Here is a 72,089-nt window from a genome sequence, read left to right as displayed (position 1 = left end):
GATCTATGGGGTGTCGAAAAAAAGGTGTAGTCCTTAACAGCAGAGTGGAGAGCCCTCCAGCATTCAATGAGTTTATGCGCCGTGAGAAGAGAGACAATTCTCCTCATGACATGACGAGGGGTCCGCGTACAGCCCGTAGAGGTGTCAAAGGCAGGGTGAAGAGCTACATTAAAAGTCCGAAGAGGGAAAGAAGGGAGTGGGAGAAAGGGAAAGAGGGGATGGGAGGGTAACAAAGTAAACACGAACTACGCCTGCCAGGGAACAATGCCCAGCGACCAAAGGCGTCACTGTGTAGGGGAAGGACCCACCACAACAGAGAAGGTGGAGCCGCAACGTAAACAAACAAAAATGTAAACCGTGAAAATAAAGGGCCAAACGCGAGCCGCTTCTCGCAACTTTTGATTACACGTAGTGTATGTAATAAGTGTAAATCACATCGCAAAAGAAACCAATAGGATGATAACAAAAGTCAGAAGGCACGGCCGGGTCCTTACCGCAGACATTAGGTACAGCATAAGCGACCTGAGGCCATATAAGCCATATATCTTATTCCTCTATAGTGTCTAGGCGACGAGATATAGGGGTGCGTACAGGAACTCCACAAGGGGAATTCCGACTTGCGGAGTCTGGTCGTCTAGGTCGTCGTGGTTGAGGTAGAGAGTAGAATGCTGAACCGGAGACTGTGTCCATATCTGAGATTTGAAGGTCTGGCAGATCCAGGAGCTGTAGAATATCTTGGACGTCGTGGTGGTGTTTAATGGTGAGAGACCGGTTGTCATGCCTGACCACCAGAGCAAAGGGGTGACCCCAGATGTATGTGATTTGGAGCCTCTGCGGTTCCGACGTTAAAGGCTGCAGGGCTCGTCTAGCCTGCAGAGGCCAGGTGCCAAACGAAAATCTGACAGGTGACAGATTATGTCCCTGGGTGGCGTCCCCGGGCCTCCTCTGGGACGGAGAGCACGGTGCACCCTGTCTATCGGCACTGGGGAATCAGGTGAGCGGTTCAAAAGGCCGTTAAACAGATCAGTGAGTATTGCCAGGACATCTTCAGGCACCCCGCGGACATGGACGTTTTGCCGGTGGCCTCGGTTATCAATATCTTCAATCCGACGGTGGAGCTCCCTCAGGTAAGTCGTGTGTCAATCGCTCACCTGTTGAGCACGTGTAACGGTGTGGTGTTGGTGGGTGGTTTAGTCCTCCAGAGCCAGTTCCAGCGTGGACAAATCCGCGCAAAGTGCCGATACTTCATAGCGCACCACCTGTTTAAGTTCAGTGATAAGTAAGGAAAAGTCTGATTTCCATGGTGCCGACCAAAAGCTGTAACACCTCTGGTGGATGAGATGAGGGTGGCGAGCGTGCTGCTGTGGCAGAGTCTTCTACAGAAGAGGAACTGGCCGGCGATGCAACCTTGTGGTCGTCGTCAGAGGCCTGCAAGGCCAGATCCACAGGAGTCCGGAAATATTCCCGCAGGGATGTCGAGGACGACCTTGGGCGATCACCCGGTGTGGAGGAGTCCGTGTGAGCGACCCATGGTAATTTAGTGGCAGTATGTCGAGAAAAACTTGCAAGCGGCGACAGAGCAGTTAGATCATGCGGCCATCTCTCTCGGCGGTTAGGCACGCCCCCCCCAATGTAATTTTTTATGTCTCATGTCATTCTGTCCTTCCCCCGGATATTGTGTTGCAGGATTTGATCTAATCACTTCCTTCCTGACATGGTAATTAGATACTGTGATATTTGTCTTGCCCCATTTCTTACTTAAACAAAAAATGTCTGCGCTTCTCACCATAATAAAGCTGGCAACAAATATATAAACATAATATAAATGAGAGGTTTTGGTTATATGAATTGGCCAAAGCATAATTAAACTCACCCGCCACGTGAAGGCACACTCTCAATAGGGTGAGAACCTACTCTCACCTCCTACATAGTGGGCACACAAAGCAGTTTATACTGCTACCAAAACCTTATTAATGTGTTGGGGGAGGTGCAATTAAACCTTCTCCCATTTAACCCCTGGACAGCAAGCTGCAACCAGACTGATGAGGGGCCAACAACCTCAAATATGTGCAAACAGGGAAAAGAAAAAAAGTCGGTGCTCTAAGCTAGTCTCAGGCTCAAATAATACAAATGTATAATATGAGGCCTACTAAACAGTGTGAGCATGCTGTAAATACAGTGTGTTGGCTGTACAATGTATACAAAAACAAAAACTGTCTGCGCTTCTCACCCTAATAAAGTTGGCAACAAATATATAAACATAATATAAATGAGAGGTTTTGGTTATATGAATTGGCCAAAGCACAATTAAGCTCACCCGCCACGTGAAGGCACACTCTCAATAGGGTGAGAACCTACTCTCACCTCCTACATAGTGGGCACACAAAGCAGTTTATACTGCTACCAAAACCTTATTAATGTGTTGGGGGAGGTGCAATTAAACCTCCTCCCATTTAAACCTCCAACCTCCAAGACTAGCTTAGCGCACCGACTTTTTTTCTTTCCCCATTTCTTACTTGTATATATAGTTCTGTATTTGGTTTAAATAAAGGAGTTCCTGTTTTACCTCACTACGAGTCCTGCCTTGTTATTGAGGTAAGCCTCGGTGCTGCCCTTATCAGGGCGGTAGAGTGCTGTGTTGCTATACTTCGGTATACTACAGTGCCGCCGTGGTTCCTGAGAGGCTGTATTTCCCGCTGTCGTCGGCAATATTTCAACCTGATGATCCAAGTCTTGTATGTCTGGTGACTATGGGCAAAAGGAAGCAACGTCTGGCGGGTGTACCCAGTCGGGGTACAGGTCGTTCCCGCCACAGGGGCCATAACTAATGTTTTAGGATCTGATGATCAAGCGGGTTTATGCAGAAAGCTGTTGTTAACCGAATTGCATGATGCAATTAAAAGCTTTTCTGCTGGTAAATCCCCAGGAGCAGATTGAATCCCTATTGAAATTTATACATGTTTTTGGGAACTTTTAAAGGATGATCTTTTTAATATTTTTATAGAAGCTTTTAATGCCCAGGAGTTACCCTCTTCCTGGAGAAAAAGCATCATTACTCTAATTTTTAAGAAGGGTGATAGATCAAAATTAGAGAACTGGAGGCCTATCACCCTACTGAACGTAGACTATAAAATTATGGCCAAGATTTTAGCTAGCAGAACAAAAGCTGTAATAGATAAGGTTATTCAACCAGATCAGATCTGTAGTATCCATGGACGTGCTATTTGGGAATGTAATACGTGATCTGATCTGGTATCAGAAAGACCGTAAACTAAAAACTGGCCATTTTATCTCTTGATTTTAAAAAAGCTTTTGATTGTGTTTCCCATGAATATCTCTGTGATGGAACCCTCCATCATTGGGGTCAATGGAGAGGCCTGACTGCCAGCCTCCTCCCTATTGACTATGGGCCCTGGGTTTGTAAAGGCTTCTGTGGCTACCCCCAGCAGTATATCATCTCATCACTGGTTGAGGGGATTATCTCCAGCAGACAGCCAGGATCTCCTCCACCCCATGGTGCATTATTATGTTGTATAAATCAGTCTCCCCCCCCCCATTGTATTGTTAATCCCGTTGCTGCCCCTGTTGTCTCTGGGAGGCAGATTAAGGGGGAGGTTTTTTATCCCAATATCTTGTTTTATGTAAGTGTGTGTTTTGCTGGATATATCCAGCTCTGTGTGTCCAAAATAAATCAGTCTTCGTTTGGTTTTACCCTACACTGAGTCCCAGGCTAAGGGAGCACAAGTCAGCGGAGGTAGTTGGTTGGACTAGCCAGCTCCGTGACAATCTCTTTTATGGTTTTAAAGAAAATGCCATCCCCAGATGATTTTTTTTAGTGTATGAATGTTTTATATAAATTGTCTTTTAGCGAAATTTTAATGAATGGCTTTTTAACTCAGATAGTCTCTCTTAAATCTGGGGTGAAGAAGGGATGTCCGCTTTAACCCCTTCTTTTTGTCTGTGTCATTGAACCCCTTTTAGCCCTTCTACGAAAGGATAGGTTTATCCAGGGAGTCCCCATCCCGGGGGGGGGGCAGGGGTACAGGTGAAGGCTCTGGGCTACATGGATGACGTTAGTGTATATTGCACAACCCCAGAGTCCTTGAAAAGAGCTAGAGGGATTCTGGGTAGGCGCATGCAAATAAGGTCAACAATTATCACTTTATCCCCTTAATCCTTTCAATCCCAGGGGTTTTTGGTACCTCCAAGCCCGGAGCAATTTTGCCATTTTTGTGCTATGTCAGTTCAGAGATGATTCTCTTTTCCTGTGAATAGTGTACCCATGTAAACTATATATTGTTTTTTCAAGGAGAGATAGAGCTTTCTTTTGATACCATAGTTGGATGATTAGCTGAAAATTTAGAATGAGAAATTTAGTAAAAACTAGTGAAAATTTTTAAAAAAATTAGTTTTTTTTTCTATTTTCCCTCTGAATCCTCACAAAAAAAGTGATGGAAAATCCCCTCCAAGTTTATCAATTCAGGTGCCCTGATTTCAGAAATACCTAATTTATATAGATTTTCCATACTTTCCCAGCACCAGGGAGCATACTATAAGGTGTACATTTTTTGTATAATTTTTATGCCTATGGCTTAACGGGTTTGGGGGTTGTGAGCAGGGGCAGGAGGGTTATACTGGCTAGATGTTATGCTAGGGCAATGGGATGTAAGGTTTTTTAATTTTTTTATTATCTTTTTTATATATTTCAAATTTTTTTTTTTTTTTTTTGAATTTTTTGGTGTTTGGTGTCGCTGAATGCCTCGTGAACGAGGCATTTCAGCAACACCATTGAAGTTTAGGAGGTGATCGCCTCCTAAACTTTAAAAACGGGCGTCCGCCGCCATACAGTGTATGGCGGATGTTGACGCTCACGGGGAGGGGCCAGACATGGCCCATGATGCCGATCTCGGTGTTGCTGAATGCCTCGACATCGAGGCATTACAGCAACACCGTTTAGGCGAAGAAAGTGATCGTTGATCACTTTCTAAGTTTGTTTAAGACTCATGACGTGTCAGGCACGTCATAGGTCATTAAGTGACCGTTTTGCATGACGTGCCTGACCCAGTAATGGACGTTAAGAGGTTATACATGGATACCTTGAGGCAAAAGGTAATAATTGTTGACTTTAGTTGCATTTGCCTACCCAGAATCCCTTGTGGTTGTTCTGAGGGAACAACAAGCCTTCTGGCTTGTCTGGTGTCTGTAGATGAGTGTTGTTACAGGGTCACCGTACCCAAGGCTGGGTACCCCTGTTTGAGGGCTGAGGAATCACCAGTCAGTCCCTCATACGGATAGCACTCAGCTATCCACGGATCATCCAGACCACCATTCGTAGTAAACCAAGAAGAACTCTTTTATTTACAAACACACAGAAGTTATATACAATCTCAATGCAATGTGTACCGAACCCAACCCCCAATCCCATCAGCCACATCCCATCACAAATCCCATCAGTATACAGGGGATGTATCAGGTGAGGGGATTACAGAATACAATGGGTTCCCCACCTGTGTTATCCCCCCTGTAGTGCGGGTGCCGTCTGGGCAGACAGGGCTGTGTTGGCTGATTAAGAGCCCCAGCCAGATTATAGGATCGTCTCTTTGAAGGCTGGGGCTGAATCCACATCAGTCTCTGGGCCGGTTACACAATAAACACAATATAATATATTACCGGGTCACGGTATACAGAACCGGACACAAAAGTGCTCCATGACCCGGCTAAACTTCATATGACATATGAGCCAGCTAGCCTGGCCCTGTCACAAGTGTTTAATAATGTTTCTACATACCCCTAAATTTTAGTGGAAGGGTTTTCCATCACCTTTACCCACCATAACTTATGTAATGGTTTTAAGCTGAATCTTAACAAATGTGACTGTTTTACTATTGGTGATTGGGATGGCAGTCAGACACCAGCTGTCCAGACCCAAGGTGACAGTATTAAAATTCTGGTAGTGGTTTTTGATTATGCAAATAATGGCGAGAGATCATGGGATATTGTTTTACAAAAATTAAACCGCGAAATAGAATTATGGCAAATTCAGAAGCTGACAATCGAAGGGAGAATTTTAATCATCAAGGCAATACTCTTACCAATAATAATGTATTTAGGAGTGGTATTTCCCCCTTCTGACTTGTACGCAAAGAAACTTATGCGTGTTTGTTTTATGTTTTTCTGGAACTCCAGAAGTGACAAAGGCTGATTTTATTTTTTGTACCGTTCGTGACAATGGCCGTTTTAACATTTCTGCGCTGCTCGTGTTTAGCTGTAATTTTCTTCTTTCCCGTTTCCTGAACCCACACAAGTTATATATTTTTTTAAGGACAAGAAGGGCTTTCTTTAGATGACATTGTTTTGATTGTATCATATTTTTTTATATATTAAAAAGTATAAAATATGGTGAAAATTTTTGAAAACAAATGACTAAAACCTGCTAAATAGATTCTACTATTCGTCCTGAGTTTAGAAAAATACCCAATGTTTTATGTTGTCTTGCTTTTTTCTGCACGTTATGGGGCAATAAGTACAGGTAGCATTTTGCTATTTCAAAACCACTTTTTACCACTGGTAATTCTTCCCCCCATGTGCGATTTAATATGCGAGTATTTTAACTCTTTTCATGCGAGAATTGTTTTAAGCTAATGTGCTAATTTTAGGATTTGCTCACAAAAATATTTTGTTATATATTTTTTTTGCCTTTTTTAATTTTTTTTACATTTTTTGGAACTTGAAGGTTCCCCTGATGGTGACATCAATGGGAAATTATTATTTGCCATTTTTGCCCTATGTCAGTTCAGAGAAGATTCTCTTTTCCTGTGAATAGTGTACCCATGTAAACTATATATTGTTTTTTCAAGGAGAGATAGAGCTTTCTTTTGATACCATAGTTGGATGATTAGCTGAAAATTTAGAATGAGAAATTTAGTAAAAACTAGTGAAATTTTTTTTAAAAATTCGTTTTTTTTTCTATTTTCCCTCTGAATCCTCACAAAAAAAGTGATGGAAAATCCCCTCCAAGTTTATCAATTCAGGTGTCCTGATTTCAGAAATACCTAATTTATATAGATTTTCCATACTTTCCCAGCACCAGGGAGCATACTATAAGGTGTACATTTTTTGTATAATTTTTATGCCTATGGCTTAACGGGTTTGGGGGTTACGAGCGGGGGCAGGAGGGTTATACTGGCTAGATGTTATGCTAGGGCAAAGGGATGTAAGGTTTTTTAATTTTTTTATTATTACAGTGTATGGCGGACGTTGACGCTCACGGTATTGTTGAATGCCTCGACATGGAGGCATTACAGCAACACCGTTTGGGTGCAGAAAGCGAAAGAAAGTTGCCTTCTGCTATATTATCAAAGGAACCAACTGAACAAGTGGCACAATACTCTCTCATAGAGTCCAGAAGAGTTTGGCAGAATGTGTGTCGCTACTTTCTTGCCTACTCTCAGAGAGATCTTGCATGGTAGGTAGTGCAGGAATGTTTGCCAACTAGGCAATTTCAGCCCAGGAGAGGTCTTGGTGCCACCGCTAAGTGCCCCAGAGATCAGTGTACCCAAGATGAGACAGTGTTGCATATATTTTGGAACTGCTTTTATGCACAGGACATATTGCCGCTTTAACCTGTCCCACAGTTGACCAGTCGCGTGTTTTCTGGATTATGATAAATTCTGTAAAAGCAATTTGGAAGACTAGGAAATTGGAATATTTTATTGCTTAATAAAAAATATATAGACCCTTCCATTTGTCTTAAGATGGCTTTAAGTGGTATGTACACACACTTTTGAAAGGATTGTAAAATCATGCATTCAATGAACGTAAAGAGACTTTGGTGCCTTAATATGTGGAACATTTTACTTGCAGGAACGTCCCAAAGACTGGTTTTATGTATCTATTGTAATTTTATGTAAAATGTTTTAATTCATTTTATCATTTTAAATGTCCCATTACATGCTTTAACCTGTTTTAAAATATGTATTTATTGTAATGTAGCATATAGTTAATAAAATTTGCAGCTAAAGCTCTGTGTAATTAATTCTTCCCTGTGTATGACCTTGGCTATGTTCACGATCCAGATTTGTGTACCAGACCCTGGCGTCTCCCAGACTTACCTACCTGTCCAGCCGTTTCCAAGCCATGTGTCCTGCCTGATGGCTTCCCTGTTCACTGTCCTTGCTACACTTCCCCTGTCCTTCCTACAGTTCCCCTTTATTCTTCGATTTCAGTCCTGCTTTTCAGTCTGTTGTGTGCCTGTCTGTACTTGCCTACCAGTTATGATGCATCAAGGGGTACAGACTAGACTTGGGGTGCTAGCCAACTCTTCGTGTTAGTCTTTGTGGGGCAAAAAAAAATCTTCGTATTGCCGGTGACCAATAGAGAAGCATGTACAGATTTTTAACTCCTGACAGTGGGAGACCACCTGCTCCAGGAGTTAAAGGTCCGTACGAGCGACTGCCCAGGCCGAGTTCCGCAGTCAGGAGTTAAAGGTCCATAAGATCGACTCTATTGGTCGCAGTAATAGAGTCGCTCGCACGGACCTTTAACTCTTCGCGCGGTGGTGTACGCTTTGCCGCCGTCATGTCCGTTTCTTCGGTATTCGGACTGAACAATGAAAACGCACCCTTCGTGTTCATTTTCATGTTTGCCAAAATACGAATTCACAAGTCTAGCACAGACATCCTCTGCAACTGGACTCCTACCTGACCTGCTGACCCGGGCCCTGACAGTATGTGTATACAGTATTTCACAAAAGTGAGTACACCACTCACATTTTTGTAAATATTTTATTTTATCTTTTCATGTGACAACTCTGAAGAAATGGCACTCTGCTACAATGTAAAGTAGTGAGTGTACAGCCTGTATAACAGTGTAAATTTGCTGTCCCCTCAAAAAAACTCAACACACAGTCATTAATGTCTAAACCTTGGCAACAAAAGTGAGTACACCCCTAAGTGGAAATGTCTAAATTGGACCCAATTAGCCATTTCCCCTCCCTGTTGTCATGTGACTCCTTAGCGTTACAAGGTCTCGGGTGTGAATGGGGAGCAGGTGTGTTAAGTATGGTGTTATCACGCTCACACTCTCTCATACTGGTCACTGGACGGTCCGCACGATGCACTTAACAACCTCCCGTGCCGGCACCCCCCGCCCCGTGGGAAGTGCTGGCAGGGGAGGCTGTCTGAGCGTATCGGGGATTAGGATGCAGGTCCCCGAGCGTTGGGCGCTAGACCCCGAATATAGGCCGCACCCCCACTTTAAAAACTTAAAGTGGGGGAAAAAAGTGTGGCCTATATTCGAGCCAATACGATATATAAGGGGGCACTACAGAGATTACTCCCAGGACCTATTTATACCCAGGACTGTATCTATAACAAGGGGACATCCTCTACAGCTGGAGGAAAGAAGGTTTCTCCACCAGCACAGACGGGGGTTCTTTATAGTAAGAGCGGTGAGATTATGGAACTCTCTGCCAGAGGAAGTGGTAATGGTAAACTCAATAAAAGAGTTCAAAAGGAGCCTGAACATGTTTCTTGAAAGGAATAATATTACAATTTATGGATATTAGATTAATAGCGACAGAACGTTGATCCAGGGATTTATTCTGATTCCCATATTTGGAGTCGGGAAGGAATTTTCCCCCTGGTATGGGGCAATTGGCATCTGCTTCATAAGGGTTTTTTGCCTTCCTCTGGATCAACACAGTAGGGACACAATAGGTATATAGGTTGAACTTGATGGACTTTGGTCTTTTTTCAACCATATGAACTATGTTATGAACTATGTTATGAAGACCCTGAAACTGAGCTGCAGCATGGCGGCAAGACCATACAGCAGTTTCATAGGACAGGTTACACTCAGAACAGGCCTCGCCATGGTAGACCAAAGAAGTTGAGTGCACGTGCTCAGAGTCATATCCAGAGGTTGTCTTTGGGAAATAGACTTATGAGTGCTGCCAGTATTGCTGCAGAGGTTGAAGGGGTGGGGGGTCAGCCTGTCAGTGCTCAGACCATACGCCCCACACTGCATCAAATTGGTCTGCATAGCTGTCGTCCCAGAAGGAAGCCTCTTCTAAAGATGATGCACAAGAAAGCCTCAAACAGTTTACTAAAGACTAAGGACATGAATTACTGGAACCATGTCCTGTGGCCCGATGAGACCAAGATAAACTTATTTGGTTCAGATGGTGTCAAGCATGTGTGACGGCAACCAGGTGAGGAGTACAAAGACAAGTGTGTGTCGCGTTCGCTAGCACCAAGGGTACTCATCGCAGGAGTTCTTCTGCCTAGAGAACTGCCAGGTAACCCAGGACTTAGGCGATCCCAACAGTGAGGAGGCCTCCGTGCAGGCAGAAAAAAGGTAGGTTCTCAGCTGAAGCAGCGAGGCACAGCAAGAAGCAGGTAAGTAGAACAGGATAGCCGAGTCCTTACACAATACGGCAAATTTCAACTGAAATTTGGAAATGTTTAATGGAATTCCACATTTCAGTTGAGGCGGGGCCAACCCGTAGGTATTCCCATCCCCCGCACACGAAATAGGATTGTGAATACTGCCTCCAGTGTGATAGATCTAATGAAAAAAACCAGTTGATTTTACCAGATCTAATGAATATCTACCAAAATCCATTAAAAAAATCCAAATTTCAGTTGAGGGGGGGCCAACCCGTATGTATACCCATCCCCCGCACACAAAATAGGATTGTGAATACCACATACTGCGTGGTAGATCTAACAAAAAAAAACCAGTTGATCTAACCGGATCTAATGAATATCTACCAAAATCCATTAAAAAAATTAAACATTTCAGTTGGGGGGGCCAGCCCGTATGTATACCCATCCCCCGCACACAAAATAAGATTGTAAATAACGCCTCCTACGTGATAGATCTAACGAAAAAAACAGTTGATCTAACCGGATCTAACGAAAATCTACCAAAATCCATTAAAAAAAATCCAAATTTCAGTTGAGGGGGGCCAGCCCCCCTCATTAAATATGCAATATCTCAGTAATTAGACTAGATCTAACAAAAATTTTGTCTGATCAAACCTGATCTAAGGCAGAGCTATCATAATCAGTAACATTTTGTTGAAGTTTTTGTTGGGGGGGTGGCTATGGGTTAGCCCCCCCGAAAAAGATTGTTAATATTGCCCATTTTAGAGTAGATCTAACGAAAAAAACAGTTGATCAAACCTGATCTAACCAAGATCTAACAAATGCAATGATCTTTTGTAAAAATTCTTAATATGGGGGGCTAACCCGGGGGAGGTGTATAGGTGTGTATAAGGGTAGTGCAGATGTGTATGTAAGGGTATTGCAAATGTGTGTAAGGGCAGTGTATGTGTATATGTGAGTAATTTTTTTTGGGGGGATGGGTAGAGGCCCCTGTGCATTGCTTTGCCCAGGGTCCACAATGCTGTTAAGAAGGCCCTGATTTCGTGGTTAGGAAATAGTGTAAGGGTTCTATCGGGACACTATTAGAGGATAGTATTAGGTGCAATTTGAAGGCAGATAAAAATAATTTGGCCCATCTAGTCTGCACATGTCTAATGTTAAAACAAAGGTTATCCACAGCAACCACCCGCCAGTTCTTTCTACCGCTGGTCCTTCTTCAACACAGCGGGTCGGGTTTAAGCCGTGTCACCTACTGGCGCCACCACAAACCAACTTTAACTCTATCATCTAACCAAAATCCAGATATTAACCCCTCGTAGGTTTTCTCACCTGGCACTTATAAGGGACCCTTCAGCCAAGCCCACAACGAAAAAGCCCTCTCCAAACCGGAGCGTACTTCCCAGCACCAGAGGTCCACACGAACCGCATTAACATGAACACCTTCCCTTGACATAAATGTGGCCGGCTCCTCCTCTATCACTGCATGTTTGACTACAACCCCACCATGATAGGCAATAAAATTGCATATTGCATGATTAAGCTTATGTCTAGACCGCTCAATCCCTGCAGGGGACCTGGCTCCTCTCCAAAACAACCTTGGAATAATTTCTGACCAGGCAATGATAACACCCTGGAACAGAGATTGAATCCGTGACAAATCGCACTTAATATCCTTTATCAACTTCCTCACAGGCCTAGAGCACAAATCGTTACCACCCGCATGCAACAGTACCACATGCGGCGAACCATGCCACGATGCTTGGCGCACAAGCTCAGGATACACACCCTCCCAGCGCAATCCCCGGAAACCCAGCCATCTGACCTGAACCGTTGCCGCGTCAAAGCCCTACTGTCGCCCTTGCGGCTGAATTCCAGGCCTGCGTTCGGCCCAAAAGACATAAGAATGGCCCATTATCCATATTACACAGCCTGGCAAGCCTGCAAAAGAAGTGCAAAACACCTTGTAACAAGTAAAAAAACCATAGAGCACGCTCAATGAATGCAGACATCCCCAGCTGCATTTATAAACCATTATATCAATAAACTAACAATACATACAGACATTCCTTTTTTTTATATTAAATGGCAGCGTACGTAGGTACGAAAACAGGCGGACTCCCACCTCCCAATCCTCTTGATGACCTCTTCCCCCAAATCCCACCTGGCTGCCTGGGTCGCGGCACCAATACGAAAAGAGTGAGAGCCAAAAGCATTCAGAGGTAAACCCAACTCCATTAAACATTTTTTAAAATTAGCCACAAACTGAAACCTAGAGAGGGCCGTGCCATCCTCATGACGCAGCAGCGAACCACCCAAACTTGGTCATACCACTAAGAACTGCCGCAAGCACGACACAGGGCACAAGACGAAACCAGGCAAAGAGAACAGGCACACCTTCAATCCCTTCCCACATTTATCCATTTTAGAATTCCTGAAAACCATCTCCACCATGTCCTGACCCATGTCAACATCCTCCTATCGCAGAACGCATGTTAGCACTCACCAAATCCCCTATACGGACGGCGCCGAAAAAAGCCAACACCAAACCAGTTTTAAATAACGTAACCTCATAAGGAGAGCAACATACACCCTGCAGGCGCTCACAGAGTTGCCAAAGCAACGCAAACGTAACCGGCCTCCTACCGTCTACACGCTTATGGGACCTGTGATAACCCTTTTCCACCTGCGCAACCAAAAACATGCTTAGTTAAATCTTGCTGAGACCGCAATTAGGGCCGCAACCTTTTTGCAATACCTGACACTGATACGCCCTTCTCGAAATCGATACCCAGCGACCATAGAAGACAATAGAGCTTCCGGTACCTTTGGATTCCCGGCTTCCATAACCAAATCTTCCCATTCGACCCAAACCTTTTGTTACACAGCCCATGTTGCCGGGACTAAGGAATGCCAAATCTGGTTCAGGACAGATCGATGACCAGTCGCCACATCAGTGTAGGGACTTCCAAACCCACACCGTCTGCTCCCGGGGCCAACTCGTGGAAGCACTCCCATTGCTGCCGAGATAAAGCATCAGCGACACCATCATCAACCTCATCATCAAGTCAGGTACTGCGGAGGTTTGGGCTGGGGGAGATGTTCTGTTCTTACGCTAACCTGATGTACCTTGATATCCGCAGCTCGGTGCTGGTGAACAGCTGGAAGACTGACCCCTTCCCTTATAAGTGCTCTACCAATTGTATATAAAAAGAAAGATCACCAGTATTTTCTAACAGATAAATCCCCTGGTTTTCATCAATGCGGAAGATGTAAAGTTTGTAAAACGTGTAAAGTTCAACAAAAGAAAATAACTTTCAAATGCACTAATACAGGGAAGGAATATCAGATTAAAGATTTCATTCATTGTAATACCAAAAATGTGGTATACTTACTAGAATGTAAATGTGGTAAACAATACATCGGTCGTACTACAAGAGATTTGAAGGTTAGGATATTAGAACACCTAGGAGGAATACGCAACATGAACACAAAACATAGTGTACCCAGACACTGCAACACGTGTAAAATAGTCTCACTATGGGAATTTAACATTTTGGGTATTGATCTGGTGACAACACATTGGAGAGGAGGAGATATAAATTCAGCTTTGTCTAAAAAAGAGACGGAATGGATTTTTAAATTTCAGACCTACAAAAAAGGAGGGCTGAACACTGATTTAGATATACTTATCTTTATGGATTGATTACTAACACACATGATTTTTTATGGTATTTAGAATCTTTTAAATAATTTTCATATATTTTTAATTAATTTATTTAATTCAATTATTTATTAAATTGGTTATTATATGGAGAGCCTAGAACTCTGTACATCCTTGCTAGATTATATTCTATATTTTATTAATATTAATTTTATATATTCCCATAAAATGGATTTTTTCGGGACCAATAAATTTATATCTTATATATATTTATCTATTTTAAATTAATTAAATTATTTTTAAACATGGTTATTAAATCCAGTTTTGAAATACATCCAATAAAGAAACACAAATTATAAAGAATATCAATATATCTCTTTTCTCTGTATCTTTTTTAAAATATTTTTGTATCTCTCAAATTATCAATCAAAATCAAAATAAAGAATAATATATATTGCAGATATACATTTATGTCTCTTCCCCTAATACTATCTTTGGGATATCTATAAGAAAATAGAATACTATCTATCAGCCTTATCTCTGTACTATCTGTAGATGTACAGAATTTTTTTCTCTCTACCCCTATTCTATTTTTTCTCTGTACAACTTTTAAATACGTCTCATGAAATTGACATACATCCTCCCACAAAAGACCCTTGACATATGCACTTTCTCACCCCTAAAAAATGCTCTTGAAATGAGCATTAATTAAAGTCTCACAGATGTCCATGCTTGAGAGCCACCACGATGACCGGAATGTGAACAGTGGCGAGAGGGAAGATGGTGCACGCCCATTGGGAGGAGTCCTGAATATGCTGAGGACTGTAGCGTCTAGGTTGCCTGGAGACGCCGTAGACGACGTATTGAAAACGTATCTGGAAGCTACAAAAGAAGAAACAACGTAGGAGACGCAACACAGACCGATAGGACTTATAAATAGACACTAAACCACCACGGACATTACAAAACTTATGTCAGGACTCGGGAGATCAGGTCGGGTAGGAGCCCATGTGCAGGGGATACTTGGGGTTCGGTCTGTAACCCACGGTGCCTGATTATGCAAACAAAGACACCACAAGCAGAAATCCAGGTAATGCAGTGTATTTTATGTATATAACAGGACCAGCAAATAAGGGTAATACAGTCTAAGCAAGAAACCAGACGTACGGCAAAATAAAATACCGGTAATAAGGCTTTTGGCAGGGAGCCCGCCTGGAAGGGCACGAAAGGCACACAGCCTGCTTGGAAGGGTACGAAAGGCACACAGCTCGCTTTGAAGGACACAAAGCAGGGAGTCCACTTGGAAGGACACAAAGCAGGGAGTCCACTTGGAAGGACACAAAGCAGGGAATCCACATGATCAGGACACAAATCAGGAAACCAGGAACAGTACAGGTGCAGAGCCACAGCAGAAAGGTCCATAGACTTCAATACAAAGGCCCTGACTGAAGGTTCATAAAGGCAGGGTAACAAGGCCCAGCTGGATGTATGGACTAGGGCTCAACCCAGGTAACAAGGCACACCTGATCCTAGTAATAGAGTTCTGAGTGCTCCAGAGGGCAGAGGGTGGCCACTCGTGGTAGCAGATTTAAATGCCACAGGTATGAAAAAAGCCATGGTTCAGGCAGCGAAAAAGTGGTTCCTGACAATTTACTACGGATTAAAAGCTTGAATCTACAATTTTCTCCTGAAGAAGCCTAAAGGCGAAACGAGTTGAGAATTATCTGATAGGAGCAGTTTTGGGATTTTTTCCCTCCATCCCCGGACTTTTTCGAGTTGAAGTGCCTGTTATCTCTACAAACCTGTAAGTGCATCCTGACTTTCTTTTAACACTACAGGAAGATACCGCACCATTGGTTTTTTCTATTTTATTAAATTTTAGATAAATAGAAGAAATAAAGAACATTTTATTCTGAAGAGCCTCTTATACCATCTGTGTTTGTGAGTGTATCCACATCACATTTACATTATATTATTTTTCTTACGTTATTACACTATTGCTTTTTTTATTTTTCCCACATGTACATGCGCCCGGTATATGCATCTGCCTGGAAAGTATGGTCTTTCTGATGTTTGGAACGGGGTCTGGATCCCGTTCGAGCGGATGTTATTCATTCGTAAATTTTTTGTGGTAAGTGATACCACAAAAGGCTTATCAATCTATATTTCTCTTCTGGAAGGAGGAGAAAGATGTCCTCTGTACCAGGAAAAATCAGGGATGGTATAAAAATGATAGGGAGAAAACAATACAGGAGAGGGATGGGAAAGGGAGGGATCAATCAGAAAGAAAGAAAAGAAGGGAGGAGGGGGAGGAAGGGGAGGTAGCAAGTTACCCATACACACCACTACACACAGTCCCATGAATATTTACACAAGCATAGTGATACACACCTAAAGACACGCACATGTATACATACTGATGCACACATATATACACATACAAACACAGAGAGAAAAAAAGGGGGGGGGTCAATATTACCATTCGCCAGCCTCCAACCACTACTCAGACGAGGGCCTAGGACTGGAGCCCACTAGAGACGCCACCCAGTGGAACCAGATTCTATTATGGCGATCCACTGCATCAGTGGCCAAGTGAACCAACTCCTCAAGTATCCGTGTCCGCTCTACTCGTTGAATCCACTCACCCACCAAGGGCTTACCCCACTGCAAAGGGATCAATGCCTTCACTGAAACATTGTTAGAAGCTGAGAGTATTGAAGACCAAGAGTCTCCTGTAAACTGTTTTAGAAAGTTGTTTGGTAAGTGCAATAGACTCCTTCCTATACACATGTTGTTCATTTTGACAATAGATCGATTTTCTAGAAGCATCGGTAGTTAACCCTTTCAGTACCCTTGTGGCAAGAAGCCTATTAGGATATACATATTAACATAGTAACATAGTTCATAAGGTTGAAAAAAGACCAAAGTCCATCAAGTTCAACCTATATACATATTGTGTCCCTACTGTGTTGATCCAGAGGTAGGCAAAAAACCCTTATGAAGCAGATGCCAATTGCCCCATACCAGGGGGAAAATTCCTTCCCGACTCCAAATATGGCAATCAGAATAAATCCCTGGATCAACGTTCTGTCCCTATTAATCTAATATCCATAACTTGTAATATTATTGCTTTCAAGAAACACGTCCAGGCTCCTTTTGAACTCTTTTATTGAGTTTACCATCACCACTTCCTCTGGCAGAGAGTTCCATAATCTCACCGCTCTTACTGTAAAGAACCTCCGTCTGTGCTGGTGTAGAAACCTTCTTTCCTCCAGCCGTAGAGGATGTCCCCTTGTTATAGATACAGTCCTGGGTATAAATAGGTCCTGGGAGTGATCTCTGTACTGTCCCCTTATATATTTATACATAGTTATTAAGTCCCCCCTAAGCCGTCTTTTTTCCAAACTAAATAACCCCAATTCTGATAATCTTTCTGGGTACTGTAGTCCTCCCATTCCCCTTATTACTCTGGTTGCCCGTCTTTGAACCCTCTCCAGCTCCACTATATCTTTCTTGTACACTGGTGCCCAGTACTGTACACAGTATTCCATGTGTGGTCTGACTAGTGACTTGTACAGGGGTAGAATTATTTCCTTGTCGTGGGCATCTATGCCCCTTTTGATGCACCCCATGATTTTATTTGCCTTAGCAGCAGCTGCCTGACACTGGTCGCTACAGGTAAATTTACCCAATAGGACCCAAAACTGACCCCTGTGGTACCCCACTAGCAACAGTCACCCACTCAGAGTATGTACCATTAATAACCACCCTCTGTTTCCTATCACTGAGCCAGTTACTTACCCACATACACACATTCTCCCCCAGCCCAAGCATTCTCATTTTATGTACGAGCCTTTTATGTGGCACCGTATCAAATGCTTTGGAAAAATCAAGATATACGACATCCAGCGATTCACCCCGATCCAGTCTTGAGCTCACCTCCTCATAAAAGCTGATCAGGTTAGTTTGACAGGACCGATCCCTTGTAAACCCATGCTGATATGGAGTCATACACTTATTTTCATTGAGATACTCCAAAATAGCATCTCTTAGGAAACCCTCAAACAGTTTACACACAACAGAAGTTAAACTAACAGGCCTATAATTCCCCGGGTCACTTTTTGTCCCCTTTTTGAATATTGGCACAACATTTGCTATGCGCCAGTCCTGGGGAACAGACCCTGTCACTATAGAGTCCTTGAATATTAGAAATAGGGGTCTGTCTATTACATTACTTAACTCCCTTAGAACGCGGGGGTGAATGCCATCTGGACCTGGTGATTTGTCTATTTTGATTTTTTTTAGGCGGCACTGCACTTCTTCCTGGGTTAGACAGGCGACATGTACTGGGGCAGTTATCTCATCCTGCTGTATATTACCTGGCATTTCATTTTCCTCTGTGAATACAGCAGAGAAGAATATATTTAATAGATTAGCTTTTTCCTGATCCCCGTCTATAACTTCTCCCTCATTACTTTTTAAGGGGCCAACGCTTTCATTGTTAACCTTTTTACTATTTATATAGTTAAAGAACATTTTGGGGTTTGTTTTACTCTCTTTGGCAATGAGTCTTTCTGTCTCCAATTTTGCTGCTTTTATCTGATTTTTACATATTTTATTTTTTTCCCGATAGCTTTTTAGTGCTTCCTCACTGCCTTCCTGTTTTAGTAGCTTAAATGCCTTTTTTTTGCCATTTATTGCCCCCTTTACATTTTTATTTATCCACATTGGTTTTCTCTTGTTCCTGACTCTTTTATTCCCATACGGTATGTACCTTTCACAGTGAGAATTTAAGATATTCTTAAAAATCTCCCATTGAGCGTCTGTACTCTTGTTTTTGAGGACATTTTCCCAATTTACAGTGTTAAGGGCTTCTCTTAGTTGATCAAACTTTGCCCTCCTAAAGTGCATAGTTCTTGTGGCTCCTCTAAGAGTTCCCTTATTGAAGGACAAGTTATAATGCATCATATTGTGATCACTATTTCCTAGATGTCCCCTGACCTGCACATTAGTTACTCTGTCAGGTCTGTTGGTTAATATTAAGTCCAGTAGGGCGCCCCCTCTGGTCGGGTCCTGTACCATTTGGGACAGATAATTATCCTTACTTATAGTCAGAAACCGGTTTCCTTTATGAGATTCACAGGTCTCGGTTTCCCAGTTTATGTCGGGATAGTTAAAGTCCCCCATAATAACCACCTCATTGTGATTAGCTGCCTTGTTTATTTGCTTTAATAATTGATCTTCTGCTGCTTCCATTATATTTGGTGGCTTATAGCAAACCCCGATCAGTATTTTATTATTTTTCTTTCCATATATTTCTACCCATAATGACTCCACATTATTATTTCCCTCACATATATTCTCCCGCAGTGTGGCCTTTAGGCTGGACTTTACATAAAGGCAAACTCCTCCCCCTTTTCGTTTTTTCCGATCCTTCCTGAATAGACTATAACCCTGTATGTTAACCGCCCAGTCATAGCTATCATCCAACCATGTCTCTGTTATACCCACTATGTCATAATTTTCTTCAGACATTATTAACTCCAGTTCGTCAGGTGACACACAACTGAAGACTTAAACCATGAGACTGAGAAAGTTATATGGTGTAGGAGATAAAATTCCGGTGCGAAGGGGATGCCTTGATCCGTAAGGCCGAAACTCACGAATGGATAGCCTTCCAATATAGAACAATGCTCGGGCAATGCCACTACAGGTGGATCAAGGAGCCCAGAGAGAATCCACATCTCCAACATGAGTCAACAATAGCTGGATTATAGCGTGAAGCCATGTCTGGGGACCGATACCAGAGGGCCAACAGTTTATATGACATTTCCTGATCTGGATTGCTCAAAGAGCAACGATGAGTCAGGACACATACCTTAGCCCACTGTTTCTCAGAGAGGACGATTTGTAGTGACGTCTCCCAGTGACTCATAAAACCCGGGGGACCAGATGCAAAGTGGAGAGCAATAGGCCATATAACCGAGAGATGCCATGCGTCCACTGGAAGTGGATGTCAGAAAACATGATGTCGTCGGAACGGAAGCAACTACCCAACTGTGCATATCTGAATCTATCCAGCAGTGTAGGGGGTCTCCCCGCCACCAGAATCTCCAGAGGTTTAAGACCATCAGTCGTCAAGAATGCCCGAATCCCTGTCCCTTTTGTAGAGGGGGCCTCAGGGAAAACGGTGATAACCCTGATTTCCCTCCGGGCATGGGTATCTCGATTTGGGGTAAGCGGAAAAGGTATAGTAGATAGTGTGGTGCCTGTAATAGCTAGTGCCAAATCTGCAATGTAGCCCGGATGAATGGGTGTGCCAATGTTCGGAGCCTGGCTGTGTCGACGGCAAGCCATGGTAGTGACCCAACTGAAAAACCCAGCAGACCGCTCTCTATTCTAATCCACTGTTTCTGGCGGGAATCATGCACCCACTCCAGCACGCACAGTAAATGACAAGCCCTATAGTACGTTCGAGGGCAGGGCAGTGCAAGGCCTCCTTTCGACTTGGGGCGAATCAGAGTGTTATACTTAATGTGTGGTAAACGGTTTCACCAGATAAAACAAATGATGGCTGAACGGATGGAAGTTAAGAAGGAGGGAGGGATTTGAATAGGAAGGGTTTGAAATAGAGACCATGAGTCCGGACCTCCTGTGGAAATCCACTTGCAGAGATGCCAGCAAGAGTATAATTGGGAGAAATCATCTGCCAGCCAAATTCCCAGGTATTTTAGCTTAGAGCAGCACCACGTAAAACAAAAAGAAGATGCCAGTGTAAGCGGTCCACCAGCGACATGTTAACAGCCACTATCTCGGATTTGGACATGGTAATTTTGAAGTTCGAGAGCTCACCATAGGCAACAAGCTCACGAAGGATGACCGGTAAGGAGATTCTGGGCTGTGGGATTGAGAACAACAGGTTGTCTGCGTATACCATGATTTTATGGTGAGTCTGCCCAACCTGCAGGCCCCAGATGTCAGGATTTAATCTTATGGCTTGCAGGAAAGGTTCCAACAAGATCACAAAGAGCAATGGTGATAGGGGGTGTCACGACCACCACCACACTGGCACTTACCGCAGAAGTTTTTCTACCCAAAGTACTACTGCTGAAGGAGAAGCCCCCGGCAACAGCACCCCAGGATTTAGAGGATCCCAACAGTAAGGAGGCCAGGTAGAGGTAGGTAATATTGGAACGGAGATGGATCAACAAGGTATTGGTAAAGCATAGAAGGATCTGGTAAAGGATCCCGCAGGGTGGAGATGATGCCAAAACGGTAGTCAGGAAAGCTGGGTCAGAGCACCAAAATCGGGTAGTCATACAAGCCGTGGTCAAAATCCAGAGAGGGTAGTCGAACAAGCCGGGGTCAAAATCCAGAGAGGGTAGTCAGAAGAGCCAAATCGGTAGCCAAATCAGAGAAGGTAGCAGTACAAAATCAGCAGGCAAGAGAGACGTCAGGCAAGCAAAGGGTCAAAATACTCAGGAGACTAAACAGCACAGTGCACACAGCAAAGACCACAACAGGGTAACTGGGAGGATGATGTCCGGATTTTTAAATCCTGTGCCAGACCTAAGCTCCGCCCACTGGATGACATCACTGATGCAGCTTCAGCCTGTCATCAAGTCCACGCCCTCAGCTATGCTGTGACGACACGCCCCCCATCTTCTACTCAGGAACCATGGATGTGCCGAGATCGGGTAAGTACTTGTCTCTGGGGGTCTCCACCTCGTGGTGTCTGTCGCGCACGGGCATTAGCTTGCCCATGCTTGCCGGGACCCGGGACTGTGACAGTACCCCTCTCTTGAGGACCGGCCGTAGGCCGAAAATTCCCAGGTTTATTAGGAAATTTCCTATGGAATTTTTTAAGCAACACAGGAGCGTGGAGATCTCTAGAAGAAACCCAGGACCTCTCCTCCGGACCATACCCCTTCCAATGCACCAGATAATGTAATAAATTATGTATTCTTTTGGAGTCTAGAATGGATTGGACTTCATATTCCTCCTGGGAATCAATTAAAATGGCTTTGGGACGCGGGGTATAAGTAGTAAATCTATTACATATGAGGGGCTTAAGTAAGGAGACGTGAAAGGTACGGGGCATCCTAAGAGAGGAAGGGAGTATCAATTCATACGTGACAGGATTTATTTTGCGAGCAATACGGAACGGACCGATATACCGAGGTGCAAATTTAATTGACGGAACTTTAAGTTTGAAATTCCTAGTGGATAACCACACTCTATCCCCGACTAAGTAGGAGGGACCCAACCTGCAATGCCTATTAGCTTGTTGCTTATACCTTTCAGCAGCCCTGGATAAGGATTGTTGGACTGAGTTCCAAAGGGTAGGTAGTTTTTCAACATAGTGGTCCACTGCTGGAACTTGCGTCGACGTAAAGGTGTCAGGTAACATAGCAGGGTGAAACCCATAATTACAAAAGAACGGGGATAACTTAGAGGCCTCGTGACACATATTATTCCTCGCAAATTCAGCCCATGGCAAAAGTTGTGTCCAGTTATCATGGTGCTCATTAATAAATAAACGAAGAAAATGTTCAAGCGATTGATTGGTTCTTTCAGATATCCCGTTGGATTGGGGGGGTAAGCAGAGGAAAAAGCTAGGGAAATGTTTAAAGATTTGCAAAATGGTTTCCAAAATAGAGCAGTAAACTGAACCCCTCTATCCGATACTATTTGCTGAGGGAGACCATGCAAACGAATTATTTCTCTAACAAAAATAGGAACGAGTTCAGGAGTAGAGGGTAATTTGGGAAGGGGAACGAAATGTGCCATTTTAGAAAAACGATCAATAATGACTAATATCACGGTGTTCCCCTCGGACACTGGGAGTGCTACAATAAAATCCATGGCTAGACAAGTCCAGGGACAAGAAGGTACGGGCAAAGGCTGGAGCAGACCTACAGGTTTGGCATGAAGACTTTTAGCGGTGGCACAAGAAATACATGAGACCACGAAGTCTTTACAATCCTGTACCATAGTAGGCCACCAAAAACGTCTTCTTATTAATTCTAGAGTACGACGAGAGCAAGGATGACCAGAAGATTTAGATGCATGAGCCCAGGATAAGACATTAAGTCTTTCCTCCTCAGGAACTAACAAGGTATCGATGGGCCATTTACTGTGAACTGGACCTTTGCCTTGAGCCTTGAGAATACGAGAAACCATAGACGAGGATAACTGCGTGGTAACAGACGCAATGATTTGAGAGGGTCCGAACATAGGTTCCGGAGTAGGTTTGATATCATAGTCATTAACAAACTGTCGAGAAAGAGCGTCAGCTTTAATATTCTTGGAACCAGGACGGTAAGTTATAAAAACTGGAACCTGGAAAGAAAAAGCGACCATCTGGCTTGCCGAGGGTTAAGTCTTCTGGCTTTGCTGAGATACTCTAAATTCTTGTGGTCAGTTAAGATGGTGATGGGATTCCTGGCCCCCTCTAATAAATGCCTCCATTCCTGTAAGGCCATAATTATGCCCAACAATTCACGATTGCCCACATCATAGTTAACTTCAGCAGGGGAGAATTTTTTCGAAAAGTATGCGCATGGGTGGAGCTTATCATTAAATTCCTTTCTTTGGGAAAGCACAGCACCCACTCCTATTTCAGAAGCATCCACTTCAATCACAAAAGGTTTAGAGACATCTGGGTGCCTCAATACTGGGGCTGTGGCAAAGGCGACTTTCAATTGAGAAAATGCCTGTTTAGCTTCTTTAGACCAATTTTGACAGTCCGCACCGTTCTTAGTCAGGCTAGTGAGAGGAGCCACAATCTTGGAAAAGTCACGAATGAATTTTCTGTAATAATTAGAAAACCCCAGAAACCTTTGGAGGGGCTTTAAAGCACGAGGTTGAGGCCAATCCGAGATTGCCGAAAGTTTCTTGGGATCCATCTCAAACCCAGATGCCGATATGATGAATCCTAAAAAAGAGACTCTGGAAGCTTCAAACTCACATTTCTCGAGTTTAGCGTATAGTTGATTCTGACGCAACCGCTGTAACACGATACGAACATGATTACGATGAGATTGTAAATCAGCCGAGTGAATCAGTATGTCATCCAGATATACAATGACGAATTGCAAAGAAATGTCCCGGAAGATATAATTTATGAATTCTTGAAAGACAGCCGGTGCATTGCATAACCCAAAAGGCATAACTGTATATTCGTAGTGTCCCATGCGAGTTTTGAACGCCGTCTTCCACTCATGTCCCTCACGGATACGGATCAAATTATATGCCCCCCTGAGGTCTAATTTGGTGAATACTGTAGACCCCCGGAGACGATCAAATAATTCAGGAATGAGTGGCAAAGGGTATTTATTCTTAATGGTAATAAGATTAAGTCCTCTATAGTCAATGCAAGGTCTCAGGCCTCCGTCTTTTTTGGCAATAAAGAAGAATCCTGCCCCAGCTGGCGAAGTAGATTTCCGAATGAACCCAGCAGGCAAAATCAGCAGGCAAGAGAGACGTCAGGCAAGCAAAGGGTCAAAATACTCAGGAGACTAAACAGCACAGTGCACACAGCAAAGACCACAACAGGGTAACTGGGAGGAGGATGTCCGGATTTTTAAATCCTGTGCCAGACCTAAGCTCCGCCCACTGGATGACATCACTGATGCAGCTTCAGCCTGTCATCAAGACCACGCCCTCAGCTATGCTGTGACGACACGCCCCCATCTTCTACTCAGGAACCATGGATGTGCCGAGATCGTCTCTGGGGGTCTCCACCACCCGTTGCCCGTGCTTGCCGGGACCCGGGACTGTGACAGGGGGCAGCCCTGACGTGTGCTGTTCGATATTGCGAAAGACTCAGTAAGTGAACTGTTGATGCATATCGGGGATGTATAGAGTGATTGGATCCAGGTAAGAAAACACGGCCCAAACCCCATACAGCGCAAGGTGGCCAACATGAATGACCAATTCACCCTGTCGAATGCCTTCTCTGCGTCGGTGGAGAGGAAGATGGTGGGACATGCCGTGTGTTTTGCATAGTGCAACAGATTGAGGGCTCGTATAGTGCTATCACGAGTCTCACAGCCCGGGACAAACCCCATCTGGTCAGGATGAATGAGTTTATTCAAAAAACGGCTTCAGATGGTTAGCAAGTATTTTCGTAAAAGGTTTAAGGTCTGAATTAAGAAGCGAAATAGGGCGGTAACTGCCGCATAAGTGAGATTGACGCTGACATGGTATGGGTGTGGATACTACCTCCCTCCAGGATGGAGTTAAATGCGTTGCCTAAATGGGGGCCCAAAAGGTCTTTAAAGTGGGAATAGTATCTGAGAGACAACCCATCAGGACCCGGACATCTCCCAGACTTGGATTACTTCATAGCTGAAAGAAAATTCTGTGAGAGTGATGGGATCATCCAGGGCTCCAGCCACTTCAGGAGAGAGACTCTCACGGATAGTAGGTCGTAAATAAGTCGCCACCCGTTCATCTCTACCAGGTAGACTGAGCGCAAGCAGTTGAGCGGAGATTATAAAGACTAGAGAAGTACGTGTGAAAGGATCGCGGGATATCAGAATGTAGAAGACTGGCCATCAGTGGATCGAATCTTAGGAACGTAGATGAGTTTACGAATCTGGCGGAGGGCCCTCGCCAAATACTTCCCAGGTTTATTGCCATGTTCAGGAAATAACGTTCTGGTCTGCAAATAAGACCGTTGCACGTTACAGTTCAAGAGTATAGCTAATTCACTGCGAAGCAGCAGAAGACTACGAAGGTCATTCCACTTCTCGACGCATTGCTTTTTTGCGCTGGGAGCAAAGACAAATAAAGTGTCCACGTGTGAGGTACATCTTACCAGAAGGAATCCAACATGCAGGAATAGAAAACACTTGCTCAATACGGAACATGCACAAGGGGCCTGGAGAGGATGACAGGGCGCTTGGCGGTGTAACCGTAAGAACGGGTGGTTGAGACAGAACCGGGGTCAGCCGTTCCCTGATGTCATAAATATTCATGAAGCGGCCGCGTGTGCGAGCGGCCGCGTCATGCAGCGGTGCCGGCGTCTCTGCCGGGAAGAAGAGGCGTCCATCTAAGGTAGGTGCACCACGCTCTCATTTGCCTCCCAAATTGTGAGAATAGGAGTATCGATCAGCAAATTTTCCCTAAAATAGTGCATCAGGACTTGGGTCATTTCCATTCCGATAGTGGCACCCGAAAGTACAGATTTGATCAGACGCCAGGGACGGCTGGAAGGATGAACAAGGGGCGAGTCACCGGTGCATGGTCTGACCACGTGGTCACCCCGATGGAGGCCCCATGCAGGAGGCAAGTTTGGTGGTAGTAGGAGCCATGAGGCACAGAATAAAAGGTCCCTGTACGTTGAATGGCGGGCTCTCCAACAATCTACCAGACGATGCTCTGAGAGAAGAGACACCATCTTGCGTAATACATGTTGCGGGGTACCGGTGTGCCCCGTGGAAGTATCTATCACAGGGTGAAGAGCTACATTGAAATCTCCCTCCGCTACCAGGGTCCCCTCGTGGAAATCCTGCAGACGTCGCAAAATAAGTCTCAAATCGGTATGTTGCCCCAGTTGGGTAAATAGACATTTGCAAAAGTATATGATTGGCAACAAACCCCTTAAGCAACAAGAATCTCCCCTCGGGATCGACACAAAGTCTAACTCCTGGAAAGGATCAACACAAACGTCTAACTCCCAGATAAGGATAGCAACACCTTTAGTCTTGGCTGCGGAGGCGTTGCTAAAGTAACCTACGGGATAGTAATGATCAGCAAGGCTAGGCGCAGAACCAGCACGAAAATGAGTCTCCTGCACAAAGGCTACGTCCGTTTTTCTCTTATGCAGGTCATGAAGCAAATGTGAACGTTTCTCAGGAACGTTCCACCTTTAACATTGATAGAGAGTAGGGTTAGAGGTCTCGGAGTAGGAGGAGGCGACATGGCAGAGAAACGAAAAGGGAAGGGGGAAGACGTACCACACACAAAAGAGGATAGATCCGCCACATTCACATACCTTAGTAATCGGGTGGGAGGATGGGAAAAACTAAGGGCAGGAAAAGGAGAAAGGAACTGAGGAAAGGGAAGGAGTGTAGGGGAAGGTTGACAGCCAAAGACTGGAAAAGGGTAGCACGTACTGCACCTACCAGGACAGGTTAAGGTGCCAATGAGGGGGGAACTGTGTCAATCCAACAAGGAGGACGTATCACCACAGCAGTTAGATGCCGTGGATAAGAAACCAAACAGTATATAGACGGCTCACCAGCAGTAAAGCAGTGTATCAGAAATAAGAGAATAAGAATAAAACCAGCAGGATAAAGATCAGCAGGTCTTTCAAAGGTAAATAGCAAGTTATAGTCAAATATGCGGAACACAAAGGATATATTAAAAAAAGGGGGGTATCTCATAGGTTGTAGCTTCCAAGTGGTGTGTGTGTACTAACATGCAGTGCATATGTGGGTATGTATAAAAGAGGTATGTTCAGTAAAAATCCCCTCTAATGGCCTAGAGCTGATACAGAACCAGCTGAGCGGGGCGGCATGTAGTTGTGGGGATAGGAGGTCAAGTTCATCTAAAGGTCAGCTATTGATTGTTATGTAGGGTTCAAAAGTTCAAACAGTGGGTATTAAAAAAAATAAAAAAATAGCTGAGTTATATAACTAAAAGTTGCGCGCGCCGCTTAGCAGTTTGCCGCCTTTGCCTCGAGGACGCTTTAGAGCGCCTTGAGACGCCTCGCGCCTTGCAAAATGCGTGAATCTGCGCTATAAATAGAGGGGGTGGTAGGGCTAGCTTACGATATCCCTTACAACTACATGAAGATCGGCATAAGGAACAAATAATTCAAGGGTAAAAAAAACAAAACGTGAAAACAACCCCCCTCCAGAGAAAATAAATATAGAAATAATCAAAATCCTATATAAAACTTAACAGAATAATATAGATCAAGTGGATCGCCTATGTCAACACACACATAAGCAGACCACACACCGGAACCCGACTAGACTGATCCGGACCCTCGCTCCTCGACTTCTGCGGTGCGCGGCAAAATTAGAAGGTAGATCTGAGCCGCGGCTAGAGCGATCAGTACGTCGGGTATGTTGAGATAGTGATGGCTGGGGTGGTTAAATCATAGGGTCCCCGAAGGAGGATGAACTAGCAGGGGATCCGACCGTGTGGTCATCTGAGTCCTAAAATATTCCCGGAGCAAGGTGGCAGCCGTTCAGGAATGACCGCTCGGGGTAGAGGGCTCCGTGGATGGCTTTCTATTGCGTCCCATGGTAGGGATTACTGCGGATAGCTGAATGTATAGGTGAGTGGCGGCTGAGCTCAGGGATTATGCAGCCATCTTCCTCGGTGGCCTGACTTTTAACTTCTTACCGTAAACCTTACGCTCCTGTTTCATCGGCCACTCCGTGAGATGAGTGGGTTATGCAATTAGCTGGTATAGAAACCCTGGAGTCATTGGCGTAAGGGGAACATGACCCTGCCAGCACTATAGGACAGTGCACATGGTATCAGGGCAGGAAAGGGTTAACCCAGCAAGGGTCAGCACGAGGAAAGAATGCACAGAGAATGAGGGAGGAAGTCACAGGGAATGTGACTGTAGGGGGAAGGGGACAGGGCTATAAAGAGGGGCAATTACTAAACACCACAGGAGCAGGTTGCAGTTTCCTGTCTCTGGTCTCCCTCTGCGCGTGTGGGTTTTATTTCTGTTTACCTTGCAGGTCCTGCCATCAGGGAAGAGGCGAGGACCCGTGGGATGAGGTGGCTCCGTGACCACTTTGATGACCTCGTTCCTCCTGCTGCTGCACCTCCGGTGGTTCCTGTGGAGCGTGGGCAGACCAGTTCCAGGGCTCGTCAGCCTCCTGTGCGCCTCAGCCCTGATGCAGACGTCGTCCCCATCTCCCAGCCTGCACGCCGGTCCTGGGATGTTGCCTGGGCAAGACTCTGGCTTTTGCTGCTTCATCTCCTCCTCGTGTGTCACGTAACTTAGCAGCCCCAGCCTAATGAGTCTCTGGGGTTTCCTGTTTTCTCCCCTTCTCTCTTTCCTCTTCCTTCACAAGCTATTTCAGGGTTAAAGGTGGGTGCTGGTTCAGCTTTGGGGTTGGCTGGGAGTGATATGAGTGAGGTTCGGGTGGATGTGTTGGAAGGTTTGCTACAGTTTATTAGGTTGTTTGAGGGTGGGTCGGGCCATGATACAGGTGCTGTTGGCCCTCAGTTGCCATATAAGGTGACTCTAGAACTGCAAGGCAGTGATAGACACAGATAAGGCTCCTGTCAGGACCCCAGTGGAACGCACCTTGGTTCCTGCAGTTCATAGGTCTATGACTCTCTTCAGCTTTATGTCTGTCTGCATTTGTGTTTCTGTGTACTGCTCCTGGGCACACACAAGCTGTCACTTCCTCCTTATATATCCCTTCAGGCAGAGGCATATCTAGGGTATGGCACCTATGGCTCGTGCCATAGGCGCCATTTGAAGGGGGTGCCAGTGAGCGGCTTTCAAACGCCGTCTTTTTTTTTTTTTATGCAGAGGAGAGAGAGGGGCGCCTAGCAACCGCTCGGCGCCCCTCATTCTCCTCCACGAGGCCTCTACCTCCGTCCCGGTGCCGGCGCCGGCATTTCATGCTGAGCGCCGTAATATGATGTCATATTATGGCGCTCAGCAGTGAAGCAGCGGGCACCAGCGAGCGGTGCAGGATGACAGCAGCATCCTGCTCCCGTCGCTGGAATTCAAGGTGAGAGAACTACGGGGGGGGGAGGGGGTATATAGTGGGAAGGGTATATAGTGGCTAGGGGGGGAGAGGGTATATAGTGGCTAGGGGGGGGAGGGTATATAGTGGCTGGGGGGAGAGGATATATAGTGGGTAGGGGGGAGAGGGTATATAGTGGGTAGGGGGGAGGATATATAGTGGGTAGTGAGGGGAGAGGGTATATAGTGGGTGGGGGGAGAGGGTATATAGTGGGTGGGGGGAGAGGGTATATAGTGGGTAGGGGAGAGGGTATATAGTGGGTAGGGGGGGAGAGGGTATATAGTGGATAGGGGGAGAGAGTATATAGTGGGTGGGGGGAGGGTATATAGTGGGTAGGGGGGAGAGCATATATAGTGGGTAGGGGGAGAGGGTATATAGTGGGTAGGGGGGAGAGGGTATATAGTGGGTAGGGGGGAGAGGGTATATAGTGGGTAGGGGGAGAGGGTATATAGTGGGTGGGGGGAGGGTATATAGTGGGTAGGGGGAGAGCATATATAGTGGGTAGGGGGAGGGAGAGGGGTTAGAAAGTGATAAGGGAGGGAGAGGGGGTAGAAAGTGATAAGGGAGGGAGAGGGGGGTAGAAAGTGATAAGGGAGGGAGAGGGGGGTAGAAAGTGATAAGGGAGGGAGAGGGGGTAGATATAAGTAAAGAGTGTGCATTAATGTGTGGATGCATTGAGTGAATGAGGGAGAGCATGAGTTAATATGTGAATGTATTGTCTGAATGAGGGAGAGCATGAGTTAATATGTGAATTATTGTCTGAATGAGGGAGAGCATGAGTTAATATGTGAATTATTGTCTGAATGAGGGAGAGCATGAGTTAATGTGTGGATGAGTTGTCTGAATGAGGGAGAGCATGAGTTAATGTGTGGATGAGTTATCTGAATTAAAGTGTGAATTAGTGAGTGACTGTAAAAGTGTTTGTGCATCATAGATGTATAATTGTTGAAGGGCAAAGATGGCACTAGCAGGAGGTTTGAGCCTTGGGGACCAAGATGGCACAGGCAGGGTGTATATGGGACAAAGTTGGCACAGGCCGGACTGTTTGGGGACAAAGTTGACTTGTGGTGGGCTATTTGGGGACAAATATTACAAATCAAATGTGTGTTATCTGGGTGCTGTTCAGGTTCTATGTGGGCAGTGTGGATGCCAGGGCTGGCTTTGGGGTGTGCAACCTGTGATCTATGCCTGTCATTTAGGGTTTTTAAAATATACCTTTAATGGCATGTTTTTATGTGAATTCCAATTGATCTTTACCTGCAAAGCTGGGTTTGTGTTATTCTGTAGATCCATATGTGCTATGCTATGTGTCCATACATTATTTATGTGTACCTGCAAATACAGGGTTAATATGTCTTATTCAGTTGATTAATACCTGCAATGCTGTTTCCATGTATTTATTTGATCTATACCTGCGATGCTACGTTTCATATATTATTATTGTATACCTGCAAATACAGGATTTGTATGTCTGATTCTGTTTATTTGATATATACCTTCAGTGCTGAGATCACAAGTGAATTTCAATTGATCTGGGTTTGTGTGTTGACCTATACCTGCTATCGGCAGCAGGGACTAATATTTACATATATATACCGTATTTGCTCGATTATAAGACAAGGTTTTTTCAGAGCAAATGCTCTGAAAAATACCCCTCTTCTTGTAATCGGGGTAGTTTTTTAATCAGACCTCAAATGAGGTCTGACTATTAGGCTAAGATCCAGATCCCCCGCATCGCTGCAGGGGACCTGGATCCTCCTGTGCGGTAACCTCAGCTGCTGCCGGCGTCTATCACCGAGCGCCGGGGAAAGTGCCGGCAGCAGCCGAGGTTGCATACGCGCGTACCTTCCTGCTCCCGGGATAGCCCGCCCACTGCGGGGAAGCAGAGCCGGTTGGGGAGATTGCTGCAGGACCGGGACCCGGCGGCACTGTGCCGTCCCAAAGCAGATCCGGTAGACCTCTTCAATTTTCTGGAGGAGGCGGGGCCTAGCGGGGTCACACAGCATCTTGCTGAAATCCCGTGGGAGCTGCAGCAAGCGCCTGCTGAGGCATCGCGGTGGGTGAAATGCCTGAGTATATTAGTGTCTGGGTAGGTAGGTAAGTGTCTCGGTGGGTAGGTAAGTGTCTCAGTGGGTAGGTAAGTGTCTGGGTGGGTATATTAGTGTCTGGGTATGTAAGTGTCCCCCTATATGCCACTCTGTCCCATGATATGCCTTTTAACCCCCTATATGCCAGAGTGGCATATAGGGGGTTAAAAGGCATAACATGGGGCAGAGTGGCATATAGGAGGGTATAAGGCATGCCTGGGGGCAGATGTGCATAACTGGCGGCAGATGAGCATAACTGGGGGCAGGTTGGTAAATAAAAGGAAATAAAAAAAAAAAAAATAGACATGAATTATTATTTACTAGTAAAACTTTTTTCCTATAGGGTCGTTTTATAATCAGACTTTTTCTTTTTTTCCTAAATTAATATTCAGATTTTGGGGGGTCGTCTTATAATCAGGGTCGTCTTATAATCGAGCAAATACGGTGTATATATATATGGGCAGCAGGGGCTATTAAATGGGTTTTAGATATTTGGACAGGGGCGCAATTTCAGTGCTTGCCATAGGCGCTATTTTCAGTAGATACGCCTATGCCTTCAGGGGGCATGGCCTTAGGGGGCGGTTGCATTTAAAACGCAGAACTGAGTGTTACTCCTGATCGCGGTTGTGGCTTGTTACTTAAGGCAAGGACCTCCAAGGTAGTATTTTCTGAAATATTACCTGTACCACGTGCCACACCAGAGAGGCAGCGGGAGATTAGGGAGCTAAACAAGTGGCTCAGAAGCTGGTGTAGGAAGGAGGGGTTTGGGTTCATGGAGAACTGGGCCGACTTCTCTGTCGGATACAGGCTCTACGGTAGGGACGGGCTGCACCTCAATGGGGAGGGTGCAGCTGTGCTTGGGGAGAAGATGGTCAGAAGGGTGGAGGAGTGTTTAAACTAGGGAAAGGGGGGAGGGAAACTACAATATAGAAGGGGAAGATAGTGTAGATAGAGAGCTGGGGCTTATAAATGTACCTGGGGGTGGAGCAGAGGGAGGGGTTAGAATAGTTAATAGGGATAGGCTTCATAGGGAAAAAAACCATACACCTCTAAATTGTATGCTTACTAATGCCAGAAGTCTGACCAATAAAACTGACGAACTGGAGTTAATAATGTCTGAAGAAAATTATGACATAGTGGGTATAACAGAGACATGGTTGGATGATAGCTATGACTGGGCGGTTAACATACAGGGGTATAGTCTATTCAGGAAGGATTGGAAAAAACGAAAAGGGGGAGGAGTTTGCCTTTATGTAAAGTCCAGCCTAAAGGCCACACTGCGGGAGAATATATGTGAGGGAAATGATAATGTGGAGTCATTATGGGTAGAAATATATGGAAAGAAAAATAATAAAATACTGATCGGGGTTTGCTATAAGCCACCAAATATAATGGAAGCAGCAGAAGATCAATTATTAAAGCAAATAAACAAGGCAGCTAATCACAATGAGGTGGTTATTATGGGGGACTTTAACTATCCCGACATAAACTGGGAAACCGAGACCTGTGAATCTCATAAAGGAAACCGGTTTCTGACTATAAGTAAGGATAATTATCTGTCCCAAATGGTACAGGACCCGACCAGAGGGGGCGCCCTACTGGACTTAATATTAACCAACAGACCTGACAGAGTAACTAATGTGCAGGTCAGGGGACATCTAGGAAATAGTGATCACAATATGATGCATTATAACTTGTCCTTCAATAAGGGAACTCTTAGAGGAGCCACAAGAACTATGCACTTTAGGAGGGCAAAGTTTGATCAACTAAGAGAAGCCCTTAACACTGTAAATTGGGAAAATGTCCTCAAAAACAAGAGTACAGACGCTCAATGGGAGATTTTTAAGAATATCTTAAATTCTCACTGTGAAAGGTACATACCGTATGGGAATAAAAGAGTCAGGAACAAGAGAAAACCAATGTGGATAAATAAAAATGTAAAGGGGGCAATAAATGGCAAAAAAAAGGCATTTAAGCTACTAAAACAGGAAGGCAGTGAGGAAGCACTAAAAAGCTATCGGGAAAAAAATAAAATATGTAAAAATCAGATAAAAGCAGCAAAATTGGAGACAGAAAGACTCATTGCCAAAGAGAGTAAAACAAACCCCAAAATGTTCTTTAACTATATAAATAGTAAAAAGGTTAACAATGAAAGCGTTGGCCCCTTAAAAAGTAATGAGGGAGAAGTTATAGACGGGGATCAGGAAAAAGCTAATCTATTAAATATATTCTTCTCTGCTGTATTCACAGAGGAAAATGAAATGCCAGGTAATATACAGCAGGATGAGATAAATGCCCCAGTACATGTCGCCTGTCTAATAGACAAATCACCAGGTCCAGATGGCATTCACCCCCGCGTTCTAAGGGAGTTAAGTAATGTAATAGACAGACCCCTATTTCTAATATTCAAGGACTCTATAGTGACAGGGTCTGTTCCCCAGGACTGGCGCATAGCAAATGTTGTGCCAATATTCAAAAAGGGGACAAAAAGTGACCCGGGGAATTATAGGCCTGTTAGTTTAACTTCTGTTGTGTGTAAACTGTTTGAGGGTTTCCTAAGAGATGCTATTTTGGAGTATCTCAATGAAAATAAGTGTATGACTCCATATCAGCATGGGTTTACAAGGGATCGGTCCTGTCAAACTAACCTGATCAGCTTTTATGAGGAGGTGAGCTCAAGACTGGATCGGGGTGAATCGCTGGATGTCGTATATCTTGATTTTTCCAAAGCATTTGATACGGTGCCACATAAAAGGCTCGTACATAAAATGAGAATGCTTGGGCTGGGGGAGAATGTGTGTATGTGGGTAAGTAACTGGCTCAGTGATAGGAAACAGAGGGTGGTTATTAATGGTACATACTCTGAGTGGGTGACTGTTGCTAGTGGGGTACCACAGGGGTCAGTTTTGGGTCCTATTCTTTTTAATATATTTATTAATGACCTTGTAGAGGGATTGCATAGTAAAGTATCAATCTTTGCAGACGATACTAAGCTCTGTAACGTGGTTAACACAATAGAGGACAGCGCACGATTACAAATGGATCTGCATAGGTTGGAGGCTTGGGCTGGGATGTGGTAGATGAGGTTCAACACAGATAAATGTACGGTTATGCACATGGGGAAGAAAAATCCAGGTTGGGAATATGTATTAAATGGGAAAACACTGGGGACGACTGACATGGAAAAGGACTTAGGAGTTTTAGTTAACAGTAAATTTACCTGTAGCGACCAGTGTCAGGCAGCTGCTGCTAAGGCAAATAAAATCATGGGGTGCATCAAAAGGGGCATAGATGCCCACGACAAGGAAATAATTCTACCCCTGTACAAGTCACTAGTCAGACCATACATGGAATACTGTGTACAGTACTGGGCACCAGTGTACAAGAAAGATATAGTGGAGCTGGAGAGGGTTCAAAGACGGGCAACCAGAGTAATAAGGGGAATGGGAGGACTACAGTACCCAGAAAGATTATCAGAATTGGGGTTATTTAGTTTGGAAAAAAGACGGCTTAGGGGGGACTTAATAACTATGTATAAATATATAAGGGGACAGTACAGAGATCACTCCCAGGACCTATTTATACCCAGGACTGTATCTATAACAAGGGGACATCCTCTACGGCTGGAGGAAAGAAGGTTTCTACACCAGCACAGACGGGGGTTCTTTACAGTAAGAGCGGTGAGATTATGGAACTCTCTGCCAGAGGAAGTGGTGATGGTAAACTCAATAAAAGAGTTCAAAAGGAGCCTGGACGTGTTTCTTGAAAGCAATAATATTACAAGTTATGGATATTAGATTAATAGGGACAGAACGTTGATCCAGGGATTTATTCTGATTGCCATAATTTTCCCCCTGGTATGGGGCAATTGGCATCTGCTTCATAAGGGTTTTTTGCCTTCCTCTGGATCAACACAGTAGGGACACAATATGTATATAGGTTGAACTTGATGGACTTTGGTCTTTTTTCAACCTTATGAACTATGTTACTATGTTACTCCTGGATTGCTTCTACATTCTTTGCTTTATTATCTTCTGCCTGCGTGATAAAGATCTTTCATTGTCATCCTTGTACAAACCTGCAGATCCTGCATAGTGGACTCCTCACCCCAACCTGACATAATAACTGAGCCTGCTATGGAGATTATCGTCTGAGATTATGAATGCTCTTAACCAGCAAGTAGCTAACCTGTCCCAGCCCATCCATGAGTTGCAGCAGGAATTTGCAACATTTAAAGAGACAGTACGTAAAATCCCGGAACATGTATTTCCTGAACCGTGCATGGAAAGGGTAAAAATACCACTGTAACGGGTTCACCAAGAGAACTGTAGTAACTCCCAGAGATCACCCAGTATCCCCCTGTTGTCCTCGGAATAACTTCCAGCACCGGCCAGCATACACACCTTGGAACCCTGCTATGTGTACCCAATAAGTAGACACAACTACCTTGAATTGAGTACAGCAGGAATGAACAGTTTATTGTTGTAAAACATAGACTCATATATCCACAGAACTTCATTAACATAAATTAACATTGATGAACATCTCCTTTAGCTACTGAATCTCCCCCTGGCAGCCATCCTGTTAATAAGAATTGTTTATACAATGGAGTTCGTTTGGCAGCCAGTACAAATATCAGTACATACACAGGAATAACAGAATATAGACATACCATACTAATATATAATTCTGTCAGAGTCTAATGTGTTGATATGGCCTCTTAATTTTTTTAAAAAAAAACTAATTTAAGCTACAAGGCCAGTGGCTCAGCTGTGGGGGGAAAAACTAAAAAGTCACTAGTGTCAAATATGCCATAAGACTGTGGTGGACCTCTTCCGGCAAGGGTTTGGACCACTGGAACAATTGATAGAGGAAGTGGGGGGTGCTCAAAAGAGCTATCTAGCTCCACTCCACCTTGGCTTTCCAGTGTCTTCTATACGAATGCCATGCTTCTGTATACTGTGTCGAATGCTGCATGGAAAATAAAATATTCAAAAAAAACAAATCACATGTGCTCGGTGCAAAGAACAGTACAATCGTGCAAAAAAAGAAAACTATATACAATGTGCTACCCAAGGAAGCTTAGGCTGATGTCATGGAAAAAATTATCCAGAATTCTCCTAAGGTATTTCAAATGCTAGTACTGTATTTGAACCCTTTCCATTCCCTAACTTTATTACCACCCTTTGTCAAACTTGTGGTAGTAATTTATTTATTTATTTATCACAAAAATTGCACTTCAGGTATGAATTTACAGCTCCTGGTATATGCCACTGTCAAACAACACCCCAGATTTTATAACATGTTGGTATAAAACACTTTGACCCTGGAGACTGTCCTCTCCAGCATGTTAGCTGGGTGATGGGATCAAATCATTGGACAAATCGTTTACTAGATTTGGGTTATTAAAACAGGGCCAATCTAACAGTAGACTGGCTCACTCACGGAGACAGGAACATGGCAGCATCACATAAACTGACCCCCTGGTAAAAGTATGCAAGCAGTTGTTAAAAAAAAAGAGCTCCAATGTCAGGCTCAGAACCAGGCCCGGACTGGGACAAAAAATAGGCCCGGGCATTTAAGCCTGAGCAGCCCATTTTTATTTATTTATTTATTTATTGTTAAAGCCCACCCTTCATGTACCATCTTTGCATTTACTGATTCACACAAATCATTAACACATTAATTAATGCAGTCTCACAAATCATTCAAGCAATTCATCCACACATGAATTCATTAATTGTCATACGCATTCACACAATTCATCCACACATTTATTCATTCATTCTCATACGCATTCACACTACCCCCTCTCCCCATCTTATCTGCCCCTTCTCACTATGTGCCCCCTTTTCACCATGTACCCCCTCTCACTATCTATCCCCTCTCCCCATTTCTCACTATCTAACCCCCCTCTGCCCCTTCTCACTGCACCCCCCTCCCTCACCCTACGTACCTTGTTGCCGGAGTAAGCAGCAACTGCGGCCGGGCCCGCGGCAGGACCGGACTGACTGGGCCTATGCGGCCTCTACGGCCGCATTAACGCAGGGCATAAGCCTGCCACACATGCGACCGGGTCCGCCACTCTAAGGGGCCGGGAAGCCCCCACCAGGGCCGGCCTTAGGGGTCTGCGGCCGCACAGGGCTTACATTAAAACATCGGGGGGGGTTTTTTGGTAACTTTATTTAACATCCTCCATGTTAAATAAAGTTAACAAAAACTTTATTTAACATGGAGGATGTTAAATAAAGTAACCCCCCCCCCGATGTTTTAACTTAAACCCTGTGCGGCCGCACACCCGTAAGGCCGGCCCTGGTGGGGGCTTCCCGGCCCCTTAGAGTGGCGGACCCGGTCGCAGTTGCGGTGGGCTTAAGGGGCAGGTGCCCCTTATGCCCTGCGTTAATGCGGCCATAGAGGCCGCATAGGCCCAGTCAGTTCGGTCCTGACTGGGCCTATTTTAAGGTAGGGGCCTGGACCTGCAGCTCCATCAGCCCGTAAGTCAATCCGGGCCTGCTCAGAACCCACAACCCACCTCTTAACGGGTGCCACCACCCTAGACAGCCTCTCCTAACCACCGGTACCACCGGGGTGCGGGCGTATTTCCGAGGGGCAGGCCGCATCCCCGACCTCGAGTTTGCATCTAACACACGCGTGTGAGTTTCTGATGAACATACCTGGGAACTTCTGGTATCCGGCTACCCGGAGACTTCCTTTGTGGGACACGGCCAGGACTGTCCACTGATGTCGGTGTGCGGCCCTGTGATGTCAGTGAGAGTTCCCGCTGATGTCGGGGGTGGTCGGCAGTGGGAAACACCCCCTTTTAAAGGGAAAATGGACAGGGAGCGGGGCGTGGCAAGACCCCACTCGCGCTACCCGGAAGATTCGGGTCTTGACACAGAGAACCGGTGCTTCACCCGGCAGTCCCGGAGAGTTTCCAGGTATGCTGATGAAGAGGGGCGTGGCTTCATCTCCGTAGGTACGCAACCATACAGAGGGAGTACCTAAATGGAAGTGGGAGGAGGTTATGCCTTCTGCCCCTATATAAACCCTCCAGACACCTCACACAGTGCTTACTAGTTAATCTGTGTACCTTGCTATGTTCCCTTCTTGTTATTAAGCTATTTGTCTTCCTGGTTCTGACCCCTGGCTTTCCCTTTCAGACTATTCTACTTCTGATACCTGCTTTGACCCTGATATTGATTCTTTGCTGCCTGTCTCAACCCCTGGACTATGACCCCAACTTCTTTCAGATTTCCACTTTGACGTTTGCGGACTATGCTCGGTTTTCCTGCCCTAGGCTCCACACCTTGACCTGACATCCAACTAACATAATGGTTGAGGAAGTATGTATGTATGTTAGTTGGGGTGAGGATATGTGCAAATGTGTATTAGAGGGTGTGTGTTAGCAGGGGTGAGGAAATTTTTTTAAAATGGTAGTCCAATCTACTTGTCATTCATGACAATCTATTTGTATTAAGAGCTAAATAATGTTATATTAAAAAAAACATGTCAGCAGATATCAATCAGCATAACAGCACTACTCATGCAGAGCCCATCATCCCGGACTACTTTCTCCTCCAAGCTCTGGTGCATGCAGTCGGAAGAAAACAAGGCTGCATGAGGGCATCACGCCGGATATCAAATGACATCTTATGAGTTTTAAAAACAAAGGAAAAAAATAAAGAGAACTAATATACCCACAATAATATATGTGAAATAATGTTGTAAAAATACTTCCCCTTATGTTTTCCTTACAGCTGCCACCCGAAAAACAACTCTCCAAATGTTGCAAAATACGATTCAAGTCCACTAGGGGGCGCTCATGTAAGACAAAAATGGGGAAAAAACAACAACAATCTTGTGAGTTCAACCATTTTTATTATTCTTACACACGTTAAGAAGTACTATGCTATTTTTATTCTCTTTTGGCACATTTTTTAGACACGACAAGAGAAGAAACTGCAAAACGCACAAAAAAGTTGATACTTTTGTGAGTGCAAAATATATTTCATTTTTTAAGGTTATTTTTGACACTCTACACTATTGTTGTTGTTTTTTTCTCCATTTTTGTCTTACATGAGTGGACTTGAATGTTAAAAACAAACAGCAGAATAAAAAATATAAATTTACATTAACATGTGTCATTGTACTCACCTTCTTATTTTACTGACATAATAATAAAAGCTGTATCTGTACAAGAACCTAAACACAATATTTCTCAAACTAGGTTTTAATACTAGTAAATATTAATTCGCTATTTTATCATGTTTAATAAAACTTGTCTTGTTTTTATTTCCTTCTTTTTGCCAACCTGCCCTCCAGTTATGCACATCTGATCCTAGGCTTGCCACTCTGCCCGCAGATATGCCTTATACCCCATATATGTCACTCTGCCCCATATATGCCTTATGATCCCCCAGGTATGCCACAACCCCCCTATTTGCCACTCTGCCCTCAGATTTGCCTTATATCCCCCCAATATGCCACTCTGACCCCAGATATGCCTTATGACCTCCCTATATGCCACCCCCCCAGACTTACCAATGTATCCCAGACTTGTCCCCCATGCTCCAGACTCCCTGGTGTCTAATGGGGACAGCCGGTGAACATCTGCGCGATGCGTGCAGACAACCTCCGCTTCTGCCCGACACTTCCGCTGGAGCTTCTATGATGGAGCACCGGAAGGTCATGTGACGCCGGTGCTCCATTATAGAAGCCCCAGCAGTAGTGGAGGGCAGTAGCTGAGGTTGTCTGCGTGCATCGCACTGATGCTCACTGGCTGCCAGAGAGGAGTATCCAGGTCCCTTGCAGCGCTGCTGGGGACCTGGATCCTAGCCATGCTGCTTGCCCGCAGCAGGGCTAAATGAAACAAAAAAACACCTGCCCAGAACTGCATGCCCCGTGCCTCAGGAGATACAAATTCTGCATCCCTGGTGCTGGCATGAGTGTGTTCCTGTGTGTATTAATGTGAGAGTAAGTGTGTGTGTGTAAGTATCTCCATAGACTAACATTGGCAGTAGAATGTTTCATACTGAAGAGCTAAGTGACTTTATATGTGGCACATGGGATTCAGATTGCCGCGTTTGCCACAAACCTGTTTGTGAAATTTCTGCCCTGCTAGATCTGCCCCGGTCCATTTCATGTACTGCATTTGTGAAGTGTAAGCATCTATAAGGTAACAACAGCTTACACATGAAGTGGTATACCATGCTGAAGTGTGTAGTGCGTAAAAAAGCCTGTCCTCTGTCATTCACTACATAGTTCCAAACTGCCTCCAGAAGCAAAATCAGCATCAAGAACTTCATGAAATGGGTTTCCATGGCCAAACAGCTGTGCACAATCTGAAGATCACCGGAGTGGTGTAAAGCACAGTGCCACCGGACCCTGGAGCAGTGGAAACATGTTCTCTGGAGCGATAAATCATGCATTTCTATCTGGAAGTCTGTTGGACAAATCTGGGTTTGGCGAATGCTAGGGGAACTTACTGTAATGGTCTGGGGCTGTTTTGGGAGGCATGGATTAGGCCGCTTAGTTCCAGTGAAGGGAAATGTTACTGCTACAGTATACAAAGACACTTTAGACCTTTTTATGGTCCCAACTTTGTGCACCAGTTGGGGAAGGCTCTCACCTGTTCCAGCGTGACTGTACCACATATGCACAAAGCAAGGTCCATAAACACATAAAGAGTTTGGTTTGGAGGACCTTGAGTGGCATGCATAGAGCCCTGACCTTAACTCCACTAAATACTTTTGGGTGAAATAGAACACCGTTTGTAAGCCTTACACATGCTCTTTTGGCTAAATACCCACAGACATACACAGACAGAATGGAGGCAGTTATAGCTGCTAAAAGGGGGAACTCCATTTTAATCTTGTGGTTTTTGAATGGGATGTGAAACAAGCTCATATAGGTGTGATTGTCATTACCACACAGTTTTGGTCATATAGTTTACATATCACCCTCATTGGATCTTCATGATAACTCAATCAAGTTTACTGGTATAAGCAACCACAAAGAACTTGGCTTATGTCCAGAGTCACGGGGAGCATGGTATCATCAATAGCCATACCAAATATATACTGAGCTATTGATGTCCAGTTCACGAAGGAATCATTCTTTTGAAACAATTCTTTTCAATGAACCGGATTAATCAGTTCAGTAGACTGAACGATTCAATTGTAACCATTCAGTCTGTGAATTATTACCGTATTTGCTCGACTATAAGACAAGGTTTTTTCCAGAGCAAATGCTCTGAAAAATACCCCTCGTCTTATAATCGGGGTTGTCTTATAATCAGACCTCAACTAGGTCTGACTATGAGACTAAGATCCAGATCCCCCGCAGCCATGCAGGGGACCTGGATCCTCCCCTCTCCCCCCCCCCACTTACCGGTATTTTAGAGTCCCCGGACTAAGCACCGGGCAGCGAGTAGAGCTCTACGTGATTCGCGTACAAAACTTACGTTGCAGCCGGGAGGAGGTGGGGTTAGCAGCAGGGGTCGTCTGCGTCCATTGCGCAGACCTTCCCCGGCTGTCAGAGGTCAGAGTTCCCCGTGATCTCTGACAGCCGGTGAAGGTCTGTGTGATGGACGCAGACAACTACCGCTGCTGACCGTACCTCCTCCCGGCTGCAGCGGAAGTTGTCTACGCGAATCGCGTAGAGCTCTACACGCTGCCCAGACTACGCACCGGGGACTCAGAAGCTCCGATAAGTTTGGAGGAGGGAGAGTTAAATGGGGGGCATAAGGCACTTCTGGAGGCAGAGTGCTCTGTGAAATGCCTTTTAACCCCCTTAATGCCACTCTGCCTCCTGAAATGCCTTATACCTCCCTATATGCCACTCTGCCCCATAATATGCCTTTTAAACCCCTAAATGCCAGAGTGGCATATAGGGGTATAAGGCAATTCTGGAGGCAGAGTGGCACATAGGGGGTTAAAAGGCATATCATGGGGCACAGTGGCATATAGGGGGTATAAGGCATTTCTGGGGCAGAGTGGCAAGCCAGGGGGCAGATGTGCATAACTGGGGGGGGGGGCAGGTTGAAAAAAAACAAGGAAATAAAAACAAAATATTTTTCTCAATCATAGCTTTTATTAAAAAAAAATTGTTCACATAGTTTATATGAATTAACATTTACTGGTAAAACTTTTTCCTATAGGGTCGTCTTATATTCAGGCTTTTTCCTTTTTTCATAAATATTCAGATTTTGGGGGGTCATCTTATAATCAGGGTCGTTTTATAATCGAGCAAATACGGTAATCGCACTGGTAATATGATCCTAGAGTGAGTCATCTGCACGGCACACAGACTCAGGGATCAGATTACAGCTCAGCTCATCAGTTCACTGACTCGTTCATATTCCACTTAGTTTGCCCCCCTGTACCTCTAACTACACCTTAAGTTAACCTTATTAAATTAATTACATTGACTTCTCAGTCCTCACCATTAAATTAACCCTAAAGACCCCATTAACCTTAATTGCCCCTAAATTGACCCCTACCTCCCCAAATATTAATCTTATACTTACTGTGAGTTTAGTTGCTGAGTAGTGTGGACACACATTACATTGCTGTAGAAGGCAGGAGGATTCATAGACTATAAAGAAAGGGGCGGGATCAATTGTCAGTGCGACTGCGAAGCAGTAACTGCAGCAAGTCACATTGAGTGAACCGATGAATCGGTTCATGAATCGGGTCATTTCAATGAATCACTGGAAATGAACCGATTTACTTTACTGATCCGAACTTCCCATCACTATACTGAACACGGTACAAAATTCTCCTTCATCAAATTCTCCTCCCCCTATAAACTAATTTCAGGTACTTAGGGCTGGCCCTCCCCAAACCTGAGTGCCTAGACCTGCGCTTGTAAGTGGTTAGCCTTGTTCCCTTGTGAAGCTATTCCCTCACATGAAGGAGAGTTTTTGGTAACCTGGTCTCCTAATTTCCCTGATATGATGTGGTTGCCAATCTGTCCCCAAAATATAAAGCCATCAACTAGACAACACCCTTGAAGAAATTGTCAGAATTCTACAGTAACCCCACCCCAAAAACCAACAATCCACCAGATTTCTTTCAGAGAAATATTAAATGTTGGTCTGCAGGTGGCGCCGCTGCAACTATTCTGGCAAGGAGATCAGACGCTGCCAATGCTGAAACTAGCAGCCATCCAAAGACAAGGAAGGATTCACAACACACCCTTTCATTTTCTTCTGTTTATTAAGGTGGTGGTGGCCTTTGATTCCCACTTTTCTTTCGTGTCGCTCCCTGAAAAGGTTGGGATGCAGGTTTATCAGTTTATTCAAGTGACAGTGGGTGTGCTTTCTCTCCATCTTACTTGCTTAGCTTCAAGATCTAGTTAATCGGAGATCGGAGTAAACTTTATCAGGTAGTAGCGTGGTTACGACAGCGTGGAACCGCTTGCACTTTTTAGTTTTTGACACCCGTTGGATGTAAAACGTGCTTTCCTGGTTGTAGAACCGATCATATAGATCATTCTCCAACACGCACCGTGTTTGGCAACTGGATTTCCACATTGAAACGTAACAAGAACTTCGAGATAACGTCATAAAAAATAGGACTTGACTGACACCGTATCGGTGGGAATAACCATAAAACAGGTGAGAATTGCAGTTTACGTTTATTATAATTCTGAGATATGTATATTTTATCTTATTTTTAAAAACAGTATACACGCATATCTGCATAGCAGCTGTCCGTTTTGTCTGCTTTTTACATGGGGATTATGGGTGGAATATCATGTTTACAGATCCCAAAGAACACATTTGACCTGTTTCTGATAAGAATATGGGCATTTTATTATTTTTACATGGGGATGATGGGTGGAATATTATAGTTACACATGCTAAGGAACACATTTGACCCATTTCTGATCAGAATATGGGTATAACATTTTTTTTACATGGGGAATATGGGTGGAATATCATAGTTACAGATGCCAAGGAACAAGTTTGACCTTTTTCTGACAGGAATATGGGAGTATTATTATTTTTACATGGGGATTATGGGTGGAATATTATAGTTACACATGCTAAATAACATATTTGACCCATTTCTGATAAAAATTTGGGTATAATCTTTTTTTTACATGGGGATTATGGGCAGAATATCATGGTTACAGATGCCAAAGAACACATTTGACCTGTTTCTGATAAGAATATGGCTTTAAATATTTTTTTACATGAGGATTATGGGTGGAATATCATGGTTACAGATGCCAAGGAACACATTTGACCTGTTTCTGATAACAACATGGGTATAATATTTTTTTTACATGGGGAATATGGGTGGAATATCATGGTTACAGATGCCAAGGAACATATTTGACCCATTTCTGATAATTTGGGTATAATATTTTTTTACATGGGGATTATGGGTGGAATATTATAGTTACACATGCTAAGGAACATATTTGACCTGTTTCTGATAAGAATATGGGAATATTATTATTTTTACATGGGGATTATGGGTGGAATATTATAGTTACACATGCTAAGGAACACATTTGACCTGTTTCTGATAAGAATATGGGTATAATATTTTTTTTTACATGGGGAATATGGGTGGAATATCATGGTTACAGATGCCAAGGAACAAATTTGACCTTTTTCTGACAGGAATATGGGAGTATAATTATTTTTACATGGGGATTATGGGTGGAATATTATAGTTACACATGCTAAGTAACATATTTGACCCATTTCTGATAAGAATTTGGGTATAATCTTTTTTTACATGGGGGATTATGGGCAGAATATCATGGTTACAGATGCCAAAGAACACATTTGACCTGTTTCTGATAAGAATACGGGCATTTTATTATTTTTACATGGGGATTATGGGTGGAATATTATAGTTACACATGCTAAGTAACACATTTGACCTATTTCTGATAAGAATATGGGAATATTATTATTTTTACATGGGGATTATGGGTGGAAGATCATGGTTACAGATGCCAAAGAACACGTTTGACCTCTTTTTGATAAGAATATGGGAATTTTATTATTTTTACATGGGGATTATGGGTGGCATATTATAGTTACACATGCTAAGTAACATATTTGACCTGTTTCTGATAAATATATGAGAATATTATTATTTTTACATGGGGATTATGGGTGAAATATTATAGTTACACATGCTAAGGAACATATTTGACCCATTTCTGATAAGGATATGGGTATAATCATTTTTACATGGGGATTATGGGTGGCATATTATAGTTACACATGCTAAGTAACATATTTGACCTGTTTCTGATAAATATATGAGAATATTATTATTTTTACATGGGGATTATGGGTGAAATATTATAGTTACACATGCTAAGGAACATATTTGACCCATTTCTGATAAGGATATGGGTATAATCTTTTTTTACATGGGGATTATGAGTGGAATATTATAGTTGCACATGCTAAAGAACACATTTGACCTGTTTCTGATAAGAATATGGCTATAAATATTTTTTTACATGGATATTATGGGTGGAATATCATGGTTACAGATCCCAAAGAACACATTTGACCTGTTTCTGATAAGAATATGGACATTTTATTATTTTCACATGGGGATTATGGGTGGAATATTATGGTTACACATGCCTAGTAATGTATTTCACTTGTTTCTGATAAGAAAATGGGTATGTTTAAATTTTTTCATAGATATTATGGATACTATGATATGATTGCACGTGCCATGTAACATATTTGATCTATTTCTGTTGAGAAAATGGTTATAACTGTTTTTCTACATGGGGAATATGGGTGGAATATCATGGTTACAGATGCCAAGGAACAAATTTTACCTTTTTCTGACAGGAATATGGGAGTATTATTATTTTTACATGGGGATTATGGGTGGACTATTATAGTTACACATGCTAAGTAACATATTTGACCCATTTCTTATAAGAATGTTGGTATATTTTTTTCTACATAGGGATTATGGGAGGAATAGCATGGTCAAAGGGACACATTTGACCTGTTTCTGATAGGAATATCATTATAGATATTTTTTACATGGGGATTATGGGTGGAATATCATGGTTACACGTGCCCAGTAACATATTTGTCCTGCCTCTGACAAAAATGTGGGTATAATCATTTTCTACATGGGGATTATGGAAGGAATAATATGCCTACACATTCATAGTAACATATTTGACCAGTTTCTTATAAGAGTATGGTTATAAATATTTTTATATATGGTGATTATGGGTTGAATATCATGGGTTGAATATCAAAATATTTTGTTTGTGTACAGTGCACAGTGCCTCTGCAAATTGTGACCGTATAAAAACAGGTTGAGGGCTGATTGAGGTTGTGAACTAAAAATATTTCTCGTGAAGAATTTGTAGAAACGTTTAGTTGTAGCATGTACTTGTTGTCATCTATCCTTTATTAAAAGTTTATGTGAAAATCATATTCTTTTTATCTCTGTGCAAAGACCATAAAAAGAATAACTTACTGAGGATACCAGAGTTGGATAAGCACGGTTGAGGTGCTCTGATGGGAAGTATAGTAGGGTGAATAAATGGGAAAAAACTCAGGCTGTTACTAAGGCCAACAGTAATTGCAGAAGGAGATACAGGAGTCTGTAGTAACCAGCTGGGAGCAGATACTAGACTCAGTAGTAAGCAGTTGGATGCAGACACTGGACTCTGTAGAGTAGATGTGCGTGGTAGTAAACCGCAAGAGGCAGGGTAGCTGTGCAAGGTACTCAGCAGCACCGGGCAGGGTAGCCAAGAGTGGTAGTCAGCAGGCGGCAGGGTACAAATGAAAACGCTTGGAGAAATAAATAACTAGTGTTGGCCATATAAAAATACATTATGGACAATGATTCCATTTTAATTAGGTAAGTAATGATACTGGTGGAAATGGTGTACTATGCCACACCTTGGACACTAAATATTTACCGGCATAAGAAAAGGAATAAACAGTCCTCTTTAGAAGTGATGGCTTAATGGCCAATTACACTGAAAAATATATCAAAACACCACAGTGCAACATCTCAAGAAAACAAAACAGTCTGCGATAAGGGTTATAGAAAATGCCCACTCGCTTTTTCATGAGTTAGCAGAGGACATCAGCTTTCTGTATGCCCCATGAAGTAATACTCAATTCCAACAAAAAAGTATAAGGAGTCCTTACATATAAAACACCGATCAATGCCCCAAAATGAAGGTAACAATACATGACTGATCCTACCTTCCCTATATGAAAGCTTGGTAGTCTATCAGTGATTCCCATATATAAGAATTATACCCAACTATCCAAAAAACAGATGCTATTTCACCATAATCCCCATGTAAAATAATAATTATAGCCATATTTCCATCAGAAAAAGGTCCAATGTGTTCCTTGCCATGATATTGCACCCCAAATCCCCATGTTGAAAAATATCCTTATTCTTATCAGAAAAAGGCCAGATATATGATTTAGCATGTGTATCCATGATATTCCATGCGTAATCCCCTTATATGAAAATAATTATACCAATTTACTTATAAGAAACACATCAAAAATATTCCACCCATAATCCCCATGTAAAAAATATCTATAATTATATTCCTATCAGAAACAGGTCAAATGTGTCCCTTTGACCATGCTATTCCTCCCATAATCCCTATGTAGAAAAAAATATACCAACATTGTTATAAGAAATGGGTCAAATATGTTACTAGGGGTGTGTAACCATGAAATTTCACCCATAATCCCCATGTAGAAAAACGGTTATAACCATTTTCTCAACAGAAATAGATCAAATATGTTACATGGCACGTGCAATCATATCATAGTATCCATGAAAAAATGTAATCATACCCATTTTCTTATCAGAAACAAGTGAAATACATTACTAGGCATGTGTAACCATAATATTCCACCCATAATCCCCATGTAGAAAAATTATTTTACCCATATTCTTATCAGAAACAGGTCAAATGTGTTATTTAGCATATGTAACTATAATATTCCACCCATAATCCCCATGTAAAAAAATATACCCATATTCTTATCAGAAACAGGTCAAATATGTTATCTAGCATGTGTAACTATTATTTCACCCATAATCCCCATGTGAAATAATAAAATGTCCATATTCTTATCAGAAACAGGTCAAATGTGTTCTTTGGGATCTGTAATCATGATATTCCACCCATAATCCCTATGTAAAAAAAGATTATACTCATATCCTTATCAGAAATGGGTCAAATATGTTCCTTAGCATGTGTAACTATAATATTTCACCCATAATCCCCATGTAAAAAAAATATTATACCCATATTCTGATCGGAAATGGGTCAAATGTGTTATTTAGCATGTGTAACTATAATATTCCACCCATAATCCCCATGTAAAAAAAATAATATTCCCATATTTTTATCAGAATAGGTCAAATATGTTCCTTAGCATGTGTAACCATGATATTCCACCCATAATCCCCATGTAAAAATAATAATATTCCCATATTCTTATTAGAAATGGGGCAAATATGTTCCTTAGCATGTGTAACCATGATATTCCACCCATAATCCCCATGTAAAAAAAATATTATACCCATATTATCAGAAATGGGTCAAATGTGTTACTTAGCATGTGTAACTATAATATTCCACCCATAATCCCCATGTAAAAATAATAAAATGCCCATATTCTTATCAGAAACAGGTCAAATGTGTTCCTTGCCATCTGTAACCATGATATTCCACCCATAATCCCCATGTAAAAATAATAATATTCCCATATTCTTATTAGAAATGGGGCAAATATGTTCCTTAGCATGTGTAACCATGATATTCCACCCATAATCCCCATGTAAAAAAAATATTATACCCATATTATCAGAAATGGGTCAAATGTGTTACTTAGCATGTGTAACTATAATATTCCACCCATAATCCCCATGTAAAAATAATAAAATGCCCATATTCTTATCAGAAACAGGTCAAATGTGTTCCTTGGCATCTGTAACCATGATATTCCACCCATAATCCCCATGTAAAAATAATAATATTCCCATATTCTTTTTAGAAATGGGTCAAATATGTTCCTTTGCATGTGTAACTATAATATTCCACCCATAATCCCCATGTTTAAAATATATATTCCCATATTGTGCCAATCAAAACAGGTAAAATATGGTGTTGCACATTCATGTACCATATTAAATCAATATGTTGATTACATAACATTTTTCTGTTATTTCTATAGAATTTACCATGATTCCGTTATAAAACTGTATATATTTGAGCAAGTAAATAGTTTAACATTTGCAGCTTCTTTTTGCAATGTATTCGTTGCAATTTAGTATCAAGAACTACCTAAAAGAACATACTTTGATTTACCATGAGTGTAAAATGTGTACTGACACCTATTGATAGTGCTGAGCATTGCAGCCAATCATCCCATCATCCCAATATTCTGTTTAGTACGTCCCATCATTTTGTGATGTCAGAGCACAAACTATGATCATTAAATCACCTACAGAATTGAAAGTTTAGGAGTGATGAGGATATTTATCTTGCAGTCATAGTACTAGTATTGGGATAAATTACAGCTTTAATCATAGTATAAGTAGTGTGCATTGTCTGCACAATGGAGTAACTTCCAGACTAACAAAAAACAATTACGGTAAAATAGAGCATGCAATTAATCTGCTGGTGTCAAAAACTAAAATCCATTAATTCCTAGCACTGGTGGAGGGACTGGTGTCCTTTTCAATTTACCTTATGCTTTTGGCTTCCCTCCTCATACCAAAGTGGGATAATCCCATGGGCCATGGGCAGCCTGCAGGAATACCCAGCTGTTTGTGCCCCTACGGTGTCTTGTGCAGCTGGGAAGTGGCAGAGAAATATGCCCCCTACAGATTGATGTCCTTAGTGTATGGTGTTACAGTGAGTGGGTTATAGAGCGACTAACACAATAAACAACTGCAGACTAACACATCTTTCCCTCTCTACTAACCACAAGGTTAGATTAAGGAGTTTTGGGCCCAGGAACAATTACTCAGTAATTACCCAACTATTTTTTAACATTAATATCCCTTTCGCTGCTAAGCCATTCCCCACTCTGGTGCTAAGGCAATTTTGAGAATTTTGCTGCAGCTCATATTTAAACGCATTTAGAAGTAAATTTCTTGTGAATAAACTATACAAACCATATATTGTTTTTTTCAGCACACCCAGCAGATTCCAAATATATTTTTTATATGTGTATGTCTCATTAGGTTTGCAAAATAAAGCCAAAAATGGGAAAAAGTGTATTTGTTCACTTCCGACTCATTAAAAACTAGTTTGTAATTTTATTACGTGACGTCACCGGGCGGATCGAGTGGCCCTGGTTGATGCCCTTCAGTTTGAGGGGCAGATCGCCGGGGTAGATGACCTACCATCCATATCTGATTCTAATTGGTCTAAGTGAGTCTTGTTCGCAGATACTATGCTTGTCGCTCTGTGGCCATGTGTCAAGAAATATAAGAAAGAACAAAATGGCAAGGAGCTGCATGACCACTAAGGCAGGGCTTGACAAATTTGTTGTGAATCTAGGCGCCAGGTAAAAAAGTTAGGAGCCAGGATTTTTTTAAACTAACAGTTGGTCAGGAGTGATCTGATCATCATCAGCCCACTTACTAAACTCACAGCGTTTGACCTGGAAGCACCCTGGGGGGGGGGTTATAATTTTTTTTTTTTTTTAACACTTTCAATGCTGATGTTCCATTGGAACACAGCATTGACTGATATTTAGTCACAGACAATTGTGGCATTGAAGGGGTTAACACTGCACTGTCGCTCTCAGGGAGCGATCAGGCAGCAGGGGAGGATTGGGGCTGCTCTCCACACTCATGTGGAGACCACAGAACCCTCTCTGCCTCTGGCAGCTGGGACACAATTACTGGTCTATGGACCAGCCTTTGCAGGGGGGAGTCTCTGATGACTGCTGTAGGCTTCCATGCCTACAGGACTCATCACAGGGCTTGTGGGGGCTCGTTTTAGCTGTTGCTGGCTTGCCTGGGCTTCCAGGCAGACCACCAGCAGCAGAGCCCCGTACAAAACGGGAATTAACCCCTAAATGCCGCAATCGTGGCATTGAAGGGGTTAACGCTGCACTGTCGCTCTCATGGAGCGATCAGGCAGCTGGGGGGTGTTGGGTCAGGTCCCCACACTTGTGTGGGGACCCAATCAACACACAACCCCCTTCCCTGAAGCTGCCTGTGGCAGCTAAAAACACGATTGCTGGTTTTGCAGCAACCGCGTTTTCAGGCTACAGAATCACTCCGTGGGAGTGATCTCAGGCTCGGGGGCGGGCTCTGAGTGGCTGTGCTGTCTGCCCAGACTCCTGGGCAGATAGCAGCAGCAGCGCCCCCGTGTGGTGACTCAGCCTCTTACATCCACAATTTTTTCTGGATGTAAGAGGCTGACAAAACCTAGACGCCAGGACAAAATTCTCTGTCGCCATGGCAACCTGGCGCCTGGGATTTGTTGAGCCCTGCACTAAGGAGTCATAGAAAAATAACTCTCATCACTGGTGTAATATATATACACACATACATCTATATTTAGTAGAAGGCTGTCAGAGATGAGAGTTCAGGGAACTCCGCTGCCCGGACAACACACCGGGGAGTCAGAAGCACCGGTAAGTTTGGGGGGGGGCATAAGACAGGAGGCTCCAGGTCCCCTGCAGCGCTGCGGGGGATCTGGATCTTAGTCTCATAGTCAGACCGATTTGAGGTCTGATTATAAGACGACCCCAATTATAAAACGAGGGGTATTTTTCAGAGCATTTGCTCTGGAAAAAACCTTGTCTTATAATCGAGCAAATACGGTAATAAAATATTTACAAAAATGTGAGGGGTGTACTCAGTTTTGTGAGATACTGTATATTGTCAACGTGTTATAAAGAGATTTAAAGAGGGTTAGGGCAAACAACAAAATTGTAGATGGGATTTTGTGGAAGTACAAAGACAGCTGTGACCTGACTATTTGGTAAATCAAAGGTGCCAGGGATTTCATTTTCATGAAACAAATGCGGATTGGACTATTGGAAAAGAAGTTGACTATATAAAGAGGAGTTTGATGTATTGTCTTAGATACCATTCAACCTTAGTTAGTCTCCTGAGTAAGTGGGGTGTTAATCAACAAAATGGGTAGAGTGGGTGTTGGATGCTGGTGCCGTCACTGCTTTCAAAATATCTGTTTGCATGCTGCCACTACATCTACTAGTCCTTGCTGACCTCACTAGCTGACTGTTTGCCACTTTGTTGAACTAGAACCATTCCTTGACAGAGGGTTTGTGACTGGTCACCTGCTTCCATATGCTTTATTGACACTAGCTGGACTCTGCACATTAATCTTGAGTGTATATCGATAAAAAAATCGATATCTATACCTCAGAATTATGATATATATTCCTCTGGTTCGACATGTGAATCCATGTACCCTGGAATTATTTTTATTTTTCTCAGGATACACTTTGAAGGCGTTCTGCTTTCTTATTGTATACCAATCACATGTGAGACTGGAAGAGTGTATGGAGAGTCTTCAGATCAAGGAGATTATATTATCAACCTTTGAAAAAAGGTTATGTGGAGTAATGAGAATTTTAATTACAAAGGGGTATAATAGAGTAAGTAACAGTAAAATAAGAGGTATTTACTATCTTTAATCTGAAAGTGGCATATCTAGGAGGGTAGAGTGGCATATCAGGGGGCAGAGTGGCATATCAGGGGGGTAATTAATAGTATCCACTGGTGCTTTTAGATTATTGATTGAGATTTTTTTATGTGACAAATGCAATTGATACAAAAAACAAAAACTGTCTATGCTTCTCACTAGGGCTGCAACTAACGACTATTTTCATAATCGATTCGTTGGCCGATTATTTTTTTAATTAATCGGATAAAAAAATGTAAATTTTTCATTTATTTAAAATAATTTAATAAAGTGACGTAGGATGTAAAAGACAAATAGCAGAATAAAAAAAACTGATAAAAATGCATTTCTTGTTTTTATTTCCCAACCTGCCCCCCCCCAGTAATGCACATTTGAGTCCAGGCTTGTCACACTGCCTCCCAGACATGCCACACTGCCCTCCCCACATATGCCTTATATACCCTATATGCCTTATACCCCCCTTTATACCCAGTTTGCCCCCCTTTACCTCTAACTGCACCTTAAATTAACCTTATTAAATTAATTAAATTAACCCTCAGTCTTCAGCATTAAATTAATCCTGAAGAGAAGACCCCATTAACCAGGATTAATTTAGGGGCAGTTATAGTTAGTGGGGTGTTTAGGGTTAATTGTGGTTGATGGGGTCTTCAGGGTTAATTTAGGGGCAGTTGTGGTTGATGGGGTGTTTAGGGTTAATTTAGGGGCGGTTATAGTTAATGGGGTGTTTAGGGTTAATTTAGGGGCAGTTGTGGTTGGTAGGGTATTTAGGGTTAATTTAGGGGCAGTTGTGGTTGATGGGGTCTTCAGGATTAATTTAGGGGCCGTTATGAAGACCCCATCAACCACAACTGCCCCTAAATTAACCCTGAAGACCACATGAACCACAATTAACCCTAAACACCCCACTAACTATAACTGCCCCTAAATTAACCCTAAACACCCCATTAACGATAACTGCCCCTAACTTTCAGCAGCCCAAATATTAATTTTATACTCACCAGTTAGATTTGAGCAATGTCGACGGTATAGGAAATGGGCGGGACCAGTCAGCACTTTGCCCCACCCCTTTCTTTCTCCCTGTCCCTCCCTTCAGTCACTGCTGATTGGCCCTGCCCTTTTCTCCCTGTCCCTCCTTGCAGCCAATCGGCAGTGACTGCAGGGAGGGACTGGAAAAAAGAAGTTGGCGGCCAATCGGCAGTGACTGCAGGGAGGAACTGTAAGTAGGACGAAGGATTTTATAATCGATAAAAATTGATTCAACTAATTGATAATGAAATTCGTTGGCAACGATTTTCATTTTCGATTATTATCGATTTTATCGATTAGTTGTTGCAGCCCTACTTCTCACCCTTGTCTGTGCGCTAAGCTAGTCTCAGGCTCAAATAATACAAATGTATAATACGAGGCCTACCAAACAGTGTGAGAATGCTGCAAATACAGTGTATTGGCTGTACAATGTATACAAAAACAAAAACTGTCGGCGCTTCTCAGCCTAAAAAAGTTGGCAACTCCTCCAAATTAACCCCTGGACAGCAATCTTGAGAGAGCCATGTTGCCTTTCAATATGGTGAATTCTATCTCTTCAGAGAGAGGTCACATGGCAGTCCTTAGTTTTTGGTGTCGCTGAAATGCCTCAATAGGTGAAGAGAGTGATCACACTTTCTAAGCTCATTTGACCACATGATGTGCCAGGCATGCCATGTCACAAAGATTTAGGTTATTCACCTGCATTCTCTAGTGGCTCATCAGTTTAGAAATTGAACTAACACTTCAAAGTAGAGCAAAAACAGATATACACCTCACACCAACTGGTGTTACGTTTCACCAAATTTTATTTACATATCCAAAAAGTGGATATGTTTCAGGGTAATAGTTCCTCAATAAGCACATTGAGGAAAGACATGTTTGCAGGCTTCATAATTTGCATTTATAATGCTAAACTAAAGCAAAATAAAAGGTGCAGAAGGTAGAAGCCCTGGACCAGTCCGCGGAGTGCGTCAAGAACCACGGGACCCAAGGCGGCTGCCCCTCTAACTGAAAGAGCCCCAAAGCTGGGATCAATCCCGGGTAGACCAAAGAGCCAACGCACCCATCTAGCGATGTTAGGGGATGAAACGGAGAAACGTATCACAACAGTAGTTGATGGGAACCCCTCAGACGATAAAGGTGGTGGACAAAAGATACTGCTGAGAGCAGCAAGCAACATACTGAAGCAGTTGTTCCGGGAAATTAGTAGTATTTAGTACGACAAGACAATGAGAAAGTCACCTGTTCCGGAGAAAAGGAAATAGCATTGGCATCGAAAGCCCTATCATCAGAAGTGCTGCGAAAGGACACCTGGGAAAGGAGCAGAACAAGTTTGGCTGATAACTGCTTAAGAGAGAGAGAGAGAGAGAAGGATTATCGGGCCAAGATTTCAGAAAATCTAACACCCTCATCACAGAGAGAAAAACTAGGGCCCAGAGGCAGAGACAACCGTGTCCTGCTCAAAAGATGAAAGACTAAGGGAGGACGACTGAGGGGAGCACCCAGGACCGGAACGTGAAAGGTCGAGATGGCTGACAGAAAAACGTTTAAAGTACGGTAAGACTTCCATTGAGAGAAAAGATGCAATAGAAAAAAGAGGGCCGAGGTCGCAGGGGCCAAGAAGGGATTGTTCTGCTGTTCCAGACATCAAGACACCCAGGACTTCCAAGCATAAGCGTAGGCCCGCCTGGTGCCCAGTGCAAGGGCATCTCGGAGTAGCATGTGAGCATCGTTTGAAATTTCTGGGTTGCCGGAGATGCTCCATGATGTTAAGGACAACCGCTGTTGAAGAGGGTGTTACTGGCCTGAAGGGTCCTGGAGAAGGTTGAGCGACTGTCGAGAGCAGCAGTAGAGCTATCGCAGACAGTTTGAGGAGCAATGGGAAGCAGGGTTGAGCCGGCCAAAGGGGTGTGATGAGCAGTACCGATACCTGTTGGAACCAGATCACGCTGAGCATCCGCAGAATCAGAGCGAAGAAGGCAAATGCATAAGCCCCAGATGGAGGCCATACCTGTAGGAAGTTGTCTACCACCGTGCAGTCTGGATCTGGAATCCAACTGAAGAAACTTTCCAGTTGAGGATTCAGTCTGGACGCAAAAAGATCTATAGAAAATGGACCCGTCAGGGAGTCTAGAAGCTGGAAGACCATTCTGTGCAGTTTCCATTCTCTGATGTCCATCCAGTGGCGGGAAAACTAATCTGCCATCATGTTGTCAGAGCCCGGAAGATATTCTGCCTTCAGCAGGATGTGGTTGGCCATGCAGAAATCATAGAGCTCCTTGGTGAGATCTGTTAACATATGCGACCCCGTACCCCCCAAATGGTTAATGTATTGAACGGCTGAGATGGTGCCCATCCGCAGGAGGAGGCAACAATTGGAGCGATCTGTGGCCAGACTCCGGATGGCGAAGGAACCCACAATCTGTTCCAGACAATTGATGTGCAGTTGTCTCTCCTCCGCTGACTAACGATCCCTGTTGCTCCTGAGGGTCCAGTTTAGGGCTGAAACAACTAATCGATAAAATCGATAATAATCGATAATGAAATCGATTATAAAAATTATACTCCGACCTCAAACAGAGATCGGATTATAACACTAGAATCCTGATCCCCCGCAACGCTGCAGGGGACCTGGATTCCCCTCACTGTCGGCCGGTCTCTCACTTCCGTCTCTCTCCCACTCCCATACACCCCTCTGACTCCTCCCCCTCCCATACATCACTCTGCCTCTCTACCCGGCTCCGTTACTGACTTCATAGAAGCCTCAGCGTAAGTGAAGGGCAGTAACGGAGGCTGTCTCCGTTACTGCCCTTCACTTACGCTGAGGCTTCTATGAAGCTGCAGTGAAAGTTCCTGTCAGTAACGGAGCCGGGTAGAGAGGCAGAGCGGTGTATGGGAGGGGGGAGGAGTCAGAGGGGTGTATGGGAGCCACCCTCCCATACACCACTCTGGCTCCTCCCCCTCCCATACGGCACTCTGCCTCTCTACCCGGCTCCCTGGTGTCTTGTGAACCTCCGTGGCTGACAGGAGGCAGAGTGGCGTATGGGAGGGGGAGGAGCCAGAGTGGTGTATGGGAGGGGGGAGGAGCCAGAGTGGTGTATGGGAGGGGGAGGAGCCAGAGTGGTGTCTGTGAGGGGGAGGAGCCAAAGTGGTGTCTGGGAGGGGGAGGAGCCAGAGTGGTGTATGGGAGGGGGAGGAGCCAGAGTGGTGTATGGGATGGGTGAGGAGCAAGAGTGGTGTATGGGAGGGGAGGAGCCAGAGTGGTGTATGGGTGAGTTATAGTGGTGTATGGGTATTATGAATTTCAGGGCATATAGGGGGTATAAGGCATATCGATATTAGGCATATCAGGGGGGCATAAAACATATCTGGGGTAAAAGGTATATCAGGGGGCTCAGTTGCATATAGGGGGTATAAGGCATATCGATATTAGGCATATCAGGGGGGCATAAAACATATCTGGGGATAAAAGGTATATCAGGGGGCTCAGTTGCATATCACTGGCATATAAGAGGTATAAGGCATATATGGGGGCAAAGTGGAAAGCTGGGGGTCAGATGTGCATAACCGGGGGCAGTTTGGTAAATAAAAAAAATGTAAACAAGGCTTTTTTCTCATAGTTTTTATTAAATATGAAAAATAGTTAACATATGAATTAAAATTTACTAATAACTTTGTACTAAAACCTAGTTTGAGAAACACTGTGTTTGGGTTCTTGTAGCTTTTATTATTATGTCAGTAAAATAAGAAGGTGAATAGAGAGAGGCCATTGTGATAAAGAGATGAAAGTGTAAATTGTACGTTTTTTATTGCATTATTTTAAATTGAAAAAAAATTAATTTTTTTATCCGATTAATCGATTAATCGAAAAAATAATCGGCCAACTAATCGATTATTAAAATAATCGTTAGTTGCAGCCCTAGTCCAGTTGTCTCCCAACTGTAAGTTCTGGCGCCGGATTCCAGGACCAAGTTGGGAAGGGAACCGAAGATAGCTCGACCATTCCAATAGGGCTGCAACAACTAATCGATAAAATCGATAATAATCGATAATGAAAATCGTTGCCAACGAATTTCATTATCGATTAGTTGAATCGATTTTTATCGATTTAGTATGACTCACAGCAGCAGCTCCTACTTACCAGTCCCTCCCTGTAATCACTGTGACAACTGGCCCCGCCCCCTTCCTTCTCCCAGAAGGCCAGAACCACATGGCTGTGACACTCATCTAACTGTAAGTATAAAATTAATATTTGGGCTGCTGAAAGTTAGGGGAGGTGGGGGTTAATTTAGGGGCAGTTATGGTTAATGGGGTGCTTAGGGTTAATTTAGAGGCAGCTATGGTTAATGGGGTGCTTAGGGTTAATTTAGGGGCAGCTATGGTTAATGGGGTGTTTAGGGTTAATTTAGGGGCAGCTATGGTTAATGGGGTGTTTAGGGTTAATTTAGGGGCAGTTATGGTTAATGGGGTGTTTAGGGTTAATATAGGAGCAGCTGTGGTTAATGGGGTGTTTGGGGTTAATTTGAGGCAGTTGTGGTTAATGGGGTGTTTAGGGTTAATTTAGGGGCTGTTGTTGATGGGGGTCTTTAGGGTTAATTTAGGGTAGTTGTGTTTGATGGGGTATTTAGAGTTAATTTAGGGGTAGTTGTGTTTGATGGGGTATCTAGAGTTAATTTAGGGGTAGTTATGGTTAATGGGGTGTTTAGTGTTAATTTAATGATGAGGACTGAGGGTTAATTTAATAAAGTTAACTTAAGGTGCAGTTAGAGGTAAAGGGGGGCAGACTAAGGGGAATCTAAATCCTGGGGGCAGTGAAGATTAACCCAGTACTTATTTATAAAAGTATGGTGTCAGTGTGATGCGAACAGGTCTGTGACTCTGAGGGGACTATGAGGTATCTGGGGGGTATAAGGCATATCTGGGGAGGATGGAGAGACATATCTGGGGGCATATACGATATATAAGGCATATGTGGGGAGGGCAGCGTGGCATGTCTGGGAGGCAGTGTGGCATGTCTGGGGAGGATGGAGTGGTGTATCAGGGGGTATAAGGCGTATCAGGCACAGTGGCATATGTGGGGGTAGAGTGGAGTGGAATATGTGAGAGGCAGCGTGGAGTGGAATGTGTGGGAGGCAGCGTGGCATATGTGGGAGGCAGCGTGGAGTGATATATGTGGGAGGCAGCGTGGCATATGTGGGAGGCAGCGTGGAGTGGCACATGTGGGAGGCAGTGTGGCAATTGTGGGAGGCAGCGTGGAGTGGTATATGTGGGAGGCAGCGTGGCATATGTGGGAGGCAGCGTGTAGTGGCATGTCTGGGAGGCAGCGTGGCATGTCTGGGAGGCAGCGTGGCAAGCCTGGGCTCAAATGTGCATGTGGGAGGCAGCGTGGCATATGTGGGAGTCAGCGTGGAGTGGAATATGTGGGAGTCAGCGTGGCATATGTGGGAGTCAGCGTGGCATATGTGGGAGGCAGGGTGGAGTGGAATATGTGGGAGGCAGCGTGGAGTGGTATATGTGGGAGGCAGCGTGGAGTGGCAAATGTGGGAGGCAGCGTGGCATATGTGGGAGGCAGCGTGGAGTGGTATATGTGGGAGGCAGCGTGGAGTGGTATATGTGGGAGGCAGCGTGGAGTGGTATATGTGGGAGGCAGCGTGGAGTGGTATATGTGGGAGGCAGTGTGGAGTGGCATGTCTGGGAGGCAGCGTGGCATGTCTGGGAGGCAGCGTGGCAAGCCTGTGCTCAAATGTGCATAAATTGGGGGGGCTGGTTGGGAAATAAAGACAAGAAATGCATTTTATCAGTTTTTTTTTTTTATTCTGCGTTTGTATTTAACATCATTTGTTTATTAAATTATTTTAAATAAATGAAAAATGTACATTCATTTTTTTATCCGATTAATCGAAAAAATAATCGGCCAACTAATCGATTATGAAAATAATCGTTAGTTGCAGCCCTACATTCCAAGCCTCCGTATGTCATAGTCCCCACGTAAGCTTGAGTCTCACCTCCACTGAGAGAGTGATCTGTTGATGGTATGACGGGAATCTGCCTTAAGCCACTGAAGAGCTCGGTAATGGAGAGAAGCGGGGAAAATCACTTGGATAGACGAGGACAGAAGACCCACAATACGAGCCAACATCTGTAGCGGAATTGCCTCGGAGCGCAGTACCCTGCAAATCTCTTTCTTGATAGTTGAAATCTTGGTCGCAGGAAGTTTGAGGACTACTGCCACAGAGTCTATCTCGAACCCCAGAAACTTGATGACCCGAGACGAGAGCTGACTTGGCAACGTTGATCACGAAGCCTACGTTCTGAAGTCACGTGGTGACGAAAACTGTTTGTTGGAATGCCGGTGTACGATCCTGGGAAAAAAAATAGTATGTCGTCCAGCGAATCCCCTGGGTCCGAAAGAAGGCCAGGACGGGTTTCATCAGCTTGGTAAAACACCAAGGGGACGAGCTGAGACCAAAGGGAAGGCAAGTGAACTGCCAAAGAGCATTGCGCCAAAAGAATTGGACAAACCGGCGGTGATCCTGGTGGACTGGGATTGTGAGATAGGTATCCTTGAGGTTAGGGCTGCAACTAATGATTATTTTAATAATCGATTAGTTGGCCGATTATTTTTTCGATGAATCGGATAAAAAAATGCAATTTTTTTTAATTTAAAATAATGGAATGAACAAACTGTTCCCACGAAGCCACGAATCTCTAGGGGAGGGGCAAGTGGACAAGCCGCCTCCCCTGGGCCGGTCTTCAGGGCCACGCCGAGGTAGGTGCAAGATCGTGATCTCCCCAACTAGCCCTGATCAGCAGGGCTGGTTGGGGAGATCACAACCTCCCTCTAACTAGCCCAACATTAGGGAGCGCGAGGTCTGGCACTTCAGACCTCGGCTTCCCTGCTCCCTAATCACTACGTGCCGGCTACTGATGCCGAGCGCGGGGATGACGTCCCCGCGCTCGGCATCAATTGCCGGCGCGTAGTGATGAGGGAGCAGTAAAGCAGAGGTCTGAAATGACAGACCTCACCCTCCCACAGCTGGATGGAAGAAAGAAGATAGAAGATGAGAAAGGTAAGAGATGGGGAGAAAGGGGTATTAGTGCAGTGTATGTATGTTGGTGTGAGATGGTCAGTGTATGTGTATGGTTAGGTGTGTGTAAAAGCAGTGTAGGTATTTGTGTGTTTGTAAGCTGGTGTGTGTAAATATATATACACATGTATATATATATATCTACATGTGTATATATGTGTATATATATAAAGTCCAAAGTGCACAATTGCACACCAACCTTTTGTTACTCTGCCCGGTGCCTGGTAACTGAAGCAGTAATGCATATAGATTCCAAAAATAGTTACCGGCACTCCTGGGACTTGGTTTCAAGAAATCTCTCAAAGCTCTGTTACAAGTCAACGTTTCAGTCTTTTATTTTCAAACTTTCATCAGGACATAACAGAGACATAGCGTGTCTAACATTTATACTATGTGTAATTACTATCATTAGGAACAGAACTTACTGCACCTGAAGTGTTCACAATCACCAAACTCGGCGTGTATCTCAACAATGTGCACATGCGCGTGACGTCATGGCAACGTTTACTAGGATTAACTAAATAATTAGTCTAATATAAATCTGTGCCGATAAGGAGATCTAAGTGAGATGCCCGTGTATTATTAGTGTCTAGTGATATGATGCCTTATTAAAAAACTAGGCTCATATATATATTAGGTACTGTGAAGTTTTAACCTCGGGACAAAGCATAAAATTAATTGACAATATTGAATATAAAAAAATACGTAGCTACTTCTCATAGGGGTAGATATACCCTGTATAATATCCAATCATGGTAGTAACAGGTAGGTATAGATAGTGTAAGAACAAATAATGATAACATAAAAAGTGGCTCTATGAATTGTAAATCTATAATTTATAAAACTGTGAGCAAACATAAATTTATACCTGATAAAGTCTACTAGCTTATGTCTATATGTTGTATATACTTCTCCTCTCTCAAACCAATACCACCAATTGATATGCGTGGAGAATAATCCGTTCTGCGTTGTGTATTAATGATAAATGTAATACCCTTGTTACCTCCTCCAAGAACTACATATAACCGTATCCCCTTTTCCAGATAATATATATGTCTAGTTCTACTAAGGTTTTCTACCTGATATTACAATAAAACAGCCAACCCAAGATTCTTACCAGAGAGAGAGCTTTAATTAGAATCTACCCAGATAAATGTTACAGCAAAGACAAAACCAGAGTTACAGTGATATACAGATGACAATCATTCATACCACTCACAAACATCCCATCTATCTAATATCTGCTGCTAAGTGTGTATGCTGTGTGGGTGATGTGCCAAAGGTGAGACTCACCAATCCAGTCTCTTTTTCTATGTGTTTCTACAATGTCTTTTTAAGGGATTTCTCTATTGATGTGTAAATGAGATCCCTGTCCTGTGTTCCCAAGACCCCACCGTGTGATGTTATTGACTTGCTATGTTTCCCATGCCTATCTCCAGGTGATGCATTTCCTTCCTTCTCTACATAGTCTATAGGTGTGATATCTTCTTACAGCTGTCTTTCCTGTTACTTCCCCCCTAAGTGGCTTGCAGCTATCATACATACATATATACACACATAAACTTAATCAAGCACATATTAATTACAAATATACATACTTTGTATTTACCCCAACACTATAGACATTCACGTTTTAATTATAATATACCCAATAACCATCCCCAATTAAAATTATGCACTCACTGACATAGTGTATAGTTGCAGTGATTATATCCACCAAGCATATGCTCTTTGTGGATCAAAAAGGGATGTAAACAGTAAATCACTAACCCCTTTAAAGGGGCAGTAGTCTTATCTGGTACCCTCATATTTACCATAGCCTTAAGCCAATCTGATATCTTAGCATTCTCGAATGCCACTTCCCAAAGTATTCGGGTAGTTATTCACTTCACACACTTGACTGAACTGTAGTTCCACTTTACATGTATTTAAAAATCACATATCAAATAAATGAGGAAAATGTCAATTTGTCATTCAGCCCTGCTGGGGCCATAGTTTTCGATTGTAAATAAGGTTGTAATAAGGTTATACCTCTGTCACCCCCTGTTTGGGACTCGGGGACATGGTCAATCACTATGAAGCAAAGAAAAGACAACGGATGTTTCCAGGGAACACTTGTTAAGTACTGCAGTCCATTCTTTACATACTTGGGCTTGTCCAAGTCTATTTCTTTGTTCTTTAGCCGTAATAATCGTGTCCCCACATCTTTACTATTGGTGTCAATCGGTAGTTCCAAACTCGTAGTATCCCATAATATTTCTTGTGCTTCATTTTCTGTGAAATAGTGTATCAGCTTGTGTGGCAAGCGCACCAGCCCGTTGCTGTCACTGTTTCGCTGGACTATTAAGGAAGGTCGTCCCCGCAGAAGTTCTTCTGCCCAAACTACCGCTACTGAGAGGGGAATTCCCGGCAGCAGCAGTCCAGGACTTAGACGATCCCAACAGTGGACAACCTCCCACCAGCTGGAGATAGATTCTGAGCGGCAGCAGCCGCGGCAAGGCACAGCACGAGACAGGAACACAAAGCAGGATAGTCAGACAAGCCAGGGGTCTGATACACGGAGCGGATAGTCGGACGAGCCAGGGGTCTGATACACGGAGCGGATAGTCGGACGAGCCAGGGGTCTGATACACGGAGCGGATAGTCGGACAAGCCAGGGGTCTGATACACGGAGCGGATAGTCGGACGAGCCAGGGGTCAAAACCAGAGATCTCAAGCAAAGGTACCGAATCGTGGAGCAAGGGAGAGTCAGGCAAGCCGAAGGTCAAAAACAGGAAACAAGATGCACGAGCTAGATACACGAACTGAAGACCACAACAGGGTGCTTGTGAAAGGCACAGCCGGCTTTTAAAACTGGCGCCATTCCACAAGCCCCTCCCGGACCAGAACCAAAACCACGCCCCCCAGCCGTCCATCAATCCTCCTGCAACGTGCAGCATGCCCGGGAGGCGGACCGACGACCGGAGGACGGGTAAGTACACTGGCTCCGGGAACTACTGTTCCCGGGGCCGAATCCTCCCCGTGTCCCACTACCTCGGGCGGAGGGTCGTCCGCTGTCCGGGGAGATGTTTTCCCGGGACCCGTGGACAACCCTTCGCCCGCTACTAGTACCGCGAGAGGAGGACCGCCCGCCGTCCCGAACGGCCGGCGTACGGGAACCGCGGCCAGACCTCCTCCCGGCGGCGTCCGGAGTCGGGACGGAGACACTCCCGGCTGCGTCCGGAGCCGGGACGGAGACACTCCCGGCTGCGTCCGGAGCCGGGACAGAGACACTCCCGGCTGCGTCCGGAGCCGGGACAGTGACAGTTGCATAAAGTCTTCCATCTGTCTCAATTAGTTACACAGGGTCCACAGGAATGTTAGATATTTCTCAATGCAAATATACAATATGTGCAGTTCAGTCCTGAACTTCACAGTACCTAATATATATATGAGCCTAGTTTTTTAATAAGGCATCATATCACTAGACACTAATAATACACGGGCATCTCACTTAGATCTCCTTATCGGCACAGATTTATATTAGACTAATTATTTAGTTAATCCTAGTAAACGTTGCCATGATGTCACGCGCATGTGCACATTGTTGAGATACACGCCGAGTTTGGTGATTGTGAACACTTCAGGTGCAGTAAGTTCTGTTCCTATTACACATAGTATAAATGTTAGACACGCTGTGTCTCTGTTATGTCCTGATGAAAGTCTGAAAATAAAAGACTGAAACGTTGACTTGTAACACAGAGCTTTGAGAGATTTCTTGAAACCAAGTCCCAGGAGTGCCGGTAACTATTTTTGGAATCTATGTGTAAATATATATATATCTACATGTGTATATATGTATATGTATATATACCGTCTATATATATATACTTTTTCATATTTAATAAAATGAGAAAAAGCCTTGTTTATATTTTCTTTTATTTACCAAACTGCCCCCAGTTATGCACATCTTGCCACAGCGCTGTATCCGTCCCCTGGCGAGGGAGGCATCCATGGGTGTGCCGGACATGAACGCCATCATGAATGGGCCATCAGAAACAGTTGGGTCACTGGGCCAGCAATGTCGAGCAATTTATCCAGCGCTCCTCTAATACCCCATTCCTCCCCTTTTCTGGGGTCCCGGCCAGTCTTTGACATATAGGTCACCAATATGGGGTCAAATGCTGGGGGGGGTTTAGAACCTTGTGGGGAAGGGTAGGATGTGGACATTCTGCCCGTAGTGCATTTACAAGAAACGAGTTGGAAACAACCTGAACTGGCTGAAAAATAGCGAAAATAGAAGGAGCCGAGCACGGAGCTGGCACCACGAGGGAGGTAGCGCAACACATGAGAAGGAGCGCAACGCGGGAAAGGAGAGAGGTAACAGACAGAGATCAAGGAGACCCAGAAAAGAAGGTATAACCAAGGGAATAAGCAGGGAAAGAGGCCTGGGCCTGAGAGAGGGTCCGAAATGGGGAAGCCTCTGCGGAGGGCAGAGAAAGGTAGGGAAGCAACCCAATACGTAGAATAGACAGAAATGAATGCAATATAAGTGTAGAATTAGAATGATAATAATAAAATAATTACAACTATCTGACCTGTTGGTGGTGATAGCAAAGAAGAGGAGGAGGAGTGGCTGTCTTTATGCTTCATAGACCATGCGTGATGCTTATTGGTTGTATTTAGATTTTTTATGTTTGTCACTTTGCTGCTATTGGTTGTAAAGCAAAGATGTAATGCAAATTATGAAGCCTCATGTCTTGCTATAAAATTTGGTGACACTAGTGTGAATGTTGGCAAGAAGTTTGACAACACCGGTTCAATGAGTTGTATAAGCAAGAGCTTCTTTATCAAGTGTACGCAGGGGAGAGTCCAGTTTGCAGACTTCTCTACCCCTCCTTAATTCTTTAAGGCAAAAAACGCAAGTCAGCATAAAAACTTGACATCTGGTGATGTAGACTACCAAATATAATCTTAGTTCTGTTTAAGGTGATTCGTGAGTTCCGTTCATTTACTAACAGGTACTGTTTTTACAGAGGTCAGGAAAGGGACAACTTCTCCTTCGGCGTGGAGAACTTTCGATTCTTTCGCAACCAGGCACTTAGAGCAAAAAGAAACAAACCGCACATACACATTTAACCCATTAATACAAGACAAGCGAGACAAAATGGTTGCTGTAATGGTAGCAGAAAATCATAAAAAAACTTCCACACTAGTCACCTAAAGCAGTTGGTGTGTTGGAGTATGTCTGCTTTGTACTATTTTAGATTATTGATGGAACATTGGCACAGCAGTGGTGGTTTACACACAGCACCCAATTACACAATTTATATGTAATCTAGAGTACCATACTTGATTTGAGCTAACTTATACACTATATTTAGTAACAGATAAAAAAGTGTTCTTTAACCCCTTTCCTCAAAGGGCCTGTTGTGACAGCAAAATTATAGCAAAATACAGGCAGCTGCAATGATGTACACCTGGATTTCTAAACAGAGAAAATATTTCAAAAGTTAGAAACCCTACTTATACACTTGGGGTATAAAACAATAATGTCAGAACAAATTATTCTGCTGCTTTGGAAGAGCATGACCACAATCAAGGTCTGTGAACTGTAGGAATGCAGTTTAACAACACCAAGAACTGTCTAAAGCTGTATAAGAAGAAAAAATATGTTTAGTTATCCGGTTGAGATTAATGTTGTTTTGTGGAAAATATGATGGAAATATGTCTGCTCAAAAACACGCCATTTAACCAGACCAGAGTTTTTGTTTTTACCTTTTTACCATTTGTGCTGAAGGGTCAGAGCAGTTGTTTGTGTTTTTGCTGTGTCTTTATTCACCTGTGATTGCCCAGTAACTCATTTAGTCCACAAATGATATACTATGTTTTTAAGTATGGCTTTCTTTTTAACCCCTTAAGGACAATTGTCTATTTTCTTAAATGTTTTTCTGAGACAAGAGCCATTTCGCTACTTTAGCTATGTGTGCATTCAAACAGAATTGCACACTTGTTTTTTGAATGAATCCCCACATATTATATATTGCTTTTTTAAGAACAGACAGGGATTTCTTTTGAAACCATCTTTAACCCTTTGTTTGCTCTTATTATAATGGACAAATGGATGAAATTATGCAAAAAATTAGTCTTTCCCCCAGTTTTGTTAAACATAATTTATAGAAAACTAGTGCAACTAAAGAAAACTGCCTCAAAATACATTCACATATTTGTCCTGAGATTGGAAATACCTGACATGCCTAGGATTTTCATGTATTTTTGTTAGTTATGGATCATATATTGAAAGGAACAAATTTGGACAATTTTATGTGATGGGCCCATGACCCCCCTGGCAGTCCCCAAGTTTAATTTACCCAATCTTGACAGTCTGTTTGCAATAGTAGACCCCCAAGGCAACACGGCAGGTGTAATTTTGTACCTCTTCAAGTGATCATTTTTTAACCATTTCCTGCCAAAAGTTTGAGTAACATTATTTTTTCATTTTTTTTACACAAAATGTGAACTTTGTGTGAAATGTGTACACCTGGTGGGTGCTGCTGCCACAAACCCCCCCATTTTGCATTCTGCTGTGTCCCCCCAGTACAGCGGTGCCTCCAGTTTATGCGTATACCAGGCTTTTCTGTAGTTATAGGGTCCTATAGGAGACGTGCAATTTTCAGCTTTCAAAGGTGGAATTTGGACCATTTGATTATAGGGGTCCATGTCTGTTTTTGGACTCCCTGGCAGTCCCCAAGTTTAATTTACCCCATCTTGGCAGTCTGTTTGCAATAGTAGACCCCAAGGCAATGTGGCAGGTGGCATTTTTTTTCTGCCAAAGTTCTTTGGTGCATTTTTTTTACACAGTGCACTTTATATGAAAACTACAAGGGGGGCAACGGGGTTAACAGGGGGCTGCAGATGAAAGTTAGGGATGGGCAGCTGCTGGGGGGTGAACGTGAGCAGCACGGTACCGTATTTGCTCGATTATAAGACGACCCCCCAAAATCTGAATATTAATTTATGAGTTATGCACATCTGCCCCCTGGCTTGCCACTCTGCCCCAGAAATACCTTATACCCCCTATATGCCACTGTGCCCCATGACATGCCTTTTGACCCCCTATGTGCCACTCTGCCTCCAGAATTGCCTTATACCCCTATATGCCACTCTGGCATTTAGGGGGTTAAAAGGCATATTATAGGGCATAGTGACATATAGGGAGGTATAAGGCATTTGCCCCCCAGGCCGCCCGAAATATAATCTAAACGGCCGGTGGGTGCTGATGCCACCGGCCGGCGCTACTTTAATACTTTAAAAAAAAAATAATTTATATGGCAAGCCGGATCGGCTATTAAATGGAAAAAAAAATAGTATTAAAGCAGCGCCGGCCGGCGGCATCAGCACCCACCGGCTGTATGCGATGGCCTCCAAGTGATGAGAGCAGCGTGAGGGGTGAAAGCTCCGCCCCCTTGCACTCACCTTTCACCCCTCACGCTGCTCCCATCACTATGCGGCCATCAGATTGTTGGAAATCGAATCTAAACGGCCGCTGGGTGCTGATGCTGCCGGCCGGCGCTACTTTAATACTTTATTTATTTATTTTTAATATGGCAAGCCGATCAAGCATATTAAATAAATTTAAAAAAGGATTAAAGTAGCTCCGGCCGGTGGCATCAGCACCCAGCGGGCGTTTAGATAAGTTTTCCAGCAGTCTGATGGCCGCATAGTGATGGGAGCAGCGTGAGGGGTGAAAGGTGAGTGCGAGGGGGTGGAGCCACTTCACTTGACTTGCCCCCCAGGCCTTAGGCTGCCGGCCCTCCCCTGCTCTTCAGCAGTATACTGCTTCTTCATTATAAAAAACAAAAAAAAAACACTAACTCCTAACGCAAACAAATTCTAACTGGATATTTGGGGGAAGGGTACCTAAACTAGTACTGACAATTTTTTTTTTTAACCAAAAAAAGCAATAAAATAAATTGCATCTGGCTCTTTGGCGTGATTGATAGACCAGTGATATGAATCACTGGTCTGTCGTTTAATCCACCGATCGCCGTGATTCACGGTGAATCACAGCGATCGGGAGGTTGTGAAGCCCCTTCTGGGGCATTGCAGGCATGCCTCAATGTAGAAGCATCCTGGAATGGCCCTTACCTGATTTGCATCGGGCTCGGGGGCATATAGGGGGTTAAAAGGCATATCATGGGGCAGAGCGGCATATAGGAGGGTACAAGGCATTTCTGGGGGCAGAGTGGCAAGCCTGGGGACAGATGTGCATAACTGGTGGGGTTGCAGGTTGGCAAATAAAAGGAAATAAAAACATAGCTTTTATTAAATATGAAAAAATTGTTTACATGAATTAATAAAGAAATAAAGTTTCTTACAAGAGTATTGTGAATAATAATGTGATCACTGTTTAGTTCCACTGAATAAACTGAGTGGCAGTAGCAAATGTTTTGATTCCATTATGTCTAATGTATTTAATTTATTAGGGCCTTTTAACACTTTTGCTTTCTGGCATTGTAATACAAATAATGTGATAAAAAATTTGTATGGCAAATAGTGTGACTCGGGTATGTATTAGAGGTGCGTGTGGGTATAAGAACTCGGCCGCAAGATAAACTATATGGGGCTGGTCTCCAAATGTTTCCAGGGCTGCTTTTCATTCCCATTCTGGCCCTGTGCCTGAATCACTGACCGAGCGTACACTGCCGCAGTCAGTGTCAGTCAAGTGCTGCTTGATCGCCACCCAGCTCCTATACCAATGACGATTCACTGACTGATCCCAGAGTGTGAGTGTCGCTCCGTTTTGCCCCTCCGCCTGGTGCTGCTCCCAAAAAATAAAGTACTGGTAACTGGTATCGGTGTGTACGTGACAGAAAGTATCAGTACTTGTGCTCTGTCTCAAAAAAATGGTATTAGTGCATGCCTAATACATACATTACATTAATTTAAAAAGTGCCGGCAGATTTTACAGAATAACAGAATGGTGCAAAGGAGAAGAGGGCCCTGTTCTTGCGAGCTTACGATCTAGTCGGTGGTTGAGGTGAAAGTGAGACAATAGAAGAGGACAGCTTGGATGGGGATGAGTTTATCTGGTTCCGATGATGTGTTGAAGCTGGTATGTTGTTTTCCTCCAGTGTAACTCTTAACTATCCACTTATCAGGCGGCCACAACAGCTACATTTCCAAGCATAGCGTAAATCCTGTCCCAAACGTTGCAATAATTGTTTTTTTTTTTTTTTTTAATTTTTAACAAACCCATTCTATTCAAACACAGTATTCAAGTACAAGACAGATCAGTTTGCAAGATCCATGTCTCAAAAAGTCAGCACAGGGATTAGGGGGATATCAGTAGCGTACCTAGCGCGGGGCGGGGGGGTCAGTCCGCACCGGGTGCCGCTCATCAGGGGGGTGCCAACTTGCCGCCACCCCTCCAGAGACGGACAGTACTGTCCGCCGCTGGAGGAGAAGGCTCGCAAGGGAGCGGGTTCCCTTGAACCGGCTTAAAATCACTCAAGGGAGCCGGAGGTCTGTTAAAGACCTCCGATACCGCTCCCTCGCGATCCATGCGGCAACTGGTGCTGTGCGCCGGGGTTTGTTGTCAGATCCCGGCGCACAACACTGAAGCCGCGCCCACCGCCGTCCGTGCCCTCTGAACCTGAAGAAGACAGAAGAAGAGGAGTGAAGAAGACAGAAGAAGAGGAAGAAAAGGAGCTTACTGCTGTAAGAAGAAAAGAGGAAAGGTAGGAAATCATTCAGTGAGAGTGACAGTGAGAGTGGATTGGTATGTGTGGAATCTGTGGATTGGTATGTGTGGAATCTGTGGATTGTATGTGTGGAATCTGTGGATTGGTATGTGTGGATTGGTATGTGTGGAATCTGTGGATTGGTATGTGTGGATTGGTATGTGTGGAATCTGTGGATTGGTATGTGTGGAATCTGTGGATTGGTATGTGTGGATTGGTATGCGTGGAATCTGTGGATTGGTATGTGTGGATTGGTATGCGTGGAATCTGTGGATTGGTATGTGTGGAATCTGTGGATTGGTATGTGTGGAATCTGTGGATTGGTATGTGTGGATTGGTAAATGTGTGAGAGTGATGGGTGTTATGCTGTACCATTTCCAGTGTCTTTTTCATTATATAATTATGCTCTAAAGTACATCATAACTCCCATCACTCTATACTGTTCCATACAGTGGCAGAGCTGGGAGACAGAGGCCTTGCACCCCCACCGCAGGACTCCTGAAAGGTAAGTGAACTTCAAAGGGGGGAGAGGGTAGATAGGGAGAAGGGAGTGAGACGGGGGGATAGGGGGTAGATAGGGAGAAGGGAGTGAGAAGGGGTAGATAGGGCAGAAGGGGGTGAGAATGGGTAGATAGGGAGAAAGGAGGGTAGCAAGAATATTGAAATAAAGAGTCAGAATGAGAGAGC

Source organism: Sceloporus occidentalis, unplaced genomic scaffold, assembly GCF_023333645.1.
Source record: "Sceloporus occidentalis isolate IW3139 unplaced genomic scaffold, rSceOcc1.0.p SCAF_272, whole genome shotgun sequence".
NCBI classification, from domain to species: domain Eukaryota; kingdom Metazoa; phylum Chordata; class Lepidosauria; order Squamata; family Phrynosomatidae; genus Sceloporus; species Sceloporus occidentalis.
The sequence above is the reverse complement of the archived record's forward strand: the minus strand, read 5'-3'. Positions refer to the sequence as shown.